Source organism: Coturnix japonica, chromosome 3, assembly GCF_001577835.2.
Source record: "Coturnix japonica isolate 7356 chromosome 3, Coturnix japonica 2.1, whole genome shotgun sequence".
Lineage (NCBI taxonomy): Eukaryota > Metazoa > Chordata > Aves > Galliformes > Phasianidae > Coturnix > Coturnix japonica.
This window is the reverse complement of record NC_029518.1, coordinates 74,105,321-74,166,268: the sequence shown is the minus strand read 5'-3', so window position 1 is coordinate 74,166,268 and position 60,948 is coordinate 74,105,321. Positions and strand designations below refer to the sequence as shown.

Genomic DNA, 60,948 nt, shown 5'->3' with positions numbered 1-60,948 from the left:
AAAAAGAACACACAATAACTGGCCCCAATAATACGCAGAATTGGATTTTGAAATTATCATCAGTTATTCTTTTATTTTTACTTGGTTCAAACACAGCCCTAAAGCCAAGAAAATATAGCACATAGTTTCAAAATAAAGAAGTTTTATGGGTATTGGTAAGTTCATTAGCACGCTGTGTAGTGTAATGTATTGTATGTGTAAAATCAGATATTTTTTCTGAATTCCTAGAACTCATAAAACTTAAACTTATTAGAGTTATTCAAAACAATAACAAAACAAACACTTTATGTTCTCTATGTAATGGAATTGGGATTACTTCACATTCTTTAATTAATTAGCACAGGACTTGGTGGTATTTTTAACCATCAACCATAAGTAACCATATAGTAAGTTACTATAGAGAAGTTCTAATATTATTAAGAACATAGCCTTAATCCAGCTCCTGAAGTATTCTTAATTTCACTGTCTTTGAAGAAAATTGTTCATGAATTTCTTATTTTCCGTATTAATGCATATAAGTACCATTTCTATGGTATAAATTCAAGTGCAACACATCACAAGGGAATGCATGTTGTATTTGAAGCCAGAAATATCTGCTTATGGTGTGTAAAAACAGGAGATATTGAGAAAATCATTATCTTTCTACATGTTACATTTTTTCAGTATTAAAGTTGGGAATCTCATAAATTAAGCTAATATTCAGCTGATTTTTATAAGCATGGCTAGACATGCACAATCATTGGAAATTTTGGGGATGACAGAATTAGTTCAGGGGCCATAAGAAAATTGCTTAGCTCAGGTGTCTGCATACAGGGATTCTGAACGTACTAACAGCAAACTTGCTAAAAATCTCCAAATGCTTTTTAAAGCAGACTAGCAGCTTCTTTTATTTTTTGGCCAACTTGCTGGCTGTAGGTTTTGCTTTATATTCAACACAAGATCTTTTTCTTTGGAAACTGTACCAATTTATTCTGCACAGTTGCTGTATCTGAGTAATAACAGTCAAACTGCTACGGAAAACAGCTGGTTGCAGTCCAAGCATGACCTACCGGAAAAAAAGTGATCTCGTTCTCTTTGTCTTTTTCAAATAATCAATACCAGTGTCTTCATTAACCACGTTCTCTAAATCTCTGAGCATTATTGCTACTATCATCTGGATTGTCCCAACCTGTACACCTTTTCCTTCAAGGATTATCTTTGAACTGGACCTGCCAGAGGTCTTTCTTCTGCTGCATGCACTCAAATACTCACCTGCCATGCCCTGCGTTGGATTCTCTGACAAAACAACCTAGGAAACACTTTATTTTACTGAATTTTACTGGTTTTGTTGAAAAGCTTCTGTGGTGAATCTTGGCTGGCTTCCAGGTGCTCTCAATTTTCTCAGTAAGAGAGAGGGAGTAAAAACCACTTGTGGATCAAGAGAAACCAATTAGCATTACACCAGTAACTAAAATAGACTGCATATGTGGAAGTTTAATTTATAGACTGTTAATGACATGGTAGAATAGTGAGAAATAGACTAAAATTGACTACCTCCTTTCTTTCTGCACCCAGTTTTGGAGTCCTCAACACAAGAAGGACATGGAGTTGTTGGAGCGGGTCCAGAGGAGAGATACAAGGATAGTAAGAGGACTGAAGCACCTCCCCTACAAGGACAGGCTGAGATTGCAGGGTCTGTTCAGACTGGAGAAGGGAAGGCTCTGGGGAGACATTATAGTGGCCTTCCAGTACATGAAAGAGTGCATACATGAAGTCTGGAGATGAACTTTTCAGAAGGGTATGTAGCGACAAGATGAGGATAAATGGCTTTAAATTGGAAGAGGGCAGATTAAGTCTAGATATTAGGGAGAAATTCCTTACTGGTGGTGAGACACTGGAACAGGCTGCCAAGCGAGGCTGTGGATGCTCCTCCCTGGAAGCACTCAAAGCCAGGCTGGATGGGACTGTGAGCAACTTGTTCTAGAGGGAGGTGTCCCTGCCTATAGCAGGGGGTTGGAACTAAAGGATTTTAACAGTCTCTTCCAACCCAAACCATTCCATGATTCAACAACTATAATTCTGCAGCTCAGTTTTACTCCTGATTCTTTTACCTCCTCCCAGGAATGGTGCAGACAGATGGGGAACTGTAATCTTGTTGCAAATCTTCCTAGTCTACTCTCAAGCACTCATTTTTTCACCATCATTCCTACTTCAAAGATAACTACTACGATACTGGGTGAAGTAAGTTAAAATGTAACTGAGTTAAATAAATAAAATCTAAGATAATTAAAATACTGATTGGATTGGATGACAACAAATCTTTGACTAGTCTTACAACAAATGTTCTCTGATTTTAGTATTACTTTTGAGAGAATTTTTCCACCATTCTATACTCATTTCATTCTGGCTAGATCATATTTCCTTTGCCTTCTTATGAGAATGATATATAAGGCAGTGTCAAAAGTCTGATGAAACATACTGAAATGTACTATACTGAAATGTTCTGTACTGAAAAGTCTTACGAAATGTACTTGAAATGTACTGCTTTCGTTTATTCACCTAGTCATCTACCCTGCCAAAGAACTTAGTAAGATGTCTTCTAGAGTAATTAATTCTATTTTTTATTACTTTTTTTTTTTTTTTTTCTTTGGGGGAGGGGAGGGAAAAGGGAAGGCGGGGGGGTCTGCCAAAACCAGTGATATATTGAAGGCTAGTTTAAAGTACAAGCATGCAGCTGTTTAGTTTGCATTTGCAATCCCAAGTGTCTTGGCCTCTTTATACACTCTGATTCTCTACCAATTCTCTAACTGGACACCTTCATCACACTTGATTTCCTTTTACTGTTGTACAGCCGAAAATGAGGTGGTAGCTCAATAGCCGCTTCATTTCACTCATTTTAAATTAATTCATTCGTTAACATTTTTTTCCAAAGTAATAACTGAGTTTATTTATTTATTTATTTATTTTTCTTTGTGTATGTGTATATGTGTATGTTTGTTTATGTGGACTCCACTCAGCTGCATTAATCTTGACTGACACCCTGTGTTTACTAGATATGGAGAAGTTCTGAGAAAGTATACAAGAAATCTAAACAAACTGTATACGCTCTTGAGGCTTAATCTATGCTGTTCGACTTTGGCTGAGAATCTGGCCCTGAGCCACCGTGCAGCTTTCAAATTGTGCTACAATTCTATTCTAGATCTCTAGGAAATATGTAGCATTTAAAAAGCATATTATCCATCTGCAAGGTTACTGTTTGCCTTGAGCTGGTAGTTTTGTATGTCTGATGTGAAGATTTTTAATCTTATAACATCAGTGAAAATGTGAGAACTATGTTCCCACTTTCCTATTGTGTACTTTAGTAGTTACCATCTGGAAGAGAAAGAAGCTGCTGTTAACAGACAAGTCCTCTACCAGACACGATGAGGGGAGGGGGTGAGAAAAGTGGCTTGAAATTAGTGTTCTGCTTCCAGAGCTGAAAGCCAAACCTACTCCTGGCATGTCTTAGAGCAGCCTGGGGGATACACTAAATAATTCTGGCTTTATGCCTGCTAATGACTCATGTAAGCACTCTTATCACAAAGAGACTTCAGCAGAAGCCAAGGATCAGACCTTATTTGTGTATCTGTGTGAATGACAGCAGAATGGAACGAAGCAATTCTTCATCTTCTTTTTCTATAGGTAAATGCTTATCTTGTTCCTCTTTAATGAAATGTCTCATATAGGAAACAACTAGATATCAGCTATTCTTGAATTAGCTTTGGAGTAGTAAACAACTTACACATGCGAGTATTCTACAAATCAATCTGTGTGAATGTAGAATGTCATTTTGGAAAGAATGTGGACTTTTTCTAAATGGGAGTTATCAAACTTTAAGCCGTAAACTGTTAAAACTCCACTTTATAATGTGTTGGATATTACCATTTCCTAAGGAATGAGAGTTGAAAAAAATGAGCAGCTCTGCTAGACATATGTAATACTTTGTGTCATCACAGTAAGTAGGAAAGACCTGGCATATCATTTGGAACTAAGGAAAATGAGCAGTATATGCGGAACCATTTAGCCTGTTCTCAGAATAATATTTCTGAAGCAAGGCAGGACAGTATAGCCTAAAGCATACCTTTCAAAACTGAAAGGTAGGCTCAAGATCATGTTGATGGTGAATAAATATATCTTGACTATTGTGACATTTGTGGTACTGTTACTCCCATGAATTTCAGAACTAGAGTCCAACAGTTTGTTTCCATATTATTATTATTATTATTATTATTATTATTATTATTATTATTATTATTATTATTATTATTTTAAATAGCTAAATCTATTCCAAACAGTAGAAGAATAGCTTTTAAAAATCATTTTAATTTTGGATTTTAATTTTAATTCTCACTTCATTTGTAGGAAAAGCAAAAGAGACTGCTGAGAGGAAATACAGATAAATGCTTCTTAATTTTAGTGGCAAATAAGTATTAAGTAAGTGGTTGCTTGCTGTGTAGATTTTTTTTCCAATGAGGTATCTCTATGCCAGTTCCCAGTCTTTCAGAAGAGATGCTGTAAATCTGGAGTTTTTTGTCTTCTTTGAAAAAAGATGAACATCAATTTCTATTTCATATAAAATATAGACTATTCTTCTAGTTGCTAACAAAAGCAAATAATTTCCACTTTATGGCTGTCCAGTAAAGACCTCTGACTGGTAAGCTGAATGACTTGAAGGTAATCCTTGAGCCCTCTAATTCCAAGATTTTGAAGCAAGATTTTTTTGGGGCAGAATTACTGCAAAACTCAAGCTATAGAAAGAGAAGGAGAACAATGCTGTTCCACCTCTTGACTCAGAAAGATGCATGACAAGAGGAGGATATCATGGAAGCCAAGACTTAGTTAAAGCCATTCTAGTCCATGACAAGCTTCAGTGAACCTCTGGAAAGTTAGTGAAGATGAATTTATTTGCCAACAGACCATTACATGAGCTGCCCTCAGTTTGGAACAACCCCGTAGACTGTGCCATTAAGAGAGTACAAGTTTATAAGAGACCTAGAGATCTGAAGAATGACAGATACAATTTTACACAAATGAAAATTTTCAAATCTTCACTTTTAAGTGTTTTGATCAATACTACTACGTATTCTTATGAGGTAAATGATGATCCCAGTCCTGTATCCAAGAAGAACTTGGACCTAAAGTCACAGTATGAAAACTTGCTTTTAGGATTTCAGCACTCAAATATCTTCAAAGATCACTTAAAGAAAGGATTAAAGTCTATCTTCAATGTTGATTTCCAGAAACTTATTCAGACACTATAGATTTCTTGACTGATATTTTAAGTTTCTGTTTCACTTTGAGCCTGTTTTTATTCACATTGTGATCTCATTTTAGTCAAGATGTTGTACTGCATTCTTGGTTCAGTTTCCTGTTATGTTAACATGTCTTACATTTATGAAAATAGGTTACAGAGAGATTGTAATGTGAATGAGGGAACTGGCAAAACAAAGTTTTTGCAGGTAAAAGAAGGAAAATCCTCTCTGACAGGAAAGAAATTAATATTTTTATTAAGGTATTTTTCCAGAGAGAGCAGCAAAGTCAAAAATCGAAATATGTGAAAATTATAGATGTTTGTAATACCTGTAGTTACTTTACTAGCAAAGTAAAATACCACAACATTATTTAATTCCTCCTCCAGTAAAGGGCACATTATCACTAATAGACATTTCAAAAAGATACATAAGTGTGCCAATTAACAGCTTATGAATAGCAGGACAGGTATTTAAAACTAATATTCAAAACTGAAAATAAATCTGTGTTGCGAGCTGAAAAATACTCTTAGAGAATCAACCAAGCAAACAAAAAATATTCAGTTGAGGCAATAGAAGAGATATCCTTTGTCCAAATGAGGGAAATAGAAGAGCAAAAATTAGAGATGTAGTGCAGCAAATTGCTATAGCATAAAGGCAAATTATATGGTGCTGGTGGATTTTTAAAACACTGGAAACAGGAACATTGGCAGAAGCATGAGGTATAAAGAAGATATTGTCATCTGTGATAGAATAATGAAATATGTTCTTTGTGTTCATGGTAGCTGCAGAAAATCTGAGGGAATCTACCTCCTACTCTGAAGTCTTTAAAAAAAAAAAGAGAATCAAAGTATACTCAGATGTGAGAGGAAGGGATACTATTTATTTATTTATTATTTAGGAAACAAAAGTAAGTAGTATTCAGTATGGGATAGCACTGAAGTTGTTAAAATGGCATAAATGCCCAACTACTTCTCAACTTCTCAACTATCTGATGTTGAGAGAATGCTGCTATCTAACTTTTAATAGGCTTTGCTTCTTACACTCTCCTTTAAGATGTACTACTCAGTCAGATATGGGTTACTGGGACAGATGAAACTGCAGCCTTAATCAATATGTTTGCTGTGTTCTGCATTTGTCTCAGAAAACAGAGACAATTGTTATAGCTACTTCGCTTAACTATTTCACATTAGTTGTATTATTTTTATTAGAATTTAAATAAACCACATTTTTATCCCTCGTTTGTTCTAAAACTCATACACAAAATGTTTGTCTTGTCAGTTTGCAACACCACTTGTGTTTGTAGTATTTAATAAAAGTAAAGTTTATTAAGTAGAGCTCATTCAGTAGTGTACGGTTATTTGGAAGCAAGCTTTGTAAGTTTTCTCATTGTGCAAAATCAATTACACAGCATACTAATTAATAAAAAGATAGACATTTGGATCATATATCTGTGATAACCTTAATTTTCTGTTTCCATTATATGAAATCCAAATATTCTTTATTATAGAAATAGAGAAATGGCTCTGACTCATAAATTAGGAGAACATAAGTTTGCTGAAGGTAGAAGGTCACTATGTACTTTAATTTATTAGATGTTTCAAGTTGTTTTATGTTTCATTGTGTTTTGTTTTGTTTTTTGTTTTTAATTTTTTTCCTCACTAATTCTGTGGTAGCTCAGCCTGCATGTATAAACATCCTCTCCTTGTTTTATGCATGTTTTGAACCCTTTTCCTGTTTTTGCTGTCATTGTGGTCATTAGTTAAGCCTGCAGTTTGAATACAGCAAACCAATCAGTTATGTGCTTTGGCTATCAAAGACAACCTCACCCACAGACATGCGCAAGAGTGACAATATACAACCTGGAAGTGGTCCAGATAATAGTATTTGATGACTTGTGTTACTTGGAAATCTGAAAATGCTTTATTTGAGTGTTATCACATGAAGTGAGCCTAAGGGATTAAATGACTTTTTTTCAACAGGAAAGCAACCCAGACATTGCCAATAATAGTTGGATATAATATAAAAAATGCTAATAGTAGACTCAGATCTGAATCATGTGAAGTTATGGTATTCATTGAAAAATTTGTCTGAACGTTTATTTCAGGCCAGTCCCAGGGATTTTTGAGATGAGGATCCAGAGAATGTGAGGCCTTCTACATTCACATTGAAAAGGGGATGTTGACAACATATGAAGGGATCCAAGCTTCTCTGGAAGTGCTTTGTACTGAAGCACATTTCCTCTCAGCACCCTGACTGCCTGTGCTGAGCTGGATGTTCAGAGGGGTGGCTTCCCTCCACACATTATGAAACTGATGCTGTCTGGAACAAGTGGGTCTCACCAATCACACAGTGGACTCAGATAGGGAATTCCAATTGTCCAGGAATCTTAGAAGTGATTATGGCCTGGCCCAAAGACAAAATTTTTGGAATATTGCCAAGAGAATCAACTATATAATAAACTGCCAGAAAATATGCCTTAGTTGCAGATGGGTCCTGTCACATTGTGAGAAGTCATCAGATGTGGAATACATGGAGTTCTACACAATAAGCTGCAGAAACTACTGAAGGAGAGGGTATATTGAGACAGTTCGCAGAAGTGAAAGCCATCCAGCTGGCTTTAGATGTTATTGAACAAGAAAAGTGGCCAGCACTCTGTCTCTGTACTGACTCACGGATGGTGGCAAATGGAAGAAAAACAACTGGCAGTGCAGGGGCAAAACAATTACTTTTCCTCAAGTAGCTTTGTGCATATGGTGGGTAATGCAGAAGGATGAGGATGTCCAGTGCGTACCTCAAGGGGATTTAACACTGAGAGAGAATAATCAATGATTTGAATTGTATGACATTAATTACAATACAATCGTAGAATTGTAGAATAGCTTAGGTTAGGAGAATTTAAAGATCACCTAGTTCCAACTCCCTGCTACGGGCAGGATTGCCAACCACTAGATTAGGCTGCCCAGGATCCCATCCAACCTAGTCTTGAATATCTCCAGGGATGGGGTACCCATAACCTCCCTGGCCAACTTGTTCCAGTACTCCACCACTCTGAGTAAAAAATGTATTCCTCTCTTTTAGTTTAAAGTTATTACCCTTTGTCCTATCACTGTCAGACCATGTAAAAAGTCCTTCTCCCACTTGTAAGCTCCCTTAGAGTACTGGAAGACAGCAATGGGAGCTTCCTGAAGCCTTCTTTTCTCCAAAATTAAACAAGTCCAACTCCCTCAACCTTTCTCCACAACAGAGGTATTGGCATTCCTTATAATATCTAAATATGCACAACTATTGCAGTAGATGTTAATTTCAGGCTGCTGTTAATGTAACTGTAAGCAATTTAAGAAATACAGTCTTTCACAACTTTCTTTTTTGTTTTATGCATTTATATTATTTCTAAATATATAGACTCAGGTGATACATAGAGGATGCATGCACCTGCATGCATACACCTATACAGCTTTCCCTGAGCACTATATTTACTGGTCTTCCCATAAGAACAGACAAGTGTCTGTTAAATATTTTCTGCTCAAAGAGAAATGAAATGGAAGATATTCTAACCGTTTCTTTTTTCAACCATTAAGTGACTTTTATTCAGCATATCATTAGAACATAAGATTATGCTCTACTGCATGACTTTTTCATTAATGTCAACAGTACTTCAGTATCTGATATAAGAAGTTCTACACTGATAAGTCACAATGCTCAAATTATTTCTGTTACTGCATTAAACTTTTGAGGGAAAGACTGCAATAAACTAATCTAACTGTAGGGTGAACTGTTTAAAAAACAATTCAAAGAGACAGGCTTCTGGGAAAATTTGAGCTGTTCAGGCTTGAGAAGCTTGCTACATAATACCTTCAGTTGAATGATTTTTCCATTTGCATCTTCTTTTTCTAAGGAAATTGTGACACGTCTTGCTCTGAGCAACAGCTTCTTGGAAAGGTGAGACACAATTATACTCATGATGGGTGCCTGCTATTTCCTGACCTTAAGTTACCAGCATGTATCTGCACTAATAGGCAGAGCCTGGCATGCATGATCCTCTATTATTTTTCCCCCTCAGGGCTTTCTTCCATCATGTTGAACAGTTCTGACAAGTGCAGACTGAGACAGCAGGCATCTTGCAAGTGATAGTCAATAGAAGTCTCCTTGACATGGAAGAAGCATGTCAGAACTGGGCAGAATATGGCAAAATTTCACTTCTCCAGATTAGCAGTTCCAGTGTCTTACTGCTATATACAGAATAGCATGTCTGGAAAAATCATCCTAATGCAGGCAGGTCTATGATATAAATGACAGTTTTTTCTACTTAAAAATTAAGAAATGATCTGAAAACACAGTCTACATGAGCAACATGCCTCACCTATCTCTTACTCTAGATTTCTTGAGCTGCACTGGAATCTGGCCCAGTCCTGATTCATGTCTTCAGAACAACACGGAGTTTCTTGTTTAAATGCATAGCCAAAACATTTTCCCCAAGTATTTTTGAATTCCTGAGAAGCCCTGAAGTTTTTAATCTTTGTCTGAGACAGAAAGAAACCAAATGTCTTGCAAAGTTCTCTGTATTGAGGGAACTTAAACCTTCCCATTTATGACGATGTGTTATATAATCTGTACCGTTTGTCTGTAAAAAAACAGAATCCCATGGCAGATAATGAGCAGGTTTCTGATTAGCCATTTCTGCCAAAAGGAGGTTGAAATTGGGTATGTTTGTGATGAGATGAGTTCATCACAAATGGCGTTAATAGTGTTCACCTTGAAACAAATGGAGTTCAGTAACAAATAAAGGCCAATAATCATGGTCTCCAATGTAAACAAATCATCCTTCCCTAATGGGGAAGTAAATAAGTGAGAAGAAAAGGAACTAGTAAAAGTATTGATAGGGATTTGGGCCAGTGAAGGAAAAAAAAAGTGCAATGTGAGACTTAAACATTTTCAAGAGTAGATAAAGGGGGATTAGCACACTGTATAAAGGAACTAGAAGACATGGTGTATGTAAGTCTGTTCAGAAATAGCAGGAGTATTAAATGTTTAACAAAAGGAACTGGTGCTGTGCAGGCATCCTGAAAAGTTCTCCTAACTGTGTGCCAAGTGTCTTGCATACCAATGCCTGCTGCTTCCTGAACTCAACATGCATCTCCCAGAGACCTCTATTCACCATTGTTACTCCTGCATACACCCAGAAGATGGGTCCAGAACATGCCTATCTCACAGTTTTTTATAGATTTGTAGTGGAGATATCAAGCATCATCCTCCCTTTCATGGTGTCCAGAACTGGAAAACTACTTGGCCCAACCAGGTATTAGTGGACCTGGTTTTGTGTCTACATCTACACCCATTCCACTTCCACTGCCAAAAGTGCTTCTCTAGTTCTAACACAACAGTGCCTTTCCCCTGCCAACTTCAGCTTCTTCCTGTTTGAGTTTCCTTCTGTAGACCTGAGGGATGAGAAAATGGTGACATTTAGAGCAGTGCAAGTCACTTTATCATTACTACTGAGCTAGCACTGACCATGGACATCTTAAATGTGAAATCCAAAAAGCCTCTTGTAGTTAAGACTGTAATTTTTCTGTTTTTCTGTGCTTTGATCCAGTGGTAAATAGGTGAAGTCTGTAAAATATTCCTCCAAAACTTCACCCTCTTGTGTGATCAAGGTGACATCTTTCTTTTGTCTTAGGTCAGGTCTTAAAAGCAAATAATTGTTAATTTGCAGAATATTCTAATTTCTAAATAAGTCTTTCTAAATACTGATGAACTTTATCAACTGTTTTGGTGTGAATTAAATGTTCTGGTGAGGAACTGATGATATGCCCTTCCAAAAGTATTGCATGGTCCACAGTTTTTCATTTTTTTTCAGGAAAATGACTTCCCTTGTTTAACTGTCAAAGTTTTAAAATAGGGTCTATAGAAATGAGGCATTTCCCACATTAATTAGTCTAAAGCAGAGATATTTTTGTCATTATAGTGGTTCCTCATTGTTAGACATATTTCAACATAAAACTTCAACAGTACAATTTTTTTTTTTTAAGCTGAGCAAAAGTACAGCTACTTTAAAGACTCTCACGTAAAGCACATACCATTATTTCTCTGGCTTAGTGAACTGATTTTTACTGTCTTACATTTAAGTGAATGGTGCATATGCTCAAAGTTCCTTTGGCAAGAAAGAAACTAATGTATGCCTGGAACTCTATAATTCACTGAATTGATTGCTCTTTTCTCAAACATTATAACTATGATTTCAACTGTTACTCTAAATTATTGCTGTGTTTTTACAAAGATAGAAAAGAACAGAGTTAATAACACAAAATTATTTTTTATGTGGTGTTTTTTCATTTAGAAATTGCAGTGTATAAACGAAGAAATGTAAATTCTTGACTCAGTGTAAATTCCTCTGAAATGAGAATACTTCTGAAATTAAATAATGCATGTCAACCCTTTCTGTCATTCCTTTTCAGCTGAATGAACAGCTAAGCTGTACTGAAAAGTTCCAAGCATCTGTCTTTAGGAAAAGAATGCCATGTAACAATGCCCTTTAAAAGAGATAAAATTTGAAAATAGATACTTGAAGTGTCTAAACTAGAGATAAGCAATAACAAAAGGATCATACTTTTGCTCTTTTCTTTCTGCTACACAGGTACTGCGAGAATAGTTCCAAAACAGCATTCCTGGTGAAATCAAGGCTACAGAGCAGCAGAAGTTGTATCTATGCTGGCAACTGAGACAAAGTAGTTAGTTTATTCTATATGTACCTCCACTGGCAAAAAGATAGGCTTGGTATGCTGCAGTAATTTGTAGGAGTATCCACGGGGATACCTTACAGTTCAGTATGTTCTCTTTGACCAAGCTTAACGAATTTTGTATTTGTTGCTCAAACTCTCTTGTGTTTTCCAAAGTTGCGTATAGCTGAAATGCTCACAAAGCAATTATCAGGATTTAGGTTTTGGAAAGGCTGAGCTTACTTGAGGTCAAAACAGATGCTTAGCTATTATAAATCTCTTTGATTGCAAGAGCATCAACACTAACTTAAACTCTGTAAAGGTCTGATCTGAGCTTGTTCAGAGTGGAGGAAAGAAGGCTACAGGGCTGCAGGATGACCTCATTTGAAGCCTTTCAGTACCTAAAGGGAGCCTATAAACAGAGAGGAGTCAACTCTTTGAAAGGGTAGATAACAGCAGGTCAAGGGGAAATAGTTTCAAGTTGAAGGAGGGAAGATTTAGGCTGAAATCTTAGAAATCAGGGGTAAGTTCTTTACTATGAGAATGGTGAAGTGCTGGAACAGGCTACCCAGGGAGGTTGTGGATGCTCCATCCCTGTAGGTGTTCAAGGCCAGGTTGAATGGGGCCCTGGGCAGCCTGGTCTAGTATTACATGTGGAGGTTGGTGGCCCTGCCTGTGGGGGGAGAAGGGGCTGGAAATTCATGATCCTTGAGGTCTCTTCCCATCTGCCATTCTGTGATTCTGTAAGAAAAAAGTTCTCTAAAGGTTTGATTGAAATGCTAATGGAGTCATTGAGAGGTTTTCCATTCATTCCAGTGAATTTTAGATCAGACTGCAAGTTAATCTGTTTTTAAAAATAAAATAGAAGTAACCTTGGAAGCAAGTACAAACACACAAATATTTAGAAAAGGGTACATCCCAAGCATTAACCTTCAAATAAAACTTCAAACAAGCAACAGATTTAGAATCTTGAACAACTTTAGGGAATAAATTCCAAAGATTATCACCAGTCTAACAGACTGCTTTCTACTCTCCACTTATGCCTCTTCAGGTCATTAGATCTTTGAGCAAATAGCGCTGATGAAGAGGTAAGCACTCTTATCATTTGATATCAAACATTTACTTTAGCCTTAGTTATCACCTTTCCTTTTTTCTTCTTTATGGTAACATTGCACTTATAGCCAAGCTGTTTTGGCTATAAGCAGAAAATAGTTCTGTAATAAAAATTTTCTTATGACCTCTTTGAAAAGTTATTTTTACTAATATTGCAAAACTTTTATATAGAGTGTATAAATTCATTAAAATCTTGACTCAGACATATTTTATGGGCAGGAAAATGTTAGTCCTTTCAAGTAAGAATAGAATCACAGTACAGGAAAAAGCATTATTCTACATACGCAGCCATTCACATATGAAAAGAGGAAGAAATATTGCAGATATCCAGTTTATGAAATCATAAAATATATGACTACATTATAAAAAAAGTTAACGAAAAATAATTGTCAAAGTTTCATCTTTGTCCAGCATAGAAGAAGAACCAGTTTGTGTAAAATTGTTATAATAACTGGATTTAAGGTTGAAAATTAGACCTCTTTTAAAGAGAAATTCTGGTTTTGAATTAATAGATTTCCAGGGACAATTTCAGACATGGTGGAAGAGAATTCAGCCTTCCTGGAAAAGCTTAGGTTGAAGGGACCTTAAGGATCATCTGATTCCAACAGCTTTGTTGAAATCAGCAATTGTAATTGGGGCAGGAACATTTCATCCTTGCCTCAGATTAGTATTCATATTTAACTTTTATATAAAAAAATAATAACACTTTCTGTTTTGGAGGAAGAGTTACATTTTATTATTTTAATTAATTCACAGTTTTATTTTTTTTAAACTACCCTTATTTTGAATTAAAGACCTATAGAGTTAATGTGGGAAAATAATGCAGTATAAGCTTCTATAAAATACACTTACTTAGTCAAATAACTTATTCAGCTGTACTGAAATCAATGTAGTATTTTGGCAACAATTAGTTGTTGCTCTATAAACAAACTTGCATTTTAAAGGACCTTTACCCTCTTGCTGGAGAGCAGTTATACTACTGGCAGTTTTCCTTATGTGCTTGTATGATGATATGCAGCAGAGGAGTTATACTGCTGACTCAGAAAATGTTGTGGCAAAAGGTTCCTGAGAAAAGGCATATGTCAAATGGCAGGAGAAGACACCATTGACATGAATAGCCAAAATAGTTTGTTGCACTCTGAGGCTACTGAAAGCTCTTTCCATTGGTGCTGGAAATTTACTAATAAGCTTTTTTCCCCCCATAATATTTCTCATGTTATGTTTGGATTTCCTTCTTTCCCACCTGCTACTCCTTCACTTTTACTGAAAACAGCAAAACTTAATACCCATAAACTTACTGAGATGTGGATGCAAAATCTCCTTGAGCTCCCATGTCCATAGATTCTAATGACAGAAGGATGCAACATCGAATTAAATTGAAGAATTAATTATAATTTGGGTGTAGGTATGTAACTAGCATTCTCTTGTCTTTAACTGACTCATACCTCTACGTTTAATCTGAGGAATTAAGTGGAAAGGTACCAAGTGGCAATGGACCTTTGCTGTCCTGTTTGGAAAATTAAAATCAGCTTGGCCATAATTTTTTTTATACTACTTTGCCAGATTCCAGATGGCTCTGAGTTGGTGTTAAAATTATATATAAATTTTGACAAAATAACCTATATTTCCAACTGGCTTCTGCTTCAGTTTTTTTCTTTGATATAATACCAAGCAGCAGCATTATAAATTGTTAAAACAATGTCATCTTTTTTGTCAGAATACGAACTACATTGTTTCAGTTTCAACTAAAAAGTCTTTTTTTAATGGCATACCAAATACACTGCTGTGAAAAACTGACTTAGAGTATTGACAGGAAAGTCTGTCATGACAACACACATCTTGATTGTGTTATGAGGGAAACATATTCTGAAATACTTGATTTATTTTTTTTTTCAACTTGAAATTATTTAGTCTGTTGTCATAAGTTTTAGTGCTTTTTGAGAAGAAAATCTGCGTATTGAAGTCTCAGTCTCAAAAGCATTCTTCCAAAAGTTGTAAAAGTGAAGCTGAATGAGAAATAAATTACTGAAACCCATCTAGGAGCCTGAGTTATACTGTCTGTTTCTTGGCACTGTGTCTCTGTTCATGCTGGAGTGTGTCATTCTTTCTGTAAGAAAGCGTAAAAAGCCTGACAGGGTGATGTCAGCACAGACAAGGTGGCTCCTGGCAGCAGATATTAAATAATAGCTGGGCGTAAATGCTGTGAAATGCATTTGGCTGACTGATGGAAATCTGTACTGTGTGACCTCTCGTTGTAAGTGTGTTAGCCTCAGCCAGCAGAGTCCCTGGCACAGGGATGTGAGCACGAGCTTGGAAATATGTACTTACTTCAGGCAGAAGCACAGAGAGACAGCTCCTCACCTACTGCTGGCTCCTCATTGTTCTTCTCTGGCAGGAAACACCCCCTTAATCGGTGAACTTTTTCCTCTGGAAGGAGGAAAGTGAATTAAAGTAGGGGTTCCCAAAGTTTTGTTTCTACTTGATAGCTGGGAAGGTCACAATAAAAGTCAGCTGCTGTTCAACACCTGAAGGTTTCCCTGTTCTCTCTCTTTTCTGTTCCAAGTCCCATGGAGCTGTACAATAAGCCAGATAACCAGTCCTTTTGTTCTCCTGCTGCTGAAGCAAAGGCAGTAGTTACTATGTGGAATGGATTAGCAATGCCAATGTAGCAGACCTTACTGAAGACTCTTGGGGTTAATGTAAAGGCATAGAATGAGGTTTGGGCCTGGAATAGGCATTCAGTAGTCCAGAGTCTGCCAGGAGTGTCACCATCAACCATTCACCCAGGCCCTTCCATGGGGATTGCAGGCACTTTTGGGAGTCTCTGAGCAAAAAGGGATCAACCTTACACGCTCAGCCTGGACTACTGTGCTGTCACTTCCTTACTTGTTAAAGAATACACCTCTGTGCTTGTACAACAAATAAAACAGTGTTCTGTAAGACCAGGAAGCAAAACCCCACATATAAAGCAATAGACGGTCTATACTGCTGTTCCAACATCTGGATCTGACTTATGATTTTGCTATTCATAAGTCCTTCCATGTATAGTTTAAACTTTTCCCTGGACAGACTTCTGTAAGAACTGGCTCAATTTCCATTGGTTGCTGAAGCAGGAATTCCCAACTGATTCGTTTCCTCCTGAAAACCAACTGTTGATTCACATTTCAAGTTCTTTGCATTACCCTAATTACATTTGTTGCACCTTGGAATTACTCAAAAACAATATTTTTCAATTGTTTAAAAAGAAGAGCTAGTTAAAGTCTTTCCCCCTGTTTGGGATCATGTAGAATCTCTGATAATGTGTGTGCTTTTTCTGAAGAGCTCCTATTTGTACTGATGATGATAGCTAACTACCCTATAACGCAAGATGCTCCCTCAAATCAAAGCAGCCACTTCACAAAATTGAACAAATCCTTATGGAGAAGGAAACGTTTTTAATGCAGAAGGCTACATACAAATGAGCTTGGGGACTGCTAAAGTCTTCTACTTCCCTACACTCATCCAAACAACTCCTGCTGCTGCTGTTCCCAATTAATTCATTCTCTCAAATGTCTTCCCTTTCCCCTTTCTCTGGCTAGCTTGGCCTGTGAAATTGTGTGTGATATCCTGCCCAGGAGGGATAAATATGGGAGAAGAAGCAGAGCGAAGCAGCCAACAAGGAGATGCAAGTACCCTGGCAGGAGCAGTACGTGCAGGACTTACTTATAAGCCAGCCAGTGGTTAGGAGATGTAAATATTCGGACTGGCACCAGCTGGGAAGCACATAGTGTAAAGGCACATGTTGTCTAATCCCTGGTGAGCAGTGGGGGATGTTCTGTGGGCCAGACCTGGCCTGCAGGCTGTCTGAAATGCAGGCCTCACAATCTAAGCCAGAGAATTAATTTTCCTTCTTGTAGAATAATGAAAAAGTGACCTTAATGTCCTGAGATATTTTGGAATATGAGATACTATTGCTCAGTTAGTTACTTGGATTGGTAATGCTCCCTTATGTGAATTTTCCAGAGAGTGGCATTCATCACGTCAGCAAGCCATGACTTTCCAGCCCTTTTCCCCTCTCTTCATTCAGCTCTACAGTGCTATTTATTCAGTTAGCATTTCCAGTTCCTGTGATCTCACCTGGAATTACAGCCTCTGCCCCATGGGTTTCATTTTGTACTACAATAATTTTTACTTTAACTAAGGGTGGCATTTTAGAAAAAGATAGTGGCAAATTTTCCAATTAAAACATATACATTGTCTTACCATATAAAGAATACCTCTAGGTTTCCTCAGAAAGTTTGTTTTAACCAGTGCTCCTATGTTACAACCTGCCCAAACCCCCAGCTCTATTAATTATTTAAGGTTGTCAGTCATGTAGTAGTTACCTGTTAATCATTGATATTCTTCACTGACATCAGCATGACGAGATTTTCTACAATTCTCCTCTAGAAAGCTGTTCAGCCAATAAAAAATGTATTCTTGAAAATTAACTCAGATCTTATACTAAAGCCCTCAGTCACAACCACTGGTCTTTTTCAACAGAAATAGGCAATTCCATTTAAAACACCCAAACATTTTTATTTATTTATTTTTTTTAAACTTTAAATTTCTGTTGAAATAAATTCCTGTGTATTCTGTATAAGTTACCTCTGATTTTATGCTTTCTATTTGGGTTGGCTTCTTTAAGTTGCTGCTTAGTCTTACTATTTTCCATGTGATCACATATAGGGATCCTGTGGGCCCAGCTTCCTCTGTGCTGATCTGATATTCTCCCGCCAGCAGACCAGTGCGCTTTCCTTTGCTGTCTGGTCTGATTGCTGAATGTTACATGCTTGTGATTTTTTTTAGTATTGCAACAATTCTTTGACCTGTGCTAGCAATGAGGTAGTTTTGTTCCAGGCTAGCCTGTGCTGTCACGTCCCACACTCAGAGATTTCTGTGGCTGGATGCCTGAGATGACTTTATACATCTCTACAGACTTTTCCGACTTCTCATTTCTCTATGGGTATTTTGGTACAAGAGAAAACATACAAGGAAATTCTACGTAGCTTCATTCTATTCTCAGATTGTCACGTCTAGCACTTAATGACCGTTCTTTCCTAAACAGAGCATTTTCCCTGGACATTATGATCAAGGAGAGCAAAATAAATGCTTGATGGTTAATGGCGCAGCCTTTTGAGACTGTCTACATTTGCACTGTCCACACAGAACAAGGAAACACAATCATTATGCTATGGGATTTAAAAGTTACCAAGCTTATTAATTTGGTGGAGTAGAGAAGGAAAAGCTAGAGGAAATAGTCTTGAACTTCTCCAAGAAAGTCAATCTCAAACTACAAAAAGAACTTGATGAATTTCCTGGGGAGCTGATAAGCTCATATTAATACATATATTTGGACAAAAATACAACAGTTAACGCACTTCTGACTTCTGGCAACAGAAGTGTGGGGCTGGCTGGAGTCAATGTCATTTCTCTGTATCTGTGTTCAAGAAAAGAACACAAAAGAATCTGATTTTTTGTTGTTAAACTGGCAGAACATAAGCTCACATTTCCAGAGTTCTAGAAAGCCAGACATTCTATTTTTTCTTAACTGAAAAATATTAAAACAAGGCAGCTTGAACTCTGCTTTAGACCCAGGAGTGTAAATCTGGAATAAGTTCACTGATTTTGATGAGGATACTTTGGATTTGCACTGGTGACTGAGAATAGAACTTGGCTCTGTTCCTTATCCTTCTGCTGGTAGTGAAAAACATGATCCTAATACAGATGTGGAAGTGATCACAGGGGTATTTTCATACTGCTTCTACACTTAACTTTAAATGTAGATTTTAAGACTGTGTGTTAATGTCCATCTTGCAGAAGAGTACCTGAGTGGTACTTGAGTACTTGAGTACTTGAGTGGCCTGATAAAGAAGATCTGTAAGCAAAGTAGCAATGAAATACTTGCTTGGCTCAGAGAACTTTCCCATGTGGTTGTCCTGCATGAGAAAATATTCAGAAAATATTGTCAGTTTTGGAGTATAATGTACAGAATACTTTGATATTAATTAAACAAAAAAGGCTATGTGTAGTTGGAAGAACTGAAAAAACACAAATCGTTTTTATTGTATCTCCAAACTCTTAGCTAGTAGGTAGGACATTACAGATTCTGACACTCCCAGCTTTTGAACAGCAGCATTTCCTTTCTAGCCCAAATTTGTTTTATTACAGGCAACCAGTCTGTCATGTTCACATAAAGCTGCATAAGTATCATGTGTTATTTTGACAAGATCTCCTATAATGTGCCTTAGAATTCTTTTAGTCATTAAACTAGAACCAGTTCTAGCCTCCAAAGTTTTTTTCTTCGTTTCAAGCAGTATTCTATATCTTGTTACGACTGTCCAGTTGTTTACTTGCTAGAGGGTAAAGAGTTCCTCAGCAGCACTTTTTGGCATGACAGATCCACAGACAGTGTGTTTTAAAGTGCTACACAGATGGGAAGATTCTAACAGGCATCAAAGCCACTAGATTTGTATTGCGTTCGGATTGTCTGGTAATCATTGAGAGGGAGTGGATACTTCTGTGACCTGGCTAATTTAAATGAAAAACACAGAGTATTAAAAACAAATGGGAAGATGGAAAAGAAAGTTGCAGTAGAATGTTCAAAGGAGTTTTCAATGTCATGGACATTCATTGGCATTTGAGTGCCCAGTTGCCTCAGGCTGCATTAGAAGTCTCATTATGAGAGCTGGAAAAAACAAAAACTCAGCATCTCCAAACTGACAAAAAAGATGAGAGTCACAGACTAAACAGATCATGATTTAGGGGAGTACTGTGCTTCTGCCTCTGACTTTAGCTGAGAAAACATATTTGTATGCTTTTTTTTTTTTTTTTTTTTTTTTTTTTTCTAGAGAAAGAGAAGAATCAACAGAGAGGTCATAAAAGAGCATATTTAACAACTTACTCACTTTGATAATCTCTGTCCTTAGCTGCAAGCTGTTGCTGGTGTCCTTAAAATCTCTTAATATCTTAATTAAACAATTCCTTAACTGCTATTAAATAATATTTTTTAGGGTTTAAAGAATTGATATGTATGAAATAAACAAAACAATTTTGCTGATGAACATTCATGAATCACAAATTCTCTCTGGCTTTTCTCTGAACTGTTTGAAACCAAATGATTATGTTCCAGTCCATTAATGCACTTACCATTTATGTAATAATTCAGGAATATGAATGGCTTTGTAAAATCAATGAAACCACTTACAAAATTAAAATAACTAGGAAGTGCCTGAAGTGCATTTTAGACCACTTTCATACAATCATGGATTCACAGAATCACAAAGTTGAAAAGGGTTTACAAGATCATCTAGTCCAACCGTCCTCCCATTACTGTAGCTACAGCAAACCACTATACCATATCTCGTAGCTCCTCACCCAGATGCCTCTTGAACACTGCCAGGGATGGTGACTACTCCACCTCCCTGGGCAGGCCATTCCAGTGCCTGACCACTCTGACAGAAAAAGTTCCTTCTTATGTCTAGTCTAAACCTCTTCTGATACAACTTGCAGTCCTGATTGTTGCTTGGGAGAAGAGGCCAAGCCCCTCCTCATCACAACCTCCCTTCAGGAAGTTATAGAGAGCAATAAGGTCTCCCCTGAGCCTCCTCTTCTCCAGGCTAAACATCCCAGCTCCCTCAGCTGCTCCTCATAAGACTTGTGCTCCAGACCCCTCACCAGTTTCTCTGCCCTTCTCTGGACGCATTCCAGGGCCTCAGTGTCTTTCTTGTGGTGAAGAGCCCAAAACTGAACACAGTACTTGAGATGAGACCGCACTAAATCTGAGTACAGGAGGATGATTACATCTCTGCTCCTGCTGGACACACTATTTCTGATACAGGCCAGGATGCCGTTGGCATTTCTGGCCACCTGGGCACACTGTCAGCTCATGTTCACCCAAGCATTGACCAACCCCCCCAGGTCACTTTCCTCTTCACAGTCATCCAGCCACTCAGCCCCAAGCCTATAGCACTGCATGGAGTTACTGTGGCCAAAGTGCAGGACCCGGCCTCATCCCATTCACCTCAGCTCAGTGATTCAGCCTATCCAGATCCCTCTGAAGGACCTCCCTAACCTCCAGCAGATTGACACCACCTCCCAACTTGGTGTCACCTGCAAACTTACTGAGGGTACACTCAATCCCCTCATCTAGGTCACCAATGAAGATACTAAACCAGATGGACCCCAGCACCAACCCCTGGGGGGCACCACTTGTAATGGGTCACCAGCTGGACTTAACTACATTAACCACTACCCATTGGGCACGGCCTTCTAGCCAGTTCCTTACCCAAAGGAGGGTATACATGTCCAGGCTATGGACAGCCAGTTTCCCCAGGAAAATACCATGAGTGACAGTATCAAAGGCTTTGCTGAAGTCTAGGTAGACTTTTTCTCATCTACCACTTTACACTGCACCAACAAGATCATCAGTTTTTTGTTTGTTTTTTTCTTTCAACCTTTATTTTCCATTGCTCTCCCAACACACAAGAAATTAGGTTAACCCAGCAGAAAGAGTCTAACTTCAGTAATGTTTGCTTCTTTTAAAGCAGAGAACCATGCTTGGGTTACATAAAAGCAGTTCCTCAGAACTGAATGAAAAGAGAACGAACAGCAGAATTAACAGGGCTTTTATTGATGCAATTTGAAGCCTTTTTAAGGATGTCTTCTTTCTTATCAAGAGTATGTTCAGTCACACAGATGGCACATCTGGTTTATATGATATTTCTTGAAAGTTATTTATGTGAAAGTCCATTAGTAGTCTGGATTCAGTTTATATTGTGAGGGCTTTCCCACATGTGATTGTTGGACAAGCTGAATGCCTACACAACCATCAGCACAGAACAATTATATTAGAATACATACTGCAAGATCAAAGTGTGACATGGATGAAACCATAAAATCAAACAATGTCAACATACCTGTGTAATCTCTTTGCCTTTCATTTGCTCTATTCATAGCTGAAAAAGATCCACAGACTATATCCAAACACTGTCCAGATATTGCCACTTTGTTTTTATTTTCTCTACATTCTTGAAGGAGACATTAAGATCTTTTTACCAGTGGTTGCAATATTGTGCTGATGCTAGAGCATAAATGTTGCTGGAGTTCGCAGAGCTCCTGTCAAATTTCCTTGATACTTCTATAATAGCGAAAAAGACTGACTGATTTATTGACCACATGTCTTTGCTGAAGATAAGATTTTATCATTGCCGTGCTTATTGACAACTGTATGACTGCATCTTAATAAACTGAGATAATGCAATGATGAGAGAGACTTAGGTCAAAAAAAGAAAACTAAATTCCAGTTTTCCTCGGTAACCTTCAAACCCAAATACTGTTCTTTGTGTTCTGACTGTAGCTCAAGTAATACTACTGTTTTCTTTGGATGTGTGTTCAGTTAATGTTTTTCTATTGGTATATATAATAAACACTATCTAGGAATGTAGCTGATGGAGTTATTAGTAGTGCTTCTTGAAGTACAAGTCGTAGTATGCCAATGTTCAGTTAAAGATAATTAGGATCAGAATATAATTACCAGCAAAAATCATCACAAATATTAACTAATCATTCATCAGAATGAGGAACAATGTCTTAGAAAAGAAAGGACATATATTTTTCTTGCATCTAGTCTTCTCCAAAATACTTCAATTATATTCTTCAGTTCTGAAAGCATAAAATGAAATACATTAAGGGTAGGATAAATACCTTATTTCATTTTCAGGGGCTCTATTGCTACATAATACCATTGGCAAGTTAGTCTTAAGGAGAAAAGCACAAATGATACAAAATCCCTTTGCATAGGAAATGACATCCAAGAAGAGGAGACTGAGTTTAGACATGGCAAACCCACCTCTATTTTGCCAGCTACTTTTAATTTTAAATGATTTATAACAGTCTTAGTATGAGGCATATTGGAAATTCAGCACTGAGACAGAAGTAATATTAAAATAGCTGCAAAAAGCAAATAATTTACTTCTAATTTCTGTTTGTTTTTGTTTGTTTATTTGTAATAAAAACTGAATCTACAGGATTATGCAAATGGATGCCCACTAATAAACCTTTAAGTTCATATCTGCTGCTGTAGAAAAGGTTATGTCAGTTCTGAGTTGATACAGTTTTTATGGCATCTCAGGCACATGGCAGGAGTGCTTTTAATATTTTGTTGATGTAAAGAATTCTTAATGTGAAAGTCCAAATTTATTATCTTTTTATAGTGCATGGCTGATTTCAATCAGAATGCTGAAATTCATGGACTGGCATGCGATGCTCTGAATATCCTGGGAGCATGGAAAAAAGCTTTATGACCAAATCTTTGTCCTTTTACGGGTAAGTCTTTCAGGCTCAGTTCTACCATTGCATCAGCAAAGATTAGCCTAACACGGTCAGAAAAGTATAGTAAGAGTATTCTCCTTCTTCATTTTCTTCTCCTCTTTACTTGTCCAATTGTAGCCCTTTTGCTGCATCTCTCTTTTCCTCTTGTCTCTCTCCTAGATATTCAAGAAGGGTCAAAGAACAGAAACAAATCTTGCAATGGGTTCAGCTAAGAGGGCTAGGTGGACTTTTAACCTCTCCATGCTCATTTATTTTTGTTTTTACTTGGTAAATCCCTCACAGTAGGAGCTGTCTCCTCCCCAAGTTTGTACAAGACACGACCCTGGAGGGAGTCTTTGGAAATGGCTGCCATCTAAAATAATAAGTGCTGAGTTTGATCCAGAATGGCAAGTTTGCAGATCTTGTGCTGTATATCCTGTTTCCAAACTTACTGTAGTTAAAGTGAAAGGGAAAATCTTTCAATCTCTTCCTTATACAATGGAACAAACATTTCTCCATTTCTATTAGAACTAGTAGGCAAATTTCACAAGCTATCAAGGTACAACGAAACAAAACTAAACAATGCTACAACTCCAGTCTTCAGCTCTATTTCTATCTCGATTTTGGCAGCCCTCTAATTGATGGATAGTCTGAATATTTTTCTGACATCTAACATATTCCTGAAGGTTTTTAGGTCAGCACAGAAATGCCCTAACAACTCTTTTCAGTTTAATTTCAGTATACTCATATATAAAAGTTTTTACATTATATAGACCAATAAAACTATCAAAATGTAACTCATATGTTCTTCCCTTTCAGGCTTTCTGACTACTACATTGCTTTCATCACTACTATTCCCACTTATTACAAGCCATGCCACTCAAGCACAGGTAACCTGTAAGAAAAGCTACCCAAGGGTTTACCATGGTAAATGGTGTGGTAGTGTGAGCTACAAATGTTTGCTTGCCAGAGAAGCTGAAGTATCTCCCATAGATTGCAGGCAGCTGAAGGGGAAATTTGCAAGTGTAGCTGCTTATATGGTGTGAGACAGCCAAAGATGCGAGTTCACAAATCAGTCACTGTCCATGGTGCGGCCTAGGATCTCCTGGTCTATGTTCTCCAGTCCTTCTACAAGCCATGCCTTTTCTTTCCAGCTTGATCTCTCACCTCTTACTTTGCTCCCTCTTCTAGCTGCTATTCTGTTGATTTGGATGAAATCAGCAGGGTTTATGACTGTCTCCTATGAGCTCAGAGAAAGAGTCTTGCTGATGCGAATAATTCTCTTTAAGCTTCCTAATTACTGCTAATATTTGCTTTGTTTTGTAACAGCTCCTAGTCAGAGTTTACATGAGGAGACTGCTAATGATGCTGCACACCATGAGGAGTTCATGTGCATGCTCTCCTGCTGTGTCAAATTTTTACTTCATTCTCAGTAAACAGATCTTGTCTGGGACAAGTGTGGCCTGAAAGATGACACGTAGTGCACTGATACTCATCTGGGTTTGAGGAAAATGCATAACCAGTTGAAGCCATTCCCTATCTGTGGCTGTTGATGGTATCAGATTCCCCTCACACACCATCTCCTTTGTGTGAGCAGCCAAATCCAAACTTCTTCAAGGTACAGGCCAGATCACGGCTGTGTTGCTTTAATTTCCTATCCAGCATTTAGTTCCCCTCATTTTCCTCGTGGATTGTTCCAACCTGCCAGTCCAAACATGTGATCCATTGTGCAGCCAGCTGGCTGGAGTACAGTCAGAACCTGGTCAATATTTGGAAAGAAGTACAGCATGCTGCCTGACTTCATCTGAAATAATGGAATATCCAGAAATACAACATGAGTTTTGAAGAAGTTGCTCAGCTAGTCTTTTACCAGATTGGTTAACAGTGCCCCTAGCCTATGTGTCAACATAGTACTTCTAAAGGAGAAAATTCAAGGTAATGCTTAAATCCTGGTCCTTTTCTCTACACTGCTGTCTCAGGTATCTTTCCAGAGGTAAGCTAATGGCCTCTCCCTAATCAATTTCTTAACAGAAGAAGAAAAATAATATAAAAAGACATTTATTTCTAAACATCAGGAGGCACTTTACAAATGGTGGAGAATTAGGATGTTGAGAGGCTGTGGAACTTCCTCCTCAGAGATCAGAAGCCACTTGGATGTGTTCCTGGGACCTCTTCTCTGGGTGTCCTTGATGGAGCAGGAGTTGGGGCAGGTGGACTCAGAGATCCCTGCCAACCTTAGCTGTTCAGTCATTCTGTGGAAAGGTGGGAACAGAAGGTGCTACACTGAAGTATTAGCAGGATAATGTGTAATTCTGCAAATATACTTCTGCGTGTATTTTACAAGGCTTATGTCCTTGATTGCCCTTTGCATTTCTGTCTGACCTTCTGAGCTCCACTGCAAAGAAACCAGAATGGCAGGTTGTATGGATAAATGCCTTCTATAGCTTGAACAGTTTGGGCAACAACAGTCTTGTGCTACAAGATGAAACACAAGGGAAAAAACAAACAAACAAAAAAAAAAACATTCTGGTGAAGAAATGAATGTTCTGTCACTTTTCTTTCTGATTTCCTTAAATTTGTTTAAGAATTTGCAGAAGTGCATTTCTATTCTACTTTGGATGATATTATGAAAATACAATAAAATACTAAGAAGCTCAGAAGAATGTTGAACACAACACTAGATTAACAACATAAGAACATTCTACTGATTTCTGTAGAAATGTTAATATTCTATCTAACTCAACCCATAAAACTAGTGATGAACAGAATATTTATCATGCACATTAGACATGCAGAGATTCTACAGTGTGGATAATAATGAAAATAACTCTTAGGACGTGAAGTACTCTGGGCAACATGTAATAAAGTACAGTGCAATCTGCCAGCTATATCTGGCATGAATATGCATCTCACATGTTGTCCCACTGATATTTATGAACGTGTCCCTGTGCTGCACTGGGCCCTGGAGGTCAAGGGTTTAGGATTTTCTTACATAGCAAACCACGTTACTTTAACAGGATTGGGTTTGCAGTACAAAATCATAGGTAGTTACATCCTAACATCCAGAATGTGCATTTCAAAAAGATTTTACTTCCAAGTAAGTCTGCCTTTATGGCCATTGGACCATAGAGAACATATTGGTTTCATCTAAAAGGACTTCAGATTATGTCCTTATACCACCTCACAGTTTAAGCCCAAGCATTTGGACATGACCAAAGGCCGGCACAGCAGTAGGCTACTGTAAATTCATGAGACAGCTCAGAAACATTATATTCCACCACAGGATATGCCAGGTTGATTCCTAGGAGGGCTTCTCTCTCCTATGCCTGAATATTGTGGCAACCATTAATACGTTTAGAAAAAAAAAAAAAAAAAAGGAAAAGAAAAGAAAAGAAAAGAAAAGAAAAGAAAAGTAAAAAGAAGTAGTTCACGTGACTTTACATGATAAACAACAGGATATTATAAATGTTTTTGTGTAGGTATCCTGGGACAGAAAATACCTGGGCTAGACTATAGTTTAATTAATTCTATTTATTTAATTATATTTAATTAATTCTATGTTATAAATTTGCTCTTGTAGTTAAATTTAAATTCTGCTACCCTTGCAAACTCAAAACTCTGACTCCATTATCTTTATAGATAGGAGCCTGCCAAAAGACTGGAATAGCAAAAAGAAGGAGAAACATTCAAATAAGACTGAGGGCTGTATGGGTCACTGTATGGTTTTAGCCTGAGTACTTCTTGACCTGAACTTATGAACTAAAAATAGCAGGACACTGAGGCTGCCATATAGGAGCACCAGTGAACCTGTATGGCAGTTATTGCCTTCTTTTCTAGTCCTGATTTTCTGCTTTCCATGCCACAGTCACTTCCCTTACCTACTAACTAGCTTCTGACAAATCAGTATTAATCAGCCCACTTATGAAATATGAAATTTGTTGATGATTTTTTAAATAATTGAATAAGATTCTTGCTCTGCTCTTGCTGACTTCAATGCAAGGGTTTTATCCCCTGAATCTTGAAAAATACAGTGACTTAGGCATTACTTGCTTCCCTAAAGGCAAACAGGTTGTGCTATTCAATTACCTCATCACTTTTATATTAATGAGTGGGATTTATTTACTAATAATAATGAATACAGTAAATGATGCTGTCACACAGCTGAGAAGCATAGTAAAAAATCAAAGCGGGATGAAATGTCTGTCAGAAAAAACATTTACTTTAATTCATGACTCAGGCCTAATTCTTGCCAGGATGTTTTTATAATCAATACTAAGAAAATAAAATTTCAGTGATAAAATCATCTCTTACCAATGAGTATCTAATACACACATGCAAGTAGTTAGGTTATCTGACTATTCTGCTATCTGTAACCCACTTCAGCTTAATCATTCACTATAATATCCAAAGCCATCTTTGAAGTCTGATCTGAAACATATAATCCTTTGCACAGTGTCTCAGATTTTCCTCCCCCCTTTAAATTCAATTAATAGAAAACCAAATAATTCTATCATTCCCATGGTTAATGCACACTTTTGTTTGAAACCTATGTATAAGAAATCCGTCATCGATTCTTTGCTGATATGCATCTGAGTTGCTTGAGGTAATGTTTCACGATTACAGCAATGAAGAAATATTAAAAAAGAAAAGTTTTTGGTCAAGAGACATCAATTCATTGAAAGCATATTGTTTCTCAGGACTGAACTTGAGATGAAATGAAAAGAAATGAAAGCAACAAGATTTTGTTTTAATTCCTAATTTAATAAACATTTATTTTGCAGTATCAAACTGGACCTCAGTTGTTTCCTGTACTTCTAGTGACCATTGGCTGAGAAATATCTTTATATGCATAAAAAATGTAGAGTTTAGTGAAAAAAAATATTAAAATGAGAGGGGAAGGAAAGGGAAGGTGAGGGGAAGGAAAGGGGAGGTAAGGGAAGCGGAGGGCAGGGGTGGGAAAGGAAGAAAAAAAGAGTGAAGCTATTTGCTGTAATTCCAGAAGTGTCTAAAAAGTTCACAAATAATGTGTGCATGTGTGTGTGTGTTCTTCTGCACATTGGTCCTAAATCCTTCTCTTTTTGTGAAAAACCATCTCTCCAACCTTCTATCCAAATTTCAGATTTTCAGTTTCTAGTAACCACTTTCCATTATTGACGATGGAAACAAAGTTGCAGTCATATTTTTACAGCAACTGGAAATTAGAGGTTTCACAGGTCTACCTTGTGTAAATTTGTAGCCATCTTATTAATCAGTTAAGCAATAAAGCCTAGATGAATTGGGTCATGAAAAAACATAGCTTCTGAAAAAATATGGTTGAAATCCGTCAGTTGATATATCTTGGCATGAAATTCATGAATGTTTAAATTGCAACTAAAGCAGGATCTGTAACCTGCTGGAGATTGCTGCTGGGATGCCATGTGAAAGACAGAACCTTAGACCTAATTAGAAAGTGAGCAGAGACTTGGATATGCAAGTGGCACTCGGTAGAGTTACATATCTATGTTTCTTTAATAGATTTTGAAAACTGGATGTCATCTTTTGTGAAAGGCAGTACCATAAACCTCTTTAAGTTTGTTGCAATGGTTGATATCTTACAAATATGTGTATCAAACTAGGGGAATAGATCACATTAGAAGGTACAGTGTTGCATTTTTATTTGATAAAATTTTCCAAGAAGTATAGTTTCATGCAAAGTAAGCACACGAGCATACATATTCCCACCAGTATATTACTTAATGAACTACCAAGCCTACAGGAGCAACAGAAAAAAAAAAAAAAAAAAAGGTTTTGATTATCAGCCTAAGCTCACACAATCATTTGCATGTGAGTATAGGCCATAGAACTGGGATGAACTTTATGACTGACAAGCTCCTTCTTTTCCACACAGTGTTAATCTCATTAAGCCAAACAAATGTTTGTAAAAATAACACTATTGTTGGAATAAATTAGTAAATGTGGTATGTTTTTCAGTTTCTAAAAGTGTAGAGATGAGTGTGAAATTTAAAACATACTTTGAAATTATGATATTCAGTGTTCCTCCATTGTTCTTTTATCTTGTAATTTATAACCTCAGTGCTGATGTGCATTTGAAGCACTGACAGTTATCCATGCAGTCTGATATGGGAGCTATTTAATTCCCTGTACTCACTAAAGATGTTAAAAACCTTTATGTGTGACTTGACTTAACATCAGTGTAAACTGAGAGCAGCATCTTGGCCTGCCAGCATATATTTCAGAGGTATCATATTAAATCCAATGATGAGCAAAGGCCTTTCTAGGTGAAATGCAGAAGTAATCATGTTAAAACCCAAGGCAAAAAGGAAAGCAAATTGCTTAAAAGATAGTACTGGAAAACCATTGTGGTTCCTGTACTTTTCCTGTCTATGAATTCAAGTAAATGATTCAGAACATTTATTCACCTATTCTCCTTCTTTATCTATTGCTATCATTTTTAGAAGAAATTGTTTCACACCACTGAAGAACTTAGATATTGTATTGTATATATATTTATATTCTTCCTGTCACCCTCCCCCCCAGTAAAACTTTTTTCACATAATGGTCTACTTGATCATGACATGTTCTGTCATAACTCAAACTGCTGTCTAGTTTTGCTATGATTTGTCTTATACAGATGTGATATTTTCTTGGAAGCTTAGCTTTATAGATTAAGCTAATTGTTGTAACTGATAGGAAAATCATGGGGAAAAATGTAATTGTAGGCTTTTTAAAAATGAGAAAAAAAACAATAGTCCTTCAGACTCGACAGGAAACTTCATTGAAAGTCTTTGTCCCAAGAGCAATAATAGCCAAAAAAATCACCCTTATTATAGAAGGAACATATTCAGTCATGTGGTAGCAATAAACCAATATTTTTAAATGTATGTAACAATTTGCATGCTTATATGAACTGCATCTAATAGCTTATCATTCCACTGACTTCCAGTTCAAAGCTTCTTTGCTAAATTTCATTGAGCTACAGAGATCTTCCTTCCTTCCTGTGCCTTGGCTCATTCATTACCTTACATACGTGCTGAGTTGGCTGCCTTAACCCTTATATTTGAGGATAAGCACATTTTTTGTTGCTCACTTTTCTAGCAAACACTACAGATGCTAAGGAAATGGCCTCAAGTTGCAACAGGATAGATTGAGATTGGATATTAGGAAAAATTTCTTCTCTGAAAGAGTGGACAGGCGCTGTAATGGGCTGCCCAGTCCCCATTCCTGGAGATTTAAAAAATGTGTAGATGTAGTACTAAGGAACACAGTTTAGGGGGCAACACTGTTGATAAGTGGACAGTTGAACTAGATGATTTTGGATGTCTTTTCCAACCATTATGATTCAATGAACAACCTTGGAATCTAGCTGCTCTCCAGGAAATAGTATTTTTCAGTTGTCTTGAGACATTTCTCTGTTTATCACAGCCTGGGATCTTATTGTTTATAGTCTTCCATACTTCTGATGTAAGCATGTTGAGAACATGGTACTCAGTGTTCTCAGGGTATTTTGTGTGCAGACTGTAAGTTTTAAAATTAAAATTGAGTTTGTATTTCTGTTTTTAAAAGACTGTGGGCATACTGGATGTGTGCTCATACACGTTACATCTCTGGAAGTGTTTAAGATCAAGGCATTATGATTTAGTTCTTTTCCTTTTTTGTGCAGGAAGCCATCCTCCAGCTGAATACCAGTTTCTTTTTTGTCTGTTATGCTTTCAAACTCATACGCAATATCAGTAGTAATACCTAAGACAGGATCTGATAAAAATGTTCCAGAATATGGATCTTGCACATCATGCTATAAATTTACCAATACATTCCTTAATGAAAGACTTTGGAAGTACCTATGTCTCAGAAGAGTATGAAGGATTCTTGTAAGAAATTATTCTTTTATACCATTGACTCTAAGCTTTTTGAAGGACACAGATGTACAAGTCCAAGCAAGTCCTGGTCAAGGGTTAAGAAATCCTTTGTTTGAGGGACACAGATGGACAAGGAGAGGGGTAATGAGAGAGGATAAGCAGATGAATGGCTGGGAGGGAGTATTTTGTGTAGGCTTATCTCAAGGAAGATGGCCACCTCAGGGGATGCTGCACATGACTCTTACCCAAGCACCCAGGGATGTCACAGAGGCAGGAAAAAAGGAGGATAAAAGAGGGATTGGCAACTGTGATGTTAAGTTTTCTGATGTCAGGTTCTTCACAATGGGATGCCTGCATGCTGAAGTTAGGGTTTCTGTCATCAGATTCCCCACGATATGATTCCTGTATGCTGAAGAAGAACATGAAGGTGTCTGCCATCAGATCCCTCACTACAGAAGTCCTGCTTGCTGATGGACTTTCTTGGGTCTGCTACCAGAGTTCTTCTGCCTCCCTTCTGGACTTACCATGTGCCTTCCTCCTGCTACCTGCTTGTGGCCCAAGGCTGGCCATGCTGCTGCTGCTTTCCCAACCTGTGCTTTTGCCTTGGACCATTGGAACGTGTTGCAGTGGGACTGCTGCTGGACTCCTGTGATTGTTTTATAATGTTCCTATCCTAGCAAAGTGTAATTTAGCTATCTGTGTTTGAAATAACAGCTGAGACAGGTAACCTGGCTTTTAAATTATATGAACAATAAGAGCTTGTGGCTTCAAGCCTGGGGAGGGTAGATTTAGGTTAGATATAAGGAAAAAAATCTTTTACAGTGAGGGTGGTGAGGCACTGGAACAGGTTACCTAGTGATGTGGTTGATGCCCCATCCCTAGAGACTTTCAAGGTGAGGATGGATAAGGCCCTGGGGAATCTGATGTAGCTGTGGTGTCCCTGTTCATTGCAAGGGAGCTGGACTGGGTGGCCCTCAGAGGTCCCTTCCAAATCTAAGGATTCTAAGATTCCATGACACTTTGTAGGAACTGAACTCGAGTCTACTAACTTAACTTGTAAAACCTCTGTAATGTTGACTTGGCTGCTGTCTTAGCCAAGGTGTGTTAGGAAGATCTGTTTGGTTTTTCTTTTCTGATTTTGTTAAACAGTATGAACATATCCTGCATCTGGAGATTAGCAATTGGTGAGACAGAGAGGAAGAACTAAGGAACAAGAGAAAGGACTGTAAATCCTGAGAGCACAAGTTTGTGTCACTATATATGTAGTTATGGAAATAATAGAACTATTCAGGTAATGTCTCCATCTACAGATGGAGTATTTTGAAATTAGAATTTTCTGACTCTCTTATTATTGACATCACTAGACCAATGCTCTGGAAAGAAAAAAGTATTTTATATAATTTTCTGGGGAGGTAAGAAGTGAAGCATTAATTTCCAGTAGAGGAAAAAGAAAAAAATAAAAATCAGACTTTGGAGACAGGTCTAAGACTTTAAAGAACTAACTCATGATTTTTGAGTTTTGAGAGTTGCTGGGATTGTGTTAGTTACCTTAAACACATTTCAATCATTTTTTCTCTCTTCTGTGGTAGAATAAGCAGGGATGTTTGCAAGAATCCTGGATAGTGAAGAACTTAATGAGCCATTTCTTCATATTTCAAAGGGAATCTGATGGAGAAAACCCGATGGTCACCAAAAACAGCTGAAATAATGTTGCTGTGCTGATATTCTCCTGTTAGTATCACGCTTTTCCTTTATGTGCTTCTTTTTGATGTTGAGAAACAAACTTTTTGAGCACAGGCCATATGAGGAGCAGTTGAGGGAGCTGGGATTGTTCAGCCTGGAGAAGGCTCAGGGGAGACCTTATTGCTCTCTATAACTTCCTGAAGGGAGGTTGTAGTGAGCTGGGGTTTGGCCTCTTCTCTCGTGTAATCAGTGATAGAACTAGAGGGAATGGTTTCAAGCTGCAGCAGGGGATATTCAGGCTAGACTTTAGGAAGTATTACTTCTTGGAAGGGGTGGTCAAGCACTGGAATGCACTGCCCAGGGAGGTGGAGGAGTCGCCGATCATGGGGGTGTTCAAGAAACGTTTGGATGTTGTTTTGAGGGATATGATTTAGATGGGAAGTATTAGTGATGGTTGGACTGGATGATCTTCTAGGTCTTTTCCAACCTCGATAATTCTGTGATTCTGTAATGTTTGTAACATTTTTTATAAGTGAAAAAAGAGCAATAATACATACAATTTAAATTATCCATAAATTTCTCAACAAGGTTGATCAGGACAGATTAGACTGTGCTAGGAATCACTTGCCAGAATTTTATTCTTTTCTTCTTTGTAGGTTATCAGTATATTTCTATTTGCCTATCTGCTGGTTACTTGTGAGACATTCACTGTCAGTTTAAATCTTGTTTTTGGTGTGCAGTCATATATCTGTATCTGATACTCCTTCAGTTGATTCAGCAAAATCTGAAGACTTGTAGAGTTGGATAAAATGAGCTCTGTTCTCCTTCTAATATTAGCACCTGTCAATTCAAAATGACTATGATTGAGAAAGCAGCTGTTTGCATCATCCTGAATAGATACTGAACTATATGGCCCAGCAAAAGACGTCATCTGCAGTTCTGGTACTATACATAATACAATACTGAATTAGTATTATTTTGGAAAAATCTTTCCTGAGTGCAGAAAGAGTCAAACTTACTGGTGCTTAACTTGTTCTGTAGAAACATTAAGCTATGTTACCAGTAGCAAAAATGTCAATAAATGCATTACAGAGTGAGTAGAGGGCATAAAGCAGAAAACAAGGCTCTACCAATGAAGATAAAATGTTCATCCTTTTGAGTTCAGTGGCAGAAAACTGTACTGATGTAAAGATATCACTGGTAATGAAGGGATCAAAGCAGTAGACTGATTGAAATAGCAGAATAACTCATTTTATTTTATTTTTTCCAACTCCCATAAAACTTCCAGAAGGTTAATGATGAAGTGCAGACTTTGTATATGGAAGACTCAAGTCTAGACATGCATGTTACTATGGAGATATAGATGACTTTTTTTTTTTGTGAACAATGAAGACTATTTTCTAAGGTGTTTCAAAATTTATCATTGAATGGAATGAAGCTCTCATCCTTCTTACATTAATTCCTTTTGTGGTATTTCCTGAACAGGAAGAGTAAGTGTTTCAACTTCCATCTGGATGAAGTTCTGAAATACATCAAAGATACTTACCAGAACATGATGTAGATAGGTTTAATGGAAAAGAAGTTTCATAATCATGCAAACATTCTCTGTTACAGTAAAAGATTCACAGTCTAATATACTTTATTGTAAAATTTCCATCTGATTTACTGAGGCTTACTCTATGCAGATATTAAAACACTGACTGTGAGTGACTGTGGATGCTTACATTGGTGGACATACATAAATCCCCTGCATTGAAACATGCATTAGAAGATATTTCTGGAGCTGATATTAATGTAAAAATGTACTCTGGACTCTTTCCATTTCCAATTCTTGTGTAGAAAAATAGCATGAAGAAAATAAAAACTATTAGTTTTAGATCTTCCTAAAATAAACTTGGTACGAGTCTTCCCTCCCTCTTTTGGAACTCCTAGTAACCTCTCTAAGAGGAAGCTAAAAACAGTAATCACTAAAAACTTACTCTTTCTAGGGCTTGTGATAACATATGATATCCTGTACACTTATTACAAATTTTTCACACACTGAAACAGTAAAAGCCCTAAAATTTACTTTCAAAAAAGACTATGTGTGTCCTCACAGCATTTCTTTATTATGGTCTAATTATAATTTCAGTACAGGATGCTGCTCATTCTTGTTAATCACTGAATGTAAACAGATGATGTGGGACACCTCCTTTCCTCCAGTCAGCATGTTAGAATTAAAGACATTCTCAAAGGGAAGGCATGGCTACCAGCAGGTCCAGTAAATCCAGCATGCAATAATGGAAGTATTAGGTTGTCTCATATTGCCATCAAAAATATTTTCTTAGCTTGCTTTTCCAGCTGGCTAAGACTCTTTGCCTTAGCTCTGTTGAAATAAAATTCATTTTGACCCTGAAAGCATTAAAGAATTCCTGGCCTTTTTGTTATTACAAATGGTTGCTTTTTAGAGGAAAAACAGTGCAAAGAAGAGACATCACAGAAATGTTATCTTAACTGGTAGACCATGGGAAATTCAGGTTTGGGTGAAACTTTAACCTTTTGCTGTCAGTACAAGGTGGGAGCATTTTAATTCTACTGATTTCTGTTACTTTCCGATTTGTTTAAATAGCCTCTGTGATCTATGTAAACTCTGCCTGGACAATGTGTGCTGTGTTTCCTATTTCATGAAGTTTGTTATTAACACTGGATGTATTAAAGCAGTTTCTGCTACTGGGGAAAAATAATATAGCACCAAAATACCAAAAGCCTGATTTCAAAATTTAGATGAAGATTGCTCCCTAGGAACAAAATATATCACCAGTCTCTATTCTAGCTCTAAACTTTTCTTCCACTTCTTGTTCTTTAAAATAAACGCACAATAGCTTTCCAAATCCTAAGCCTTAAACCCTACATGTGCTGTGTTCCTTCTGGTGAGGATGACCAAACAGAAATCATGTCAGAGATGCAGTCCTGTTGCTTTTCTGCAGGTCAGGGAATGAGCAAGGACTGCAGCCAGGAGGACCTGTGCAGTGGATCAGAAAGATCCAGCAGAACAAAAAGCAGGGGCAGAGTCAAAGCCATAGTCTTGATTGGAACAGAGGCTGTTAAATGACCTAGTGGCTGAATTTGGTGATGGAAAGTATTTTCTGACTTCACTGAGAAAATTTGTCTCACTACCACTAGAAACAACTGATAAAATCAGAAATAGCTTAAGGCTTTAAATCATCAGACTATTTACCAAAACATCCAAGTCCATTCCTATTCAGTGAAGTGTGTGAGTGTTTTAGTGTTTTGTGTATATTATTCCTCTATTCATATTAGCCATGAGAGAAGTAGGCCTGGATGTTAATACAAGAGGGAAGCACACTTCAAATTTTGTGTGCAAACATTGTGAAAGCAGAATACATGACACCTTCATGCAGATACAAAGATGAATGAAGTAACTGCATCTGGTGAGACCCCCTTGCCAGTAAGGAACTACTCCTGAGAGCAGAACTGAAGCTGTCTGCAGTTTGTATGACTTTGTCTCCTAATATGGAAGAACTACAGACATATGCATGGTTGATACTGCAATACAACTCCTATGTCTACTTCAGGTGTAAGAAATTTAAAAGTTGTTGTTAGGCAGCACTTCCAAAACTGTGCCTTTTGGAATATAATCTTTGGGGAAAAAAAAAAAAAAACAGCAAACAAAAATAACTTTTAAAATATTTCAGTGGAATCTCTCTGAATAACTAACTGCAGCTTGTGCTTTGTAAGCCTGTAATTCTCCTCTTTAATGTTATCCTTATTACATTTTTCTGCACATATATTTTCCTTCTGTGTACCACAGCTGACCTACCATACCATTTCAGCTTGAGATTCTTCCTGGAGCTCAGGTGAGGGACCAGCTGACAGACCACAACCCCTCACTGCTTTTCCATGAAGGGAGACGTGATGTAGTATGTGTGGGTCAAGGGTTATCCAAAGGGGCTTCAGGGCCTTGGGACAATGACTAAAGGAACTGAATGCACAGACCATCTTTTCTTCTCTGTCTTCACAGAGAAGACAGAGAAGAGAGACACAGAAACAAACCAAAGCATCAGATCTTTAAATACCTGGCTTCATGGTTGGGCCATCATCAGAACTTTTATTTTTATTCTTATTTTTTTAAAATTGGCCTACATGGTACTGAGATTTGCCTTTCTCAAAGGGGGAGAAGAGTCCTTGGGGAAAAGCTAGCAGGGCTTGTTGGAAGAGCTTTATCCTAGGTGTGAAGGGGGATGAGGGATAGTGAGCCTTTCCATGATAAAATTTGGGAAGACATAACTGCATTATAAAAATGTACTATATTAATATACTATACACTGTGCTTTTTCATTGCCTACTTTTAAGGCCTTCCAGCTAGCTAACTGTCTATTTCCTCCACAGATATTTTGTTTGTTTTTGCATATAAATATATAATCATTGTATGATCATGGATCTCAACTTATGGTTAACAAGCATTATTTTGTCATATTATTTTGTGTTATCTGAGAAAGCAATTCTACTTGTGATAAATTCTAATGTGTGAAACATCAAAAGATCAGCAGTTAGCAAAAAGGCAAATATATGCAATTTCTCTTCCATAGCTCTGTGTGTCCACATTTGTATGGTGATAAAAATAGTAATTTTAGCACGCTATTCAGGATTAAATATTTGGTATCATAAATACCAATGAATTTACAGTTTTTTCTGGTACTAGATTTGGAAAACATAACAGGCATGTGACTGTTCTGAGTATTGGACTCCCTCTGCCAATGAAAGTGAAACAAAAAGTTCCTAGAAACTCTCAGTTTTTTTAAAAGTACACTTTTATAAGAAACTTAATAGTAAAATAATGAAAAAAAGACTTAATGTTGCAGGAAAAAATACTATATATATATATTTTTTTTTTCTCAAGGCAGTCATTCATTTAGAAAAAGACTATTAATTTGAAATCTAGAGAGGAATTTCAAGGATAATGATCATGCCTGATTCTGTCTGGAACTTCATCTCATACCATATACATTTTTCTTGAAATGTCTGGAGTACCATTTTTGTTAGGAAGACTTAAATACTCCAATAAACAATATTCTGAGTAAACAACATCCTAATTTATAAACATCCACCATCCAAGGAACCTTTCCAATTCTTATTTAAGAGTACATTTCTTAAAGATAATAAGCTACAGGGAGACAGCCCTGTTTATCATAAAGTATTTTTGCCTTTTTTACCAATCATGTTGCAATTTCATGCTGGGTATATTTTGCAGTATGTACATATTTGTGTGTGTATTTAGGGGCAGGGTAGGGGGAATGAAGACAGAAGAAACAAAGTGAGCTTGGTGTTCTTTCCACTGAAAGAAGTCTAATTACTTACCTAGTTGTCAGACTATTCTTTCTAATTTTGCTTTACAGATCAGCTGACGTCAGTGGAAATTCCAGGTGCAGAATGAATACAGAACACAGCCTGTTGTCATTTTGGAAAGTAACAAAATATAACATGGGCATTTGTGAAGGGTTTCTAGATGCAAAGGTTGCAAAACACATCATACCATCATACTTGGTAAGAGTTCACAAGAGTTAGGAGTTTCTCAAACTAGTAAACAGAATTCAAGGCAAAATAGTTTGTGTATTTCTAAGATTATAAAAGCATCAGCTATATATCTTTCCCTTGCAAATGGCAGCCAAGAATCATGAGATGAAAGATGTGTGTTAGCCCTGCTGCTCACGTCACCAGGTTACTTTTCTATGAGGATATATTCATCATTTTGTTTACAAGGAGATTTAAAAAAAAAAAAAAAAAAAAAAAGGAGAAAATGAATGGGCATGGCAGATTTTAAATAATGATTAAAATTATTAAATTATTTTAAAAAAAGATGTTATTGATTTAATTGTACTTCTCTGATTGCTATGCCAGTTAATATGTTTATGCCTGGAACACACTTAAAAAATGAAAAAAACTGGAATAGGGGAGGGAAATCATTTATATATGTCTTTTTCCAGACAAACTTAATCCAAAATCCAGAATGGAGGCAAATTTTCTTCTTGCTTTGACCCTGACTGTAAATACACGTATGCTGATTTCTTGGAAGTTCTTTGCAGTTGTCTTCTACATAGCAGAGGAGTGATTTATGAAAAAATAACCAATACTGAACTTCAGTTTTTTGACTTGTTTCCCTTTCTGTATCTACGCTTTACTGTTTTGACGTCGACTGGATCTTTCAGGAACTTTCGAGCTTTCCAGTGATTTTTCTGTGAAAAAGTGATCTCTAAACTTCAGCATCTCTTTGTTTTGTAAATCATTGCAAAGTCTATTTTGTAGTCTGCTCTACATCCACCTCTGGTGTTTTTTTTCCCCACAGGGAGTGTCTTCTTCATGGTTCCAGCTGAGGTCAAATGGCACCTGTAACCTGAAACAAGAGAAAGTATAAAATATTAACCCTTTGGGGAAAAGAAGTAAACTACTCATGTCAATGAATAAGAATACCTGTCAAAGACAGGGTACCACAAGTTAATAGACATCTAAGTGTTCTGGTTTGACATGTTTCAATAATTTATGCCAGTTTTTTGTGTTCCAGATCCCTTGTGAATTTTAAAATACTCAGTTCTTAGTTTTCTGCAGACAACTCTTTTGTCTTCAGAGTATCCATTGTCGGAGAGCTGTTGTCTCAGCCAAATTTAGTGGGTTCTGCAACTGCACTCAGCTAAGTTACTTTGTTGTCTTCTTAAACTGCTTGTCAGAAAACAAATTATCTTTCTATTTCACTTTCATTTCAGTAAGAATGGAATTATTCCACCAGATTTACTGGAGAATCTCAAAGGAATTAGCCAAAAGTAGTCATAGGTCTGTATTTAAGTAAAAGGTAAAGCAGGTGTGTTTTTAGAAGGTCTTGAGGGTATAGTAGGCATACACATCACATCTGCATATATATCATATCTGTATATTATTTTGAAACCTAGACCATACAGTAGCACAAGGCTTGAAAATCTGGAAAAAAAACCTTCCTATTTGAAAATTAATCTAAGGAAAACTGACAGTTTTTAAAATGATCTCAGAAGTTCTCCAGTCTGGAACATTGTGGCTTATTTGTCATTAAATTCAAATTCAGTCTCCAGCATTGCTATGATGTTTCCTGTTTTTTGAGAATTATATCATCTTCTTAAAATTTCTTCCACTTTCCTGTACATTCTAATCACTGAGCAATTAAGAACTGAATTGTTCCTTTGCAACCACAATTCTCTATATATCAGGCATGATTATGGCAACTTCTCCCACAGGGACAATGCTGCTGTTGTGATCATACGATCTATCATCAGATTTCAGTCTTGAGAACCAGGCTCCCAGGGGATATTTCAGTTCTACTATCATTCTTTAAAGGTTTGTGCTGTTCTGCTTCTGCTGATGATACAGTTAGATGATCACAACATTATGTCATATCCTTGGAGGACACTGAAACAATAATACAAAGCAAGTTGTGAGCTGTCTTCCTAAATTACTTTATAACTAATACAGGGTACTATTTTACATCTTCAGTTTGCATGCAGAGAAAATTCCAAATGTAGATGTACTAAAGTTACTACAAATATTAGAAAAATGTTGCTTTCAGCTGAAGGATTAAATGAAGAAAAGGATTCATTTTACTGCCTGATTGTGTGAATACATATCATTATGTTTCATTATGAAAATATTGTTTCAGAACAAATTAAATTAGAAAGATATTGAATTATGCAATATGTACTTACACTAAGTGCAGTACAATATTCTTTCATTATAGGTAGTGAAAATAATTATTTTTAGTTAATTCTTTTTCTGTGTGGGCCTCAAATGTACTTCTCAGATTTTTCTTAGCTCCTTGAAAATAGTTTCCTTGAGCCTTAGTCAAGTCACAGTTACATAAACAACAATTATCCTGTTCTGCCTTGAAGTGGGCATTATAAAGTGGTCCTCTAAATCTGCTAAGAACCTGTAGCTAAAATTTGTTTGAAACCAGAAAGGAATACTTCACAAAATTGCTGAAATGAAAAGGACCAGATCCAATCTTTCCTAAAACACATGCAAACTTCTGTTGCATCTCTGAACTTTACATCCTATCTTTGGGACTACAGCCAGCAACAAGCTGAAGAAAATCTTTGCCTCCTGGTAGAGTTTCATTAGTGTCTCCATGGCTTCTTTAGGTTAAAAATGTGCTTGCTAATTTGCTGGACTAGAGTCTCCAACCATGAGAATTTTGTGTTAGGGAATGCATGGTGTACCAGTGCTTTGAAATACCACATGGTAAACCTGGCATTGCATGAATCTTAAAAAATTATCAAAACTGGGACAATTTGACAATGCAGTACAAAGAAAACACTTTTTCAGCCTTATGATACACTGTTAAGTGGAAGTGATTTAATGGAAGTCATATGATGTCATCCCATCTTGCCAAAGTATTCTACAGTTCTACCTGTGCAACTCTTGTGATGTTTTTCAGTGCAGCTGCCTACGTCTATATTTATTGGATACAGCTGAACTCTCAGAATTAATGAAAACATTGCAGATTCTGATTGAAGTTCCCTTCATGGCCTTCTTTCCCCCATTTCTATGGCGTCTAGGCAAAGAGAACACAAATTCTACATTATCTTGAAACATCCCATGCCTGTTTTAAAGGGTGATTACTTTTTTTCTGATAGCATTTTATATTAAAGCACTACACACATTATTCAAATCATATCACAAAAACAAACGCATAGGAAAACTTGCTAGTACTATCTTAACACTAAAAATAAAGCAAGGAGGCAGCCATGACAATGGGACCATGAGTCAATGGTTCCTAATTTAATCAAAGGCAAATGTAGATGAGTATTAGAGAAACCAGATGCAAGAATTTATTTTCCTTGCTAGGAAACTATTACAGTTTTATAGTTCCTACAGAGACACTCAAATTTTAGCAATTGTAGAAATGCCTAACACAGTGAAGGGGAATTTTTAATGATATCATACACTCAGTTTACCTCTTGTTATCTCAGTCAATTTACTAATTTGATTTTCACTAGTGGAAACTGAAATTGTACACTGCATTATAATTTTATTTGTGAAAAAGAGTCTGAGTAAAATACAAAGAAATTAGGTCCAAATGAAATACAGCATTCTAAACTTTAAAGCGGAATACAACTGGCATTTGCCCTCTGATGTACTAATGATTTTGTGTCCACTTTCTGTTACTTACTAGTGTCTAAATTTTACTCTTTGAGAAGTCCGATACAGATCCACAAGTCTCTCAGTTATGATCCAAGCAGGTGTCAGAGGCCTCTTCCGAATCAGCTTAAAATCTTAAAAAAAAAAAAAAAAGAAAAAAAAGAAAAAAAAAAAAAGAAGAAGACAGGAATAATTCGAGTTGTACCTAAGCATTCCTTCCTTACTTTTTATGGATAGGTTTTTTTTTAACAGAAGGATGGAAGTAGGAGTACTAGGGAAGAAAAGGGAAATGTAATGTTTTAGACGGGGAACACAGAAATGCTTGATTTTTGGGACCTTGAAATTACTACCTAATAAAAATTGTGTTATCTTTTTCTTTATTATTTTTTTTTTTTTTGTAAAAGCTCTCTGTTGTTGCCCATACTTCTACTATTTGTCTTCATGGCATGCTGTTTTTTAAAGTGCTTTTAACTGGACAAAACCTACAGAATAGTACTTAAACAGCTATGATGCTTTAAAAATAATAATATTAAACAGGAAAATAAGTATACTGTAGAGAAGTAAGTTTAACATTTGACATCAGCAATGTCAAATTGACCCAGCATGGGTTCACCAAGGGGAGGTTGTGCTCGACCAACCTGGTGGCCTTTTATGAAGATGTCACTAGCTGGGTGGACAGGGGAGGGCGGTAGATGTAGTCTAACCTTGATTTCAGTAAGGCTTTTTGATACTGTCCCCCATGACATCCTTATAACAAAGCTGAGTAAAGTATGGGAATAGATGAGTGGATGGTGAAGTGGGTTGAGAAACTGGCTGACTGGCAGAGTGCAGAGGGTTGTCGTTGCGGTGCGGTGTCTGGCTGGAGGCCTGTAAACTAGCGGCGTCCCCCAGGGGTCTGTCTGGGTCCGGTCTTGTTCAACATCCTTCATCAACGACCTTGATGAGGGATAGTGACCACCCCCTCAGCAAGTTTGTCTGATGACCGCGAAGTTGGGAGCATTGGCTGACACGCCTGAAGGCTGTGCTGCCATTCAGCGAGACCTGGACAGGCTGGAGAGCTTGGGCAGTAGAAACCAGATGAGGTTTAACAAAAGCAAGTGTAGAGTTTTGCACCTAGGTAGAAATAATTGCAATGCACCAGTTACAGGCTGGGGGAAGACCTGCCGGAGGAGCTCTGGCTGAGAGGGACCTGGGCATCCTGGTGGACGACAGATTAACCATGAGCCAGCAGTGTGCCCTTGTAGTCAAAAAAAGCCAATGGCATACTGGGGTGTATTAAAAAGAGCGTGTCCAGCAGGTCGAAGGAGGTGATCCTCCCCCTCTACTCTGCCCTGGTGAGGCCTCATCTGGAATATTTGTGTCCAGTTCTGGGCTCCCAGTACAAAAAGGGATCTCTTGGAAAGAGTCCAGTGGAGGGCCACTAAGATGGTGAAGGGCCTGGAGCATCTCCCTAATGAGGAGAGACTTAGGGAACTGGGTCTGTTTAGCCTTGAGAAAGAAGGCTGAGAGGGGACTTGATCCAGGTTTATAAATACCTGAGGTGTGGGAGCCATAGTGGTGAGTCTGGTCTCTTTTTCAGTAGTGCGTGGGGATAGGACTAGGGTAATGGGATGAAAGTACAGCATAGAAAGTTCCGCACGAATGTGTGGAAGAACTTCTTTACAGTGAGGGTGACGGAGCACTGGAACAGGCTGCCCAGGGAGGTGGTGGAGTCTCTGGAGATATTTAAGACCCGCCTGGACGCCTACCTGTGTGACATGGTGTAGGGAGCCTGCTTTGGCAGGGGGGTTGGACTCGATGATCTCTAGAGGTCCTTCCAACCCCTACAAAATTCTCTTGATTCTGTGATTCTGTGATCTTTTTTATATCTCTTCTATACAAGAAACAAATTGGGAATTTTTGCATGTGGAAGAAGAGATGTCAGCTAGAAGTTAAAAATTTAAGTAAATTAAAAGTGAATTAAAAGTTAAAATTTCTCTATTGGCCCAAAGAAGAAAATGCATTTCAACAGAAAATGAGAAGTCTGATAGTGATCTGGGGACATGAGTTCAAGTAAAACTTTGATGATGAGGAAGACACATTTAATCAAATCTGTAAGTGAGATAGTGTCTTGCTTACAAATGGCATGGAACACTAAAATTTTCTGAAGAGATGTCTGAACAGCTCCTGGATCAGCTGTAATACAGTAAATATTTTGGTTAGAGATCATTTCACAAAATCTACCTTATCTAGTCAGGAAATAAAACTAAGTTACACAAGGCATCCCTTTGTTTTCTGACAGTTGCAAAAGTTCTGACTCATGTTGAGTGTAGCAACTTAGAAACATATGGCCCATTCACCTGCCTAGATCTAGAGATGTTTTTAAAACATTAATATTCTTTGGGGTAGTGGAAAATCCAGCACTGTTACTTCAAACAGCTCTGGGAAGCAAGAAGATATGCTTGCGAAAGCAACACCAACAGTTTATAAGCACCACTGCAGAATTATCACTGACTGATATAAAAATTGCACTTGTTATTTGTGTCTTGGTGAGCTACCTCATTCATTTACAAAGTAAACAGCATTCACTATCATGTGGACAAAAGGACCCTAATTCTACAACTCTGGTCTATTGAAGCTTTGCCCCATCTTCAAGCTTTGGAATCAGCGTATGCATTTCTTGGGCCATCTTTCCTAGCTCAGCCAGCTCCCTAGTCCTTAAATCCTCATAAAACATTTACATATGCTGTAGAAATGGTCCGTATGAAAGAAATGCACAATAAAATCCCTGCTAACCACTGCCAAGATTCCACAAGGAGTTAAGAGCTGACTGTGAGGGCTTGTCTGCTTTCAGAGCCAGGAGCAAAATTTTTGCCACAGGAAATAAGATAATGCATCAACAACTTAATTTATCTTCCAATAGAAGTACCTTGCCCTGGGGAAGTGCACAGTATGCCAGATGCTGCCACATGAGAATCTGAAGTAATTTCATTATTAGTCTTTCAAATAAGGAATAATTGTTTATTGAACTTATTGTTCAAAGTTTCTGCTCTGAGAAGTTTTATTCATTGTACCAGCATTAGGAACATACGTAGCTGAATTAAAGTAAATGTCAGCTTTTAGTTCTCAGAAGTTAACATATGTTTGCTCTACTAGTGTATGTGTGCTTGTAAAAAGAATGGTCATATACTTCAGAGATTTTATTTTCAATTTCCTTTGCGAAAACTGCATAAATAACCTGCCTTTATTCAGAATGGGGGTCCTTGGCTGTAATCAGTGGCGAACCACTGAGGTTAAACACAGAAATCCAGCTAAGCCAATTGGAAATTTTGATAGCATCACCATTTTTCATTGGAAATTTTTAGTTCACTACAACCTGAAGATTTCATGTTCAGAAAAAAACTCTACCAGTTACAAGATTTCTGTATGAGCTATGATTTGTTGTCAGTCTGACTGCTTCAGCTCTGAACAGAGACTTTAGAGACCTCTCAGGTTCTTCCTGAAGTGTGTCTGTGGGTCTCTCAGATCTTAGGTTCAGGAAGTCTGCTCAGTGGACTGACAAGGATCTGAGAGCCAGTCTACCAACCCTGATAGTGTCTCACTAGACAAATTGTGTGACAAATGTTTCCTGGGTTCCTAGCTCCATGCCAACAGAAAACTGTCTGGTGACTTCTGTGGATCCTTATGTCCTGCTCATACTATGCCATTAAGTAGATGCTTGATTATCTGTTGAGTTGCTGTAGAATATACCTTAGCTATCTGAGTTTCCGGGCTTCTGAAGTGCCTATCCTAGAGATCACCTGTCTCCTTTACTGCTACCAGCAAAGCTGTCAGAGCCTATTTGCTGCACTGACTTTTTATGCCCATAACATATATTTCAGAATTCAGTTCTAGGATTTATCTATAACTTCTCAAGGACTTAAAGGAGATATGGTATCCAAGTAATAATAGAATCACCAAATCTTCTGAGGCGGAAGAGATCCTTGATGATCATCCAGTCCTACTCCCCCGCAATGAAAAGGGACACCTACAGTCAGTTCCTGACCACTCTTTCAGGGAAATGGCACAACTTGAGGCCATTCCCTCTTGTCCTATTGCTGGTTACCTAGGAGAAGTCCCACACCTCACCACAACTTCCTTTCAGGTAGAGGGCAATAAAGTCACACCTGAACTCTTCTTCAGACTAAACAATTTGAGTTCCCTCAGCCGCTCCAGACTCCTCACCAGTTTTGTTGCTCTTCTCTGGACATGCTCCAGGGCCTCGATGTCTTGTAGTGAGGGGTCCAAAACTAAATACAGTACTCAAGGTGCGGTGTCAGTGGTGTTGAGTACAGGGGGATGATCACCTTCCTGTTCTTTCTGGCTACACTATTTCTGATACAAGCCAGCATGCCATTGGCCTTCTTGCCACCTAGGCACCCTGCTGGCTCATATTCAGCTGAGCACTGACCAACACCTCCAGGTCCTTTTCATCTATTCAGTCTTTCAACCACTCTGCCCCAGGCCTGTAGCATTTCCTGGGGTTGTTGTGACCAAAGTGAAGGACCCAGCACTTGGTCTTGTTGATTTTTCTCCCATTGGCATCAGCCCAGTGATCCAGTCCTTCTGTAGGGCCTTCCTACCCTCAGGCAGATCAACACTTCCTCACAACTTGGTGTCATCTGCAAACACCCTATCACAACAGACCCTGCTAAAGAATCAGTACCCTTCTTTCTTTTTGCCCTCTTTTGATATTGAAAGTCCACTCTCACATTTCCCTAGAGCCTTCTTCTCCAGACTGAACAGCCCCAGATCTCTCAATCTGTACCTGTAGGGGAGGTGTTTCATCACTTGGATCATTTTTTGGTTCCTTCTCTGAAAGCAATCCTACAGGCACACATCACTCCTGTACTGAGGATTCCACATTTGGACACAGTACTCCAGGTGAGATGTCATCAGTGCAGAGCATAGCGTCAGGATTACCTCCTTTTACATGCTGATCATGCTTCTTATAATGCAACCCAGGACACAGTTGGTTTTATGGGTTGCAAGGGCACATTGCTTGCTCATGTCCATCTTATTCATGTCCATCTTGTGTACCCCTAACTTCTTTCTGTCGGGGCTTTGCTCTGTACTTACATCCCCCAGCTTGTACTGATAGTGGGGGTTGCCATGATCCAGGTGCAAGACCTTGCACTTGGATTTGTTGAACCTAATGAAGTTCACCTGGGCACACTACTGTAATAGTTGGTAATAACAACATGTGTCAAAGGCAAGAAAATACCATAAAGCTAGACAGTTTGTAAAGACTCTGAGGGCACCAAAACTCCGTAACAACCCTGTCAAGACTCCACTGTGATTACCCCTTACTGCTGCCCAAGGCACAGGACCCTGTTTCAGCCCAACCCAGATGTACCAATTCCTGCCCGAGTGACACTGTAACACTGAGAGTTTCTAACTCTGTCCCTGTTAATTTGGTCTTCTGAATGGACTGCTTGTCTGCAGATTATCTCCAACCATGTCATTGGTCCTAATTCCTTACTTTTTCCTAATGGGACCACCAGGTTGGACCTTGGCCCTTGAATTTTGATCTATTTTGTATGATGTGACTTTGTATAGACATGTACAAAGACTGATCCAGACTACAAACAATAGTAACCTTTTCTCACAATCATTATTTTATCAGATATATTTCAGGACTCCTCTTGTGCTTAGATGGACAGAAATGCATACAAATTTTGGCATTATTTTCTCAAGTCATAAAGTAAGGTAGATAGTGGTAGTACAGAGGGATCTGAACCTTAGTTATACCAAAAAAAAAAAAAAAAAAAAAAAAAAGGCCTAAAACTAAGTGATGAGTGAGTGGAATTAGAATAACAAGCAATCTTTTTTTTTTTTTTTTTTTTTCCCAAAATTACTTAATAGCAGGAAAAATGACACGACATAGCATTAAATGCATTGATGATACCAAGATGATACCTTTTATGACAAGATTAGTCACCTAGTTGACCAAGAGAAGACAGTTGATGTAATCTTTCTGGATTTCAACAAAGCTTTCCAAATTGCTTCTTACAGTATTCTCTGAACAAAATGTTCCAGTATACACTTAGACAGATATATAATATTACAGGTGAACAGTCGGCTGATGAATTGGGCTCAAAGGATTTTAGTAAATGAAGTTACATCAGGCTGGCAGTCAGTCACTTGTGAAGTTCCCAGGGTTCCATTTTAGGGCCAGTTTTCTTTAATGTTTTCATCAATTACTTGGATACAGGATTTGAAAACATATTAAGTTTGTGGAGGACACTAAACGGGAAAGCTGTTGAATCCCTTGAGGGCAGAGAAGACTAGCAGAGAGATTCAGACGAATTAGAGGCCTGGGCAATCACTATTTATGTGAAGCTTAACGGGAGCAAGATTTTGACATTCTTCACTTGCAATGGGGCAGAGCAGAATCTGCATACAAACTGGGGAAAAAGAGGCTGGAGTGGGGGCAATTAAGTGATCACCAGCAGAGGGAATGAACTAGACAATCTTTAAAGGTCCCTTCCAGTCCCTGATATTCTGTGATTCTGTGATTCTGTGAAAGTAATAAATTTGTTGCTACAAATTAGAAAGTAATTGTGAAGAAAACTAAGAAAATCATAAGAAATTTGAAGGAAACAATTTGAGGGAACTGTATCTGATAGAAGCTCCATGATTAACAAAGCTATCCAAGAAAAGCAATAATAAAAAAAGTCAAAGACTTCTCATGGAGGGACTAAGACAACAGTTTAGTCATAATACATGGTATACTTCAGGCTTTGATTGAAATGTAGGTATTGATCCAAAATCCTGAGAAGTCAATGGAAATGTACCTTTAGTCTATGACAGAGATTTAGGACAGGACTTCAACTCTTGGGATGTGTCCAGATGTCAAAGAGATATATTACTGAGAAAAAGGGTTCAAGAACTAAAACAAATGGTTGAAAAATGCAACCTTCTCTAATTATGGATTATAGAGACTTGAGAAGTGCTGTAATTATATTACATTCCATTGGTAAAGACATTATGTGCATCTGTGCGAGATGTTTAGGTTAGAGATCACATTGCATATTTCCAACCAAGAAACATTGTTTCCATTTAGATATGGAAAAAGACAATCAGTGACAAAGTGTAGGCCATTACTATTATGTGTTATTGAAACCAGTAGAAATGTGAATATGCATTCATTTATTCTACACATATATGTCTGAATAAATGAGTAGAAAAGAAGGTTTTCAGGGTATAGATTTTGCTTCTTCCCATCCAACTAGTTATTCTTAAAAATAAGCGTTTCTCCATTTCCCCATTATACTCCTTGCAAACTTAAGAAGCTTAGCTAAATTCTGTGTTTTTCTACTTTCACTGGTTGTCTAATGGGATTTTTGATTTAATATTATTCTTTCCAAACATGAATATAATTGCCCAGTTCTAATAATTTTTCTCATTAAAATGTTTTCTAAGTAAAATTCTTAAAAGTCTTCCCGGTGCACATAGGAGTTAATCATTGTAGAATGGCTTGGTTTGGAAGGAATCATAAAGATTGTGTAGTTCTAATCCCCCTGGTAAGGGCAGGACTGCCACCCACAGATCAGGCTGCCCAGGGCCCCATCCAGCCTGGCTTTGAATGCTTCTGGGGATGAACCATCCACAGCTTCTCAGAGCTACCTATTCTAGTGCCTCATCACACCAAGTAAAGAATGTTTTCCTAACCCCTAATCTAAATCTCTCCACTTTTAGCTTAAAACCATTTCCCCATGCCCTGTCTCTATCAGACTAAGAAGAATGTTGGTCTCTCTTATATTTGTAAGTGACAATTTAGCACTGTAAGGCTGCAATGAGGTCTCCTGAGAGCATTTTTTTGTTTTGTTTTTTAATAGGAGAAGGGCTCCAGCCCTCTAATCATCATCATGGCTCTCGTCTGGATCTGCTCCAACAGCTCTACATCTTTCATTTGCTGGGGACCTCAGACCTGGATGCAGTACTCCAGACTGGGCTTCATGAGGGCAGAGCAGAAGGGGACAATCACCTTCTTCACCCTGCTGACAACTACTCTTTTGAAGCATCCTTCTGGGTTTCAAGCAGCACACACCATCTGGATATAGAGACACTAACCACAACACCTCAACACCTGCAATCATTCAACCAATTACTTGTCCCCTTAATAGTTATTTCTTCAAATCCTCACCTCTGCAATTTAAAGATAAGAATGAACTGTGGAAGAGACCGTTTCAAAAGCTTTGCAGAAATCTGGGTTGACAATCACTGGTCGTCCTCTGTAAATTGATACAGTCACTTCATTGTAGAAGGCCACCAGACTAGTGAAGCATGACCTATGCTTGCTGAAGCCATTCTGGCTGTCTTGGATCACTTTCTTCTTTTGCATGCGCCTTAGCATTACTTCCAGAAGTATCTGTTTCATTACATTTCCAGGCACAGAGTGAGGGTCAGTGGTGTGTAATTTCCTGGGTCTTGCTTTCTACCTTTAAAAACTGGAGTAAGGTTTTCCTTTTTCCAGTCATCAGACACATCACCTGATGACCATGACCTTTTGAATGTGGTGGAGAGTGGCTCGGCAATTGCATCAGCTATTTTCTTCATGTCATGCCTGGGATGTGCATCATCTGGCCCCATTAACATGTACATGTTCAGTCTGATTAGGTGGACTTGAATTTGCTCTTTGCTTACAGTGGAGAATTTTTAGTCCCCTAACTTCTGCCAAGAAGTTCAGGAATGTAAGAAATGTGGGAAGACTGACTGCCATTGAAGACTGAGGCTAAGAACTTGTTGAGTACCTCAACTTTCTTCATGTCTATTGTTGTCAGTTCTCCCTTCTCACTTATCAGAGGAAGTCCTTTTGTCCTTATTTTATTTAGTTATTATTAGATTTATTTTTTGTGATCCACTACCGTGTTCAGTTCCATCTGCACCTTATCTTTCCTGATCCCATCTCTATGTGCCCAGTTTGCATTTCTTCCTATTTCTTACTCTTTGGAAGTTTTCAAGACCTGATTAGTTAAAGCTCTGAACAACAAGATCTGATCTCAGATGACTATTTTGACCAGGAGATTGAACTAGAGGTTAACTGAAGTTTCCTCCCACCTGAATTATACTCTTATTTTATGAAAAATATGCTTTCCCATTGTCAAAACAATTTTGCAGTCCCATCACTCTTAGCAATCTGAGGGCCTGGTCTGTAATTAAAGCAAATAATGCTCTGCTCAGGAAGGAAGCACCATTTATTCCTTTTACTTTCTGCACAAAAGACAACACTGCAATATAGTTTTATCATCCCAAATCATGAACAGCAAGCAGTATGGGACCCATAACTGTTGAAGTGTGGATATGAAAAATCACAAATGGTTCAGAAAATACACCCTGTACTTCAGTCCAAGACTTTACTTTTGGATCACTTCTCCTGTAGTATTTACACTGTGGTGGTCTGGTGTTTGTATTCCAATTTGACTGTAAGGGCACTCATGTGAACAGTTACTTGTGCGAGCTGTCCATAAACTAGCAGAGATTTTATCTGTTAAAAATAAAAAAAATTAAAAAGTGCCTATTTATCCCAAAGTGATATTTTGTTTATCTCTGAATGAGAGTACTGGGGATGAAACAAGTTTAACAGTAAGTACCAGGAGATGAAGAGAGCTAAAAGAAAAATATTGAGAGTTAATAACATCCTGCCTGAAGATATCAGATATGGTGTAACCCTGATATATGGAGAAATGCATACCCAGCATAGCCCTGTACCCTATATGAGTATTTTTCCAGAGTGTGGCTTTGATGTATCCTTTTTCTTTGAAGTCCTCTCAACCTCGTTAATGAAATATCATATCTGAAGTTCAAATAAGGTTTGTGCTCAAGGCACAAGATCTGGGCAGTCTGAACTTCTTTTATTACATCACTTCTTATCTGTAAACCCAGGATAATCTTTGCTTTGCTGTACTTCACTTATCATCTTTTGAAGATGAATTCAGAGCATTTGAGTGAATAAAATACATCCACTAGTATTTTCCAATCTTCTTGCCTGCAAAAGTGAGGTCAAAAAGAAAGGAAACTGAGAACCACCAGCTGTGTTAAAATGTCTAAATCAAGTCAAAAAAAAAGGAAAAAAAAAGAAAAAGAAAAAAGTTCCACAGTTGATTTCAGCAGTTGTTAGAGTGATTTAAAATACCACTATATTTAAAAATACAATAAACTGGATGGTTACCTTTTTGTTTCTAAGATGCTCATGAGCTCAAGACATCTTCTATGTTCATGAAAGATAGGAACATTTTGTAAGCAGAAGCTGAGGTATCCATGAGATTTCTCTCAGCAGATGACATAAAAAGACACAAAAATAGCCTCACCTTCGTGCCTGGGAAGATCATGAAATAGGGGTAGGAATACACATGATTTAGTTAATGACTTTAAAAGTCCTCATGGAATATAATGTGTTAATTGAGAATAGCATTTATTTTTAAGAATAACAATTTGGTATCCTTGCCCCCAGCATGAGGTTTAGAGATAGATATTCTTTATGGTTCCTTCTAACCCAGGCCATTCTGTGATTCTCTGGGTAAATGTCCTCTGCTGGGCTATCCTCATGGTAAATAATAAGTTTTCTCTGTAGCTAAAACTGAGCCCATTTTGCCTGAACTTATGCTCCCACCATGGGTCACTTGAAGAATAGTTTGTTTTGTGGAGACATAATTTAACTATTCATTTTGCCCTGATTTATTCTAGTCTTGGTTGGCAAAAATGTGGGTGACATTCAATTATGTGGTGATGTGGGACCAACTAAACTAAAGTAAACATTTATATGGGCATATTATATACTACACCCACTCTAGTACATGAATGTATTATCTTATATACTCTTGGGCTAAAAGATATTTGCAAAATAAATTTGATCACTCTTCATATTCACGTGCCATTTTTACTTTCAGTTCTCTTTTTGTTACCTCTCTCTCTTCTCTTGCTCCCTTCTCTTTCAGTATTTGGATGCACTTACTACAGTGGTGCAGTGGCTGACAACATCTCAAAAAATTCTATCAGGGAAAACCATAACAGTGTTTGGCTCAGTCATATTTAATCATAGATAGTGTGTTTCATGTATGTTATAAAAGTACAGTACAAAAGCAGAGCTGATGCAGCTGAAATGTGTTCCAGCACTACTAGAAAACTGTCAGAAATGATAACTAGGGATAAAGTCTACATTTTTAATATTTGAAGTAAAATAGGTGTCCCTGTGAACATGTTATTAGCAACTGCAGCCTGCAATATTCCTTTTAGTACCTCTCCTATTACACAGAATGAGAAACACTGATGATTTTTTTCAGGTATCAGATAAGATTGAAGAAGATTTCTGAGTTCCCTGAATGTCAGTGTTTATTCACTGAAACAGCTGAGTGTATATTCACACACAGTGTGGAAGTAATTTTATTATTTCAGTATTTAATGCTGGTGGGATACAATGAATAGTCTGTGAGAGCAACACCGAATGAAACTATTTTCTCTCTGTAAAGTGCTTGCAAAAATAAAATGTTTCTAAATCTGAATGTGAAGAATGTAAGGGTCTCACATCACTCAGAAAACTCATTATATTGTGACAAGTAACATAATACTGGACTAATAGTAGACCCTGCAGAGAAGCATACTGGGAAAAACTGTGACTTGTATTGTTTTAAAAATTATGCTGACAGTGTTAAGGTGCTGACCTTAAAATATGACTGCAAAGAAGGCAAACTTTCTGAGTACAGATAAAACTTACAACTTTGCCTACGGTAAGTTGACTTATTGCAGTGTAAGATTACTTGACATATTAAAAAATAAATAAATAAATAAATAAGAATAAAAAGAATAAAAAGGCTATACACTCTTGGCTGTATCTATCATTTCATACAAATTTTTTCTCAAAAGATAAATTAGGTAACTTCTGGAATCTTATAAGACTGGAGATTAAAGTATTCATTTTATAGATAAATAAATTAGGACAAAACTTGGTTAAATGATTTGTTGTAGACTTGCGGACTGAGTTAAAAGAGTTTTAATGGAATCTCCATCTATAGATTTCCTTGAATTAAAATGTAAACAAATAAAAAATGTTAACATTTAATTTAATGCTGTCTGCTCAGTATTTCACATCTGTAGTTATTTTCAGTAATATTTCCTAGTAAACTTAAGTTACTTGTTCAGCAAAGCCCCCAAAGAATACCATGGCAACTTATTTGCAGACTTTTCCATTGAAAAGTCCAGAAAAAGTTGACATGCTTTCTCAATATCTCTCAATAATACTTTTTCAAGTATCCATGCATTTGGGTCTGTAAATGCCATTTTCTTCTCACCAAAACTGAAGCTATACTGAAGTACAAAATCAGTCTTTTTTGAACTGACATCAATAACAGATGAAATCATTTATGTTGCTTCTGAGTACTTGATACATGCTAATAAAAGTACTGAACAACCCCTGCTCATCAGTTCTGGAGTTTGTAGTATTTAATGTCCAACTCACAAGAGTCTGAGGCACTCTTCCTGAAGGCTCCCATGTTGGAAAGCTGACAGCTATACCACATTTTATGTTTTTGTGAACATTTTTAAAAGTAAACTGAAAATAAACACAAAATGCCATCATTTTGCCTTCTTGAGCTTGGATAAACCTATCAGTTCTAATAGGTTAGGTTTCTCGTTTGTTTTTTTTTTTTCTCTTTGGAATGTTAAGCACATTAGCAGTTTATTATGCCTTTGTCTGTCATGGAGGAGATGTAATATCCCTTCTTTGGCTAAAGCTTTTCAGGGCAGTTCTCTTGGTGGTTTTTTTCAGTCCCTTAACACTGTTCATTTGATTTTTTAAATCTTTCTGAACAAGCTATATTTTCTGTAATTGTGTATTTCTGTGATTTCTATGATTCTTCTCTGCATCATCCCCTCTTTGTTGTTAAATGATTTTCATAGACTTGGTTTTATGCTTTCTGAAAAGAACTACAGCCATGGTACTGCAAGTGGTAGTTATAGCACAGTGTCATTCTTAACATCTTCATGCTTCTGTCAGCTGTAGATAATGCTTAATTTTCTTCAGTACAGCTTGGTGTTGTGGGTCATAATAAATAACCAATCTTCAACAGTCCATCTGCCACCCCTTGGCTAGGTGTGATGTATCTAGATTTTTCACCTGCTTGTCTTGCCCCCAGTTTAAAGCTGTTCTTAAAAGACACCGGACGATTAGTTTTGTAAGTAAAGAAGCAGAGCTCTGAACATGCTGGAGGCAGCCTTCTCTTGGAGAGCAGTACAGACAGTACTGTAAGTAGTCAGAGTGGTGCAAGGTTGTAGGCCTTCTCTGGCCTGAAATTTTCAGTGTTTGAAACCTGTGTAAATAAATAGAGTGTAATTTGGAATTTACTAGCTGATCATTTTATTGCTCAAATCCTTGTTAGATGCTAATCATATTAAAGAACAGCCCCTGGATGTTTTTTGAAGTGTGTAGTAACCTCCTAGGATTTCCTGCTTATCACTCCTAAAACAAACAAACATTTTAAACGTTAAAGGTGGGAATTCCTGATGTTTTGAAATCCAAACTTTGAAAAAGTGTAACAGCCTTGAGAAGTGGGCTTTTCTCCCTTTTTGATTTCAATGGGGGGCTGAAGAAAAAAGAATGCTGCAGAACTTTCATATGCTTGTCATGTAGAGATTAGATGTTTTTGGCATCAATAAGATCCTCTTGTGTCGTTTACATTAAGCTGCTGCTTTATTCTTCTTGAAATGACCAGCTTACAGCTAGGACCCAGGTTGTCAAATGTGGCTGATTCAAAGATTTAACAAGATTAATTGGGACCCCCTAAAGCTTAAGTTGTTTGATGGGAAAAAAAAAGGAAACAATTATTCATCGATAATCATAATGTTTACTAGGTATATAGAAAAATATGGTTCTAGGCAGATCTTAACACAAATTGTTGAGTTTGAGCAGTGTGGAAAAAGAAAGAAGCTGGGTACAGTGTCATTCTCATATATGTTTTTTTTTGGTTTTTTTTTTTTTTTTTTTTTTCATGACTGTTCTCCAGTAACCAGTCCCAGTAGCTTAATACAGCTTCACACTGGAAAGCTGACTCTAAACTAAAATTTCTCTGGTATGTGCTTATAGTTCAGATCAAATAGCTTTCCACCTGGAAAGCAGTCTTTGAATGGTTTATTTCCTAACATCCCAAACAGTTTCATGTCACAGAAAGACTGTACTTCATCTTCCCTGGCCAACCAAGTTCTGTGAAAGAACCCACAGGGTTTTTAGTCCTTTTGTTTACATTTCCTACAGAAAAAATGTGTTTACTTTCAAGAAAGAGGATTCATGGAAGAAAATCCCAGCTGTGCATACTGACCTATACTGTTACTTCCAAGTAAAACATAGTATTTTGGATATTTATTCATCACAGAACATAACATAAAGCTGAACTTCTCTGAAGTAAGGGAAAGATCTTTTTTCCACAGGAAACAGTGACTACAGGAAGTGTTTAGTTCTATAATTAAAAATAAGACTTTTTTTTTTTTTTTTTTTTTTTAAAGTGCTCCATTTCTGTCTTATGAGGCCTTCTTACTTTTTTTTTTTTTTTTTTTCCCAGCTGCAGATCCTACAGCAAAATAAAATAATAAAACGTTTTCCAGATAGTAAGATGAAGATCGTGTCAGACATATTGCACTTCTTTCATATATGTATATATATATACTTATTATTATTATGTTTTAATGGAAACCTTCTCCAATTTCCCATTATTTGCCGAATTTCTACCATTCTTATTTATCCTTTTCCAAGAACAAGATGAAATAACTTTAAAAATCCATAAAAGAGTGATACATTCCTCTTTGATGAGTTTTTCCCTTTATAAAATGATCTCCTTTAGTTGGAAGTGTTATTTTTGATACCTGCGTTTGCAAGTCTGTTTCTTCTACAAATAAGTTAGAGCTGCCAAGTCTTTATTGGACCATTTGATATTTTGTTGCTGTTAGCCTTGAAAACCTAAACTGAATGGAGCTGAAATGGCTACAATTTGAATATTAAAAAACAGAAAAAACCAAACAACAACAACAAAAAAAACATTTGGGACTTGTGTAAGATATAAACAAACTTGTCAAAGAGGCTGAGAAAATGACCTGAGATAGAAGGCAGGAACAGAGGTTGTAGTTGAAAGTGGGAAGATACACTGAGTTCTGTGTCAGGGAGAAGATTTGATGGTTTGGAAAAGATGAGAAGGACTTAAAGAGAGATACTAGAGTTTCACTCAACATTGCTGTATGTGTAGTCTCACAGTGTCGTGATTCCTATGGTATACCAATGTGAGGAAAACTGAAGCAGGTAAAATATCAGAGAGCATATTCCCTTTGATTTCAGAGGGAGTAGGCAGGATGCTTTTCTCCATGGGTTACATAGCTTTGCAGACATTGAAATATGGAGGTTTCACCGTATATTGTTTCCAGTAATCAGCTGTAAATGGCATTAGCAAAATTCTTCATCCCTCCTAGTGCTATGGATACACAGAATTGCAGCCTGTTGGTGCTGGTATTTGTTCTGCTAACATACACAATGAGAATTTCTATAAGGATCACTCACTTTGACTGATAAACATGCAAACACACTAAGCTCATATACAAACATATTTGTTTATGAAGACAGTGCACAAACTCAGCATTTTTCAGTGCTGAGGAACAGCCAATTACTCTTAAAAAAAGTAATCAGAAATTGTGGCACTTGGAATTATTTTACTTGAACTTATGGGTAACTTTTGTTGTCAGCAATTATCTTTCTCCAGTTACAGGAAAGATGAACTGAGCTGAATTGTTTGTTATAAATGTGATTCCTTGTTAAAGGATTATTATTATTATTTTAATCTTTATATTTGCATTATTTATCTAAGTAGGTTTTTTGTTTGTTTTTTTGTTTTTATAGCTCAGAATTGAATACGCAATCTAAAATTTTAATTCTCTGTTCCCTACATTTTAGAAATCATTTTTAAAAAGCTGAGGAAGATAAGAATGCGTAACAAAGTGTGCTTCCAGAGAGTTATGAGAAGTGTTTTTATGGTGTTTTTTTTTCTTGTATTTAGCATTTGTGAAAATACGTCATTAATTTCTGAGTTTCACATTTGAGAAATAAACTGATGAAGATGGATAGGAATCTGGAATACATAATGCATGAAGATTTGCTTTGCCTGGATCAACTATCCAAAAAAGTTCTAGATTTTCCATTTCTGATTTCTCTGATGTCGTGACAGGACACTGCCTTGCTCAACATGATAAAATGATGAACCCAACCCCAATTTGAACCTTTAGTTGACAGTCCAGGGGTCTTGTCCAACTTACTCTAACATAATATAATCATAAAATTACACAATGCTAGAATATCCTGAATTGGAAGGGATCCACAGAGATCATCAAGTCCAATTTATGACTCCATACAGATCTCCTTAAAAATTAAACCCGGGGAACCTGTTCCTGTGCCTAACCACCTCTGATGAAGAAAACCCCACCTGACCCTCCCCTAACACCTTCATGCCCTTGGGTCCTGTCACTGTCACAGAGAGCAGAAATCTGCACTTTCTGTAATATGCTGCGGGCCTCCCCTCAGCCTTCAAATCGTTGTCCTGGAGTGTGTCCAGAGAAGGGCAACAAAACTGGCAATGGGAATGGAGCACAGGTCTTAAGGGGTGCAAGCTGAGGGAACTGGGATTGCTCATTCTGGAGAAGAGGAGGCTCAGGGGGAGCTCATAGCTCTCTACAGCTACCTGAAAGGAGGTTATGGTGAGGTGGAGGTTAGCCACTTCTCCTGGGGGATTAGTGACAGAACAAGAGGGAATGGCCTCAGGTTGCATCAGGGGAGGTTCAGGTTGGATATTAGGAAAAAAATAACCTCCAAAATAATGGTCAGCCACTAGAATGGGATACCCAGGGAGGTTTTTGTGGAACAAGGTTGCATTACTGTGTATATGGAGTGAGCCTGTGTGGAAGCCATTGCTGGTATATAAGCAGTGTGACACAGCTATAAATAGAGAGTAGACTTCATGGCATCCATGACTGTGTCTCTGTGTTTCCAGATAGTTATGGCAATCATTTTTCATAAAGAACTAATGATGATGAAGGAAAAAATGACAAGAGAAGTAAAAACATAATGCTAACTTTGCATAACGAAACCAAGTAAACAAAAAATCATGAACTACACAACCATTTTGGCCTCATGACGATGACTTAAGAAGTTATGCAGATATCTCCACAAAAGATAGGGCAATAAGAATATAAACAGCTAGAAGGGAAGGCAAAGACTAGTCAGTGGATTTTATAAAGGACAGGTCATATTTAAAAAATCTAATTTTCTCTTACAAATAAATCTAATTTTCTCCTTTTACCGGTTTAGTGGCTACATTGATAATAGAAGGGTGCATGCTAGATGAGATATATTCTGAGTTAAATAATACATTTTATGCTTTACTGCATGACATTTTCTGAAGCAACATAAGGAAATATTATAGAATCACAGAATCACAGAATCATAAAATGGCCTGGGATGAAAAGGACCACAGTGATCATCTAGTTTCATCCTGCCTGCTGTGGGCAGGTTTGTCAAACAATAGATCAGGTTGCCCAGAGCAACATCCAGCCTGGCCTTTTATGTCTCCAGGGATGGGGCATTCATGACCTCTTTCAGCAACCTGACCCAGTGTGTCACCACCCCCTTTGTGAAAATATAGTGCAGTTAGACTGAACAAGAGTGCATACAGATTTAGTAGAAAAAAAATGTCGCAGAAAGCATTTATTATTGTCATACTGAGAAAGATGAGATTATAATTAGAAATAATTGATAGTGCAGAAGAAGAAAGTAGATATCAAGGTTTGCAATGAAATTGAAAAAAATACTTTTTAATCATGACATCATAAAGTTTCATCCTTATTATTGCAAAATACTAGGTGTTTTGGTTTTTTTGTGTGTGTGCTTTTATTTTTTTTATTTTTTATTTTTTTCTAATCCAGGAGTGTAGAAACATGCCAAAGGAAAAAACAATGCTTAGACCAGAAAAAAAAAAGTGAATATCTATAAACTTCATTTTTCTCCTACTTAGTAGATTTTATTAAAGTATTTGTTGAACTTACCCCCAGCATGAAGAAATGTGTGCAAATGAAAGAAGAGAAATCTTAATGTATGAAGTTGTTCTTAAAATGTCATTGAAAAACACCCAAACATGTTTGTAGTTTCTACTGTTTGGGTATGCATTGAGGCAATCCAAGAACCCCAAGAAAATTATGTTGTAATAATATATGATCATTATCTGTTTAATCATTTCCAATATGGTAAAAATGGCATACCCTGACTCTTACTGGGACTCAGGTACACTTGTAATAAAAAAGAGAAGAAAATTATATTTTTCTTCCCTAGAAAATGAAAGGAAATATGTACTGTGGTAAGCAAAATTATTCAGTCCGGATGGGATGTGTAGAGATCTGCATTTCATTAGGAATGAAAGCCACTGGAAGGAATGTTTATGAGGAACCTTCTTTCCAAACAAATATTGCAACAAGATATATTTCATACCCTGACCCTTTTCTGACAGGACCGCAAAGGAAGGAGTATGAAGAGCCTGTTTTACAGTCACCATACTGTTTTCATATAGTGTCTTAGGTATTGAAAGACCAAGAATACATGGATACTGGGAGAGGATATGGAATGAAATTCTATTTCCTGCCTATAACTTTAAAATACCTTGCAATACAATGCCTTTAAAGTGAGGGTATAGGAAGCTAGGAAAGAAAAAACGCCTCTCCTCCCTTCTCAAAACAAACAAACAATCAAAAAAAAAAAAAAAACCAAAAAAAAAACAAAAAACAAAAAAAAAA

The 60,948-nt window shown here is 37.3% G+C and overlaps 1 long non-coding RNA gene across 2 annotated transcripts; it reads left to right on the top strand.

Moving 5' to 3' along the window:
- The first annotated feature begins 12,948 nt into the window (after positions 1 to 12,948).
- Positions 12,949 to 38,554, top strand: LOC107312039. 2 transcript variants are annotated; one of them, XR_004306798.1, is made up of 3 exons: positions 12,949 to 13,071; positions 23,329 to 23,440; positions 38,361 to 38,554. It is a non-coding gene; the product is annotated as an uncharacterized LOC107312039 (long non-coding RNA). The 2 variants fall into 2 exon arrangements; XR_004306799.1 differs by lacking the exon at positions 38,361 to 38,554 and adding an exon at positions 24,245 to 26,713.
- Positions 38,555 to 60,948: the final 22,394 nt, after the last annotated feature.